The sequence below is a fragment of the Aricia agestis genome, chromosome 2 (genome assembly GCF_905147365.1).
Source record: "Aricia agestis chromosome 2, ilAriAges1.1, whole genome shotgun sequence".
NCBI lineage: Eukaryota > Metazoa > Arthropoda > Insecta > Lepidoptera > Lycaenidae > Aricia > Aricia agestis.
Window position 1 is genome coordinate 17,991,303 of NC_056407.1, and position 54,094 is coordinate 18,045,396.

General features: G+C 35.4%; 5 protein-coding genes across 6 annotated transcripts; 3 read left to right on the plus strand and 2 right to left on the minus strand.

The window, feature by feature from the left end:
• The first annotated feature begins 333 nt into the window (after positions 1–333).
• LOC121739140 (cytoplasmic dynein 2 light intermediate chain 1-like) lies at positions 334–5,846 on the plus strand. The gene is made up of 4 exons (XM_042131482.1): positions 334–435; positions 567–912; positions 5,324–5,574; positions 5,657–5,846. Exons 1-4 carry the CDS (start codon positions 334–336, stop codon positions 5,840–5,842), a joined length of 885 nt encoding a protein of 294 aa, XP_041987416.1. The 3' UTR covers positions 5,843–5,846.
• A 2,446-nt stretch (positions 5,847–8,292) lies between these two features.
• On the minus strand, positions 8,293–14,440 carry LOC121739692 (tetratricopeptide repeat protein 8). Its single transcript, XM_042132227.1, has 5 exons — positions 14,396–14,440; positions 9,370–9,618; positions 8,762–9,186; positions 8,510–8,684; positions 8,293–8,430 (listed from the first exon to the last, which is right to left on the minus strand). Exons 1-5 carry the CDS (start codon positions 14,399–14,401, stop codon positions 8,293–8,295), a joined length of 993 nt encoding a protein of 330 aa, XP_041988161.1. The 5' UTR covers positions 14,402–14,440.
• LOC121739126 (vacuolar protein sorting-associated protein 54) lies at positions 12,459–25,590 on the plus strand. 2 transcript variants are annotated; one of them, XM_042131471.1, is made up of 3 exons: positions 12,459–12,469; positions 22,295–22,436; positions 22,513–25,590. In XM_042131471.1, exons 2-3 carry the CDS (start codon positions 22,339–22,341, stop codon positions 25,067–25,069), a joined length of 2,655 nt encoding a protein of 884 aa, XP_041987405.1. In that variant the 5' UTR covers positions 12,459–12,469; positions 22,295–22,338; the 3' UTR covers positions 25,070–25,590. The 2 variants fall into 2 exon arrangements, with proteins under 2 accessions (XP_041987405.1, XP_041987397.1); XM_042131463.1 differs by lacking the exon at positions 12,459–12,469 and having other exon boundaries at positions 22,229–22,436.
• On the plus strand, positions 14,588–16,154 carry LOC121739147 (thyrostimulin alpha-2 subunit). Its single transcript, XM_042131494.1, has 3 exons — positions 14,588–14,759; positions 15,696–15,862; positions 15,978–16,154. Exons 1-3 carry the CDS (start codon positions 14,636–14,638, stop codon positions 16,068–16,070), a joined length of 384 nt encoding a protein of 127 aa, XP_041987428.1. The 5' UTR covers positions 14,588–14,635; the 3' UTR covers positions 16,071–16,154.
• A 1,510-nt stretch (positions 25,591–27,100) lies between the features above and the next one.
• On the minus strand, positions 27,101–28,940 carry LOC121739853 (UDP-N-acetylglucosamine--dolichyl-phosphate N-acetylglucosaminephosphotransferase). The gene is made up of 5 exons (XM_042132439.1): positions 28,622–28,940; positions 28,420–28,534; positions 28,142–28,355; positions 27,717–27,948; positions 27,101–27,628 (listed from the first exon to the last, which is right to left on the minus strand). The coding sequence occupies exons 1-5, from the start codon at positions 28,759–28,761 to the stop codon at positions 27,133–27,135; spliced, it is 1,197 nt and encodes a 398-aa protein (XP_041988373.1). The 5' UTR covers positions 28,762–28,940; the 3' UTR covers positions 27,101–27,132.
• Positions 28,941–54,094: the final 25,154 nt, after the last annotated feature.

The window sequence follows — 54,094 nt, forward strand, 5'->3', positions numbered from 1 at the left end:
TTCTCTGAGTTCATAACTGCAATTGAACTAAGCGAGAATGTACATGATCGCACTCGGGCAAGGGGCTCTCGCACGAGACTCTCGCCCGAGAGCTCTCGGCGAGAGTGTACAGCCGACATAAGGGTTGTAGTTGGGTTGTAGTTTAATACCTAATTCTTTTTTTTAACCGACTTCCAAAAAGGAGGAGGTTATATGTTCGGCTGTGGAGATTTTTTTTTCTATTTCAATAAACTTGGTAAATGGTAATGTGTCACCATGCCAACCCAGAAATACACAACATTTCTCAACAAATCAACAACAAATAAATAATAAGGCTAAACTTTGTTTGATAAAATGTCTATTTTAGACATTGCTACAGAAATTTATGAAAATAATATCTCTGAATCATCTAAAAAATCATCCTACAGTGTATGTTTAGTAGGTAGTAAATCGGTGGTAAGCTTACTTTATAATATTACTTATACAAAATATAGTCATTTTAATTTTTTTAAATCTTAATTTACCTTATTATAATATAACAATTATATTACATTTTAAAACGCAAATAACTTTGTGTTACTTTTAAGGGTAAAAGCACTTTGATACACCACTTTCTTGATAAGCACGATGCTGTCAAAGAAACTTTGGTCCTGGAATATTCCTATGGAAGAAAGACTTCTCCAAAACAAGGAATGGAAAAAACTATTTGTCATGTTTGGGAATATGGTGGAAGAATGGACATGCTTAGCACGGTTCTCAAGGCTATCCCAACGGGCGATAATTTCACTTACTGCATCATGATAGATTTAAGCAAAATAAAAACATTATGGAACGTTATGGAGACTTCTATTAGATCAATGATTGACAATTTTGATGCAAAGCTACCAGAATTAGTAATAATATGCGGAAAATACGACCTATTTAAAAACTATGGTAAGTGCCTAACGTTTTTAGGGTTCCGTAGCCAAATGGCAAAAAACGGAACCCTGATAGATTCGCCATGTCTGTTCGTCTGTCTGTCCGTCCGTATGTCACAGCCACTTTTCTCCGAAATTATTAGAGCTATACTAATATACTTAATATAAAATATATATTGAAACTTGGTGAGTAGATGTAATCTGTGAACCGCATTAAGATTTTGATACAAAAATGGAAAAAATATTAACAATTTTAGGGGTAGATACAACTGAAACAAAAAAATTTTTTTTCACCTAAGCTATGCGTGCCCCATATCTATGGATAGGTCTTGAAAAATCATATTGAGGTTTCTGATATCATTTTTTTCTAACATGAACAGTTTGCGAGAGAGACTCTTCCAAAGTGGTAAAATTTGTGTGTCCCCCCCCCCCCCTCTAATTTCTAAAGTAAGCATGATAAGTCTAGAAAAAATATATGATGTACATTACTATTAAAACTACCAACGAAAATTGGTTTGAACGAGATCTAGCTAGTAAACCTTAAATTAACTTTCATTAAATTAACTGAAACATAAAAATAACTCAAAAACCTTTTAATTTCATAAAAAAATAAACCTTATTGTTGCTGCGGAACCCTTCATGGGCGAGTCCAACTCGCACTTGGCCGGTTTTATTCTGAATAATAGGTACTGAGTACTGACCAATGTACTGACAATATTAGCATTCGATTTCCGCAACCCAAGGATATGAGCGAAATGTTTTTTATTGCTTTTAGTAAAAGAAATCTCTCATTTCGTCTAAGTAAATAAAAAAATTGGCCAAGTGCGAGTCGGACTCGCTCACGAAGGGTTCCGTACCATTTAAGTAAGTAAGGCAAAAAAATTGTATTTTATATGGAAGCCCCCCTTAATTTTTTTTTATTTTAATTTTATTACTAGCTGTTGCCCGCGACTTCGTCCGCGTTAGCATAGTAGATCAAATCCCTAATAATTATTTATTGTACAAAAATATTCAATATAAGGACCCTAAGCCATGTAAGGCCAATCTAACGGGAAAATGCTTGTTATTCGTTTATTAACTAAAATAAATTAAGAAAACAAATTATCAAGTAATGCTCTGTTTCATAAGGTATCATATTATAAATCTCTTTTTAACCTAGCTTCAATAGCCATTCAATAAACTTAAGTTTTGCTAAGCTCTTCCAGATGGCCTCGCAAGGAACACAGCTCCAAACAAGGCCAATGTTATACATCAGTCGCTTAACTTGAAAATGGAATTACAATTATTTATTTATTTGCTTATACTAAAACGACATTATAATTTCTTTCAATTAAGCAACACATTAAATGCTCAATATATTTATATTATCTAAAAAAACTATCACGAACATTACTTGAACATCATCTTATAACTAAGAATATAGTACCTGGATGACCGAGCTTTGCTAGGTATAGCAAACACTCATTGACTTCGTGTTACTTATAACAGCATCTGCTGGTCGTTAAAACAATTAGTTGCTAACAAAATAGTATTATTATTCGCCAATAGCTGTCAGGAAGAGTCATAATTTTCAGTTTATCGATTATCGATAAAACACGAATAAAAAGACATTTTCTGAAAATGATTCCTAGCTAGATCGATTTATCGCCCCCGAAACCCCCTATATAATATATATATATATATATATATATATATATATATATATATATATATATATATATATATATATATATATATATATATATGAAAGTATATGTGAAAGTAGCAGCTCTGAAAGACGAATATTTTTTTTCACTTTTGTATGGGCAAGAGCCCGAGCGTCACGAGTTTCCCCATACAAAAGTGAAAAAAAATTTTGGTCTTTCAGCGCTGCTACTTTCACAGTGAACTCTCTACAAGGGACACGTACACACCCTAAAGTATTATCACTTGTTTTTGTTACACCCTGTATATATATATACAAGGACTGCTCGTTTAAAGATATAAGATAAGATAAATTTAAATAGTAGCAATGAGTAGGTATCACATTGACGCAACTTCGTCCGCGTTAGTATAGTAGATCGTTAATATAGTAGACCTTGCGTAATTTAGGAATTTCACGCGACCGTACATTTTTCCGCAAAAAATAGCCTATGTCCCTTAACGTGGTCTATTCTTTATGTTTGCCAAATAACATAAAAATCGCTCCAGTAGTTCTTAAGGATCTTAAGATAATAAGCAATTTCATATAATTTCCCCCATTTTTTCCACATTTTCCTCCATTTCTTCGCTCCTATTAGTCGTAGAATAATAAAATATAGCCTATAACCTTTCCCGATCAATGAGCTATCTAACACTGAAAGAATTTTTCAAATCGGACCAGTAGTTCCTGAGATTAGCGCGTTCAAATAAGCCCTTTCAAATAATTTCCCCCATTTCTTTCACATTTTTCTGTATTTCTTCGCTCCCATTAGTCTTAGCATAATAAAATATAGCATATAGCCTTCCTCGATCAATGGGCTATCTAATACTGAAAGAATTTTTCAAATCGGACCAGTAGTTCCTGAGATTAGCGCGTTCATATAAGCCCTTTCAAATAATTTCCCCCCGTTTTCTCCACATTTTCCTCTATTTCTTCGTTTCTATTAGTCTTAGCGTGATAAAATATAGCCTATAGCCTTCCTCGATAAATGGGCTATCTAACACTGAAAGAATTTTTCAAATCGGACCAGTAGTTCCTGAGATTAGCGCGTTCAAACAAACAAACAAACAAACTAACAAACTAACAAACTCTGCAGAATTATAATATTAGTATAGATAATCCCCTGCAATAAAATTTGAGATAGATATAGGTTATGTAACTAAAAACTAAAGATTTTCAGGGTGTGGAAATTACAATTGTAGCCTCGACAACCAAAGTCTACAAACAGTGAGATCTCACTGCCACAATTGCGGCGCGATCGACTCGCCGCCGCGTTTATGGCCATAAGTTTGATGGATCTAAGTGTGTAGTAGAAGGAAAATATCTTTACATGACGACAACTGCGACTTTTTGATAGTTGGCCTTCAAAGGAACATGGCCTTACATGGCTCAGGGTCCTTACAGAATTGACTTTCCTACGATTTTATGATAATATATAGATGTTCCGCGCGGCTTCGCTTGCGTAATTTAGGAATTTCACGCAACCGTACATTTTGCAGCAAAAAATAGCCTATGTCCCTTCACGTGGTCTATTCTTCATGTTTGCCAAATAACATAAAAATTGCTCCAGTAGTTCATAATATAATAAGCAATTCCATATAATTTCCCCCGTTTTTTCCACATTTTCATCTATTTCTTCGCTCCTATTAGTCTTAGCGTAATAAAATATAGCCTACCTCGATAAATGGGCTATCTGACATTGAAAGAATTTTTCAAATCGGATAAGCAGTTCCTGAGATTAGCGCGTTCAAACAAACAAACAAACTCTTCCCAATTAGTTTAGATTAGATTAAATTATTAAAGTCCTCATACTATTGGGTATTTTTTTAAACAGGCTTTGGCCCACCACACATTCCCACCACAGTATTTCCTGTGTCGCCAGGATCGACAGCGGTATCCAACCACGAAAACCCTTTGATATGATCTCAGGGAGCCCGAGGGACATGCTAAAGCTGTCTTGGGACCCGCAACGAATTTAATCAGAAGAAAATAGGAGGAGTAGGAAGAATTGGATATTTTGTGAACATTTCAAGTGCCTACGTGTTCCCGTGAAAAGAACATAGAATATTTTTAGGGTACGGAACCCTAAAAATATCATATGTTCTTTTCACGGGAATCAAGGTATCTCTTTACCAAATGACAAAATATGTCATTAAAATTGCTACCTGGGTTGTTTACATTAGAGTAGTCTATATAAAACCTAGTTTTTGTGATATTACAGAACACAAAGAAATAACAAATCGGCCAAGTGCGAGTTGAACTCGCATACGAAGGGTTCCATACCACAATAGAGCAAAAAAATATTTAAAACTGTGTTTTTTTGTATGGGAGCCCCCCTTAATTATTTCATTTATGTAAATTTTGTTATAAATTATTAAAGTGCGAATAAAATAGAGTATGTATTTCGTGAATATTTCAAGTGCCTATGTATTGCCGTTATTGATTACGAGCCTAAAAATACCTAAAAAAACACGTTTGTTGTATGGGAGCCCCCTTTAAATATTTAATTTATTTTGTTTTTAGTATTTGTTGTTATAGCGGCAACAGACATACACAATCTGTGAAAATTTCAGAAGTCTTATAGCTATAGCGGTTCTTGAGTTACAGCCTGGAGACACACAGACAGACAGACGGACAGACGGATAGACATTGAAGTCTTAGTAATAGGGTCCCGTTTTTACCTTTTGGGTACGGAACCCTAAAAAATAACAAAATCCGACCATGCCAGAATCGTTTAATATTTTAGATAGCGAAGTAAAAAAAGTTGTATGCACCACGATGAGGAGTGTAGCGTTATTGTATAATGCGCCTCTGATGTTCTTCTCCTCCAAAGAACCACAGCTGCTGAAGAAAGGCAAGGATCTGTTATATAGTACTGGTTTTGGTACAAGTATTCCCCAAAAAGAAAAGATTGTTAACTATTCTAAGCCTCTCTCAATATCTAAGGGTGTTGATACATGGGAACAAATAGGTTACCCGCCGTCGACTCTTGAACAGGTATTTTTAATAATTTATAAATTATAATGAAACTCGAAAAGTTCTTAATTACGCTTACCTGACCATTATTATATTTTTTCAGATAAAACGTCGATTTATATCAAGCATAGAATGTCAAAACGAAGTAAAACCAGAAATAAAGTCATTACAGAGAACACACCCGGAGCCAATCTTGGACTCTCTGGCAGCTCTAAAATATGATGAACTTCGGCGTATTGAAACTTTCGAGCCAGCTATTGAAGAATATTTGGAATTTATGAATAAATAGAATTTATATAAAGCACTTATATATATGGAACCCCCTATATACTAAACCGAAACCCCCTATATACTAAAGAAATTTAGTATATAGGGGGTTTCGGGGGCGATAAATCGATGTAGCTAGGAATCATTTTCAGAAAATGTCTTTTTATTCGTGTTTTATCGATAATCGATAAACTGAAAAATATGACTCTTCCTGACATCTATTGGCGAATAATAATACTATTTTATTAGCAACTAATTATTTTAACGACCAGCAGATGGCGTTATTAAGTAACACGAAGTCAATGAGTGTTTGCTATACCGAGCAAAGCTCGGTCATCCAGGTACTTGTAACTTTAACTATAACTACAGTGCAAAATGTCAAATCTTTGGTTAAAGTTAATCCGTCCTTACCTCCGCTCATACGTTAATTTCTCCGGTTAAAGTTAAGGTTAAAGTTAAAGCTAAAGGATATGGCGCTATATTTAACTATAAAAATAACTTTAACTTTAACCGCGCCTCTGATGCAACACAACGTTATTGGGTTTGAAATTTAAATTTATAATGCAGTGTTTGGGGATTATCAACTTCAGGTTTAGAAAAGACTAGAGGCTTGTCATTTTGTAAGCTAGGAATTAATTGAAATAACATTTGAAATTAAATGTTATCTATACTAATATTATAAATGCGAAAGTATCTCTGTCTGTCTGTCTGTCTGTCTGTCTGTCTGTCTGTCTGTCTGTCTCGCTTTCACGCCAAAACTACTGAACCGATTGCAATGAAATTTTGTACACAGTTATTCTAGAGTCTGAGAAAGGACATAGGCTACATTTTGATGTGGGAAAATATCTTATTTCCATGAAAATATCGATGAAAATTACTTCGCATTGCGCGTGGCCAGCGCTCATCCCGGGGGTCCTGGGTTCGAGTCCCGCAGGCGGAACAAAAAGTTTTCAATGTTCCTGGGTCTTGGATGTGTATTAAAATAATATTTCAAAAATCTTAAATATATTTTATGTATAATATTATAAAAAATCCAGAAATATATCGACGCGATGCAATGAACATTTTAGTTCTAATACGATTCAACAGATGGCGCTTTTTTTTACTTCGTTGTAACATAGAACTAATCATACTTATTAGTTATTATGTTTTTGTTTATAGTTTTTAATACGTTAGAATATTATGTTTAATAATATTATCACTTGCTATAATAATAATCAATCTATCTTATCTTATAGAACTCCTACTGCATTTCTAAGGAGTTCGAGTGTGTTGTGTTGGCCTATATTCCATCCAGAAAATATATCAATCAACATTTTAATTCTAATATATGAAAACAGATGGCGCTTTATTTTTTACTTCATTATTATAACAGAACTAATCATACCTACTTTATTATATATTATTGTTTTTATTCATAACTAGCTGTTGCCCGCGACTTCGTCCGCGTGGACTTTAGTTTAAAGCGCGCGGTGTCAACAAAATTTGTGTCAAATTTAAAAACTTTTTAAAACCCTGGTAAGTGGTACCCCTCTTAGGGCCGCGCAGCGCGCTACACCGGAATGGCAGCGCTGAAAGTGCTCGCCTCGCCGCTGCCATTCCGGTGTAGCGCGGCCCTTAATTAATCAAAATACCCAAAAACAGCTGTGCAGTGTGCACATAATCTGTACTAATATTATGAATGCGAAAGTATCTCTGTCTGTCTGTCTGTCTGTCAGTCTCGCTTTCACGCCAAACGCCAAAACTACCGAACCGATTGTAATGAAATTTTGTATACTGATAGTCTAAAGCCTGAGAAAGGACATAGGCTACTTTTTTACTGGAAAAAAGGGTTGTAAGGGTCGTAAATTTGTTCAAAAAATTCCTAATAGATGGCGCCGTGCGTCTTCTACATCGCGCTGACGCTTGCTCAAAAGTCTTTCTATAAGAGGTGGTATCATCTTACATTTAAGTCTCGATTTTTTCCGATTGTTATATCTATTCTACGGTATTAAATAACTCAGTACTTTATCTGTGCAGGCAGTGACGTAACCTTAAGACCAAATTTCACCAACGACTGTTAAAGTTAATGCTCGAATTAGTATCACGTTAGCTGTTTCGTTTTTCATATGAATGAAAGAGAAGACAGGATATTTTAACAAGCTGTTAACACTAACAGACGTTGGTGAAATTGGGGCCAAATCTATCAATGATAAATAGTTTATGGGTAAAGTTGTGTAATTGGGGGGCTAAATAAGCTTTAAAATTTGGCATAATATATAAAGTTTAACATACAAAAATGAAGTACTTATTGTTTGCACACTGCACAGCTGTATTGATTTAAGGGGTACCAGGGTTTTTTTATAAAAGCTTTTGACACCAATTTTGTTGACATCGCGCGCTATAAACTGAAGTCCACGCGGACGAAGTCGCGGGCAACAGCTAGTATTTTATAAAGGTATATCGCCATTTCATTTATCTATTAGTTATTTATTAGCTTTCTAAACTAAACCGTTTACGAGTCTGTAAACGCTTATCTAGAGCGCGAAACGCCCGTTTCGAGGGTCCATGTTCAGAAATAGAAACACTACATAATAAACACCGCCTGGCCAGTAACATGTCACCCGTAGACTGGAAAGAAAAGAAAAATCGGTGATTATTGCGGTCACTTCATAGTTCATACCATATTCAGAAGCAAATAAATACTTACTAAAGCTATATGTGCCAAATTAAACCAAATATCGGAACGCACTTCTGGATTAGTGGAGTAAAACAGTGCTTGTCTAAAACAAGCCACTGTCAAATCCCATTGATTACAATACAGGCAACATAAGCCCAAGTTGTTATAAATATCTGGGCCCACCGGACAAGTAGCTAAAAGCCTTCTGAAATGATAAGTAAAAATAATGTCGTTGTAATATATTGCAAATTATGTGAAGTGATTTTATCTTTTAAAAATTACCTATAATATCTAAGAGCGATTTCTGGTTGGTCGTTATAAAAGTTGTACATCGCAATATTAGCAATCGCCTCCATGTTAGAAGGCTCTTCTACTGCAACCATGCGATAATATTTCACTGCCACTGCTTGATTACCCATTCGCTCATGGATTCTAGCTTCTTCCAATAATAGTGAAGCAGAATCGTGGAACACAGAAAGACCCTGCTTGCAAACGTCGAGAGCTGATAAAGGTTGGTTGATTCCAACGTACATTGCTATAAGTCTCAGATAAATTGATATGTGCTTGCTGTACTTGAGAGCTGGCCGTAAGCATTCTTCTACATTTCTGTACATACCAAGAGTATAATAGCAACGAGCAAGAGAAAAATTCCACCACCAATCGGAAGATTCATCTGCTTTCTGCGCTTGAAAAATAACCTCCATAGCCTGGAAATATGCAATTTTATAAAAGTTTTATTCTGTTCAACCAAATTATTACATTAAAGTCCATTTAAGGTCTGACGCATACGCATACGCATCGGTTTTTAGAAAAGGACTTGTTGTTTGACTAGCAAGAGTCGGCGAAGAAACTTATGTAAACTGAGCATAACTTATTAATTTAGTTTTCACCTTGCGGATATTTCCTTCACAATAGTAAATGTATTCGTATAACGTTTTTGCAGCAGGTACAAACATGTTGTCATCCTTGTTTAAGAATCTCAGTGTGACCGGTGCATCAAGTGCGAATTGACTATGTCCGTCTGCCATTGCGGTCGCAGCTCGAGAAGCGCGCGACGCCGTAAACAGCGCCGAGCGGGCTGTACGAGCGCGTGCGGTGTTTGGTCCTCTAGATTTCACCGTAGCTGTTGTTGATCTCTCCTAAGGTCACAAAAACATAAGTCACTGCCGCCTTTATTGAGGACCATGCATGGGCGTACCCAGGTTCTCGGCCAGGGGGGGGCAAATTACTCAGGTTTTGGGCCAGGAGGGGGCAAATCAGTTTTTTTTATAAGCTAGGTGTTTATAAAAAATAAAAAATTTTTTGTTATAAAAATATTGTATTGCAAAGAAATGGCAAAAATTCGTTTTCTTAATTTTTAATTTTTATAGATAAAGTACTAGATAATATACTTAGTAGGGACGTGAACATGATCCAGGGGGGGGGGGGGGCTGCCCCCCCCCCTCGGTGTGGGGAATGGGGTAGGGGATTGGGCCTCCGGTTAACTCACTCACTCGGCGAAACACAGCGCAAGCGCTGTTTCACGCCGGTTTTCTGTGAGAATGTGGTATTTCTCCGGTCGAGCCGGCCCATTTGTGCCGAAGCATGGCTCTCCCACGTTCTCTCCATTCTTATTGCAGGGAACAGCAACTAGCAATTCCAATTAATGAATTATTCTGCCGCACCGCCGCGTGACCGTACCTCGTCCAATTAAAGAAATTTTAACTTACCTTACTACCTAAATGATGAGTGGCCGATGATTCTTTTTGAAATGCCGTTCCTTGTCTAGGAGTTTTTGCGACTCCCGAAGAAGTTAAATCATCTTGTTGTGCAAAATAATCTACTTCCTCATATCCATTCCCAGCAATCTTAGCCTGGATTGTCATAACGCGCATTCGTATAAACTCAACCATACGGTCATTTTTATCATTCAATGCTATTTCACATTTCTTAAGACAAGCATCGTATTGTCGCGTTTTATATAAATTAATAATTTTATAATCAAGGTCCATTTCCATTTTCAAAACACTAGGTAGGCATATATGAGTTAATTTGTTTGCCACAACATGTTGCTAAGCAACTAGTTACTAGAGCCTAAAGTAGTTAACTTTTAAAATACTCTAATATAATATTATTAGTACCTGGATAACCGAGCTTTGCTCGGTATAGCCATAGATTACTAGTATATATATGTGGGTATAGCAAACACTCATTGACTTCGTGTTACTTAATAACGCCATCTGCTGGTCGTTAAAACAATTAGTTGCTAACAAAATAGTATTATTATTCGCCAATAGATGTCAGGAAGAGTTATATTTTTCAGTTTATCGATTATCGATAAAACACGAATAAAAAGACATTTTCTGAAAATGATTCCTAGCTAGATCGATTTATCGCCCCCGAAACCCCCTATATACTAAATTTCATGAAAATCGTTGGAGCCGATTCCGAGATTCCAATTATATACAGGGTGTAACAAAAATCTATACTAATATTATAAATGCGAAAGTATCTCTGTCTGTCTGTCTCGCTTTCACGCCAAAACTACCGAACCGATTGTAATGAAATTTAATTACTATAAATACAGATAGTCTTAAGCCTGAGAAAGGACATAGGCTACTTTTTTACTGGTAAAAAGGGGTTGAAAGGGGGTGAAAATACGAAAATTTGTTCAAATTAAGTTAGTTCCAAAAAATCATACTAGATGGCGCCGTGCGTCTCTTACATCGCGTTAACGCTTGCCCAACATCTTTCTATAAAAGGTGGTATCATGACATATTCGAGTTTCGATTTTTTTCGATTGTTATTTCTTTTTTACACGTTATTTAATAAGTCAGTACTTAATATTATATACAGTGACGTAACCTTAAACCTATCAATGATAAATAGTTTATGGGTGAAGTTGTGTAATTGGGGGGCTAAATAAGCTTTAAAATTTGACATAATATATAAAGTTTAATTTTAAAAAATGAAATATTATGTGCACACTGCACAGCTGTTTGATTTAAGGGGTACCAGGGTTTTTTTTATAAAAGCTTTTGACACCAATTTTGTTGACATCGAGCGCTATAAACTGAAGTCCACGCGGACGAAGTCGCGGGCAACAGCTAGTAAGTGATAATACTTTAGGGTGTGTACGTGTTCCTTGTAGAGAGTTCACTGTGAAAGTAGCAGCGCTGAAAGACGAAAATTTTTTTCACTTTTGTATGGGCAAGGGCCCGAGAGTCACGAGTTTCTGCATACAAAAGTGAAAAAAAATTTTGGTCTTTCAGCGCTGCTACTTTCACAGTGAACTCTCTACAAGGAACACGTACCCACCCTAAAGTATTATCACTTATTTTTGTTACATCCTGTATATATATACACAAGAATTGCTCGTACTTATTGAGTATAGTATTTCGATTCCTTCGACTAAATATTACTTATATCTACTTATTATGGTTTTTTCCGTAGCCAAATGGCAAAAAACGGAACCCTTATAGATTCGTCATATCTGTCTGTCTGTCTGTCTGTCCGTCCGTATGTCACAGCCACTTTTCTCCGAAACTATAAGAAATCAAAAATCAAAATCAAAATTGTTTTATTTCTGAATAAATTTAAAATAAATGTTTTCAGAAAGTCCTACATGATGCCTACCACCGGTTCGGGAACTAACCCGGCGAGAAGAACCGGCGTAAGAAACTCGCACATAAGAGCTATTATACTATTGAAACTTGGTGAGTAGATGTAATTTGTGATCCGCATTAAGATTTGATATAAAACTGGAAAAAATATTAAGAATTTCAGGGGTCCCTATAGGTACAACTGAAACATTTTTTTTTTTATCTGACCTATGCATGTGGGTTATTTATGGATAGGTCTTTAAAAATCATACTGAAGTGGCTAACATCATTTTTTTCTAACCTGAATACCTAGTTTGTGAGAGAGACTCTTCCAAAGTGGTAAAATGTGTCCCCCCCCCTAACTTCTAAAGTAGGGGCATGATAAGTCTAAAAAAAAATATAATATGATGTACATTACTACAAAAACTACCAACGAAAATTGGTTTGAACAAGTAGTTTTTTTATAGGTCATAAATGCTAAACCTTAATTTAACTTTCATTAAATCGACTGAAATATAAAAGTAAATCAGACATATTTTAACTTCATAAAAATAAACGAAATTGCTGCTGCGGAACCCTTCATGGGCGAGTCCAAGTCGCACTTGGCCGGTTTTTTCATATTAGCATCCATACTATAATTATAATATAAAATCTATACTAATATTATAAATGCCAAAGTATCTCTGTCTGTCTGTCTGTCTGTCTGTCTGTCTCGCTTACACGCCAAAACTACTGAACCGATTGTAATGAAATTTTGTACACAGTCTAAAGCCTGAGAAAGGACATAGGCTACTTTTTACTGGAAAAAAGGGTTGTAAGGGGGTGAAAATACGAAAATTTATTCAAATTAAGTTAGTTCCAAAAATTCATACTAGATGGCGCCGTGCGTCTCTTACATCGCGCTAACGCTTGCCCAACATCTTTCTATAAGAGGTGATATCATCATTCATTCAAGTTTAGATTTTTCGATTGTTATTTCATTTTTACGTTATTTAATAAGTCAGTACTTTATATTATATACAGTGATGTAACCTTAAGGCTTAAACCTATCAATGATAAATAGTTTATGGGTAAAGTTGTGTAATTGGGGAGCTAATTAATAAGCTTTAAAATTTGGCATAAAATATAAAGTTTAATTTTAAAAAATGAAATATGTGCACACTGCACAGCTGTTTTGATTTAAAGGGTACGGTACCAGGGTTTTTTTTATAAAAGCTTTTGACACCAATTTTGTTGACATCGCGCGCTATTAACTGAAGTCCACGCGGACGAAGTCGCGGGCAACAGCTATAATATTATAAATGCGAAAGTGAAGAATTTTGACGAGTTGCGGGCGTCATCTAGTAGAGAATGAAGAAAAACTAGAATTGTCACCCTATAAACTTCATCATAAAATATATTCGCTGATTATTTTATTGGTAAGCGAGATAAACATTGCCTTGAAAACAAAAATTTAACATAATTATTATTAATAACTATTATATTCTGTTTGAAGTCATGCCAGTAGGGCACTAAGTAGTAAGTACAAACAACTCACAAATTTTTCGACTCATAACACTTTACTGCTTTTACTTAATGGGGTGTAAAATGTAGAGATGGAGACATTATAAGTTCAGATGCTCCTAACATTTTTAACGCTTTTAATTCTATTATTTTTTTGATCGAACATATTTTATAAATTACTATAGATATTTGGCCCATGGGTTTAACCTCTAAATAAATCATACAGTATCCTTCTGGAAAAATATACTTTTTTGTACCATATAGGTACAATTGGGTAATATTATTATTTATTAAGTTGCCGATTACTTTCTACATCTGTTCATTTAGGGTGGGTTGCACCAGAGGCGTGGTTTAAGTTAAAGTTATGGTTATAGTTAAAGCTGAATTTAGCTTTAACTTTAACCTTGACTTTGACCGGAGAAATTGACAGATGACAGCTGGTCCAACAAGGTTATAAATGAACGTGGGCGGGGGCGCTGCTGGTGAAGGAGAACTGTCAAAAATGGCGTGTTTGTCTGATGACAGCGTTAGTTCCATTTTTCGCCACGTGCATTTAAAACCTTGTCGAGCTCTCTGGTTATGGTTAAATATGGCGTCTTGATGGCGTCCATTTTTAACTTTAACCAAAGATTCGAAATTTTGCATTGTAGTTAAAGTTACAGTTATATTTAAAGTTAGTTGGTGCAACCTAACCTTATCTGTTACAATATGTTGTGTACTTATATCAATCTTGGTTTAATATGTATACTTAACATAACTATAAAATAAACTAAACACTTACACACTACATCTTAATAATCAGTAAAATGTCATAAAAGAAAAAGACCCTAACCGTCATGAGTTAGTTCTATCGCTGATGAAAATAAACTGAATCGAGCGTTCATCAAAGGTTCTCCGCCATCTATTTTTATGAACATTATTTTTTTTAAAACGATAGTATAATTGTAGTGCTAGTCAAGTAAGTAGTATGATATTGGAATAAAGTGGGTAAAAACTAGATAATATATGTTTAAAAAAGGTTGACTATGCATGATAACTCAAATATTATGGAAAATATAAGTTCACGCAAAAAATGTACTCCGTCACTGTAACAGACATTCAAGCCAGAATGGTTCTCAGGCTTTTGGGGATAATCTTACTATTGAGTCCCTTTTTATCTGGACAGTCATGGAAGAAACCTGGTTGTCATCGAATAGGTTTGTTAATGTTTTAATTACTTTTACATCGCTAACGCTAAAAGAGAGAGCTGCGGGGCTAAAATGGTCGCTTTGAATAATCACGATATGAATCATAATATGATTCATTTTTTTTGAATCGCAAAATGCAACTCTGCTTGCAATTCATTTCTTTTTTTTTGTACTGATTTGACATTTGCCAGTTTGACAGTTTTGACAATACATTTACTGAATTGATTGAGAGGAATTGCTAAATGTGACCATTTTAGCCCCGCTGTACCTCCCAAATTTGACAAACGATTTGATCGTTTACCAGCGTTGCCAGAATGTTACTTTTGTAACATTTTACGTTACTTTTGACCCTTGCATGTTACATTCATGTGACTTGACTAAAGATGTTACTTTTACGTTCCTTTTGGTACTTAATTGAAAAAAAAAGATGTTTGAAACCAAAAATGCGAAAACGGAACGCACTAAGTTTTATTGAGTTTTGTCGTTACAGCTGACAAGGTAAAGCCTGAAATGAACGTGGCAAAAAAGGAACTAACGCTGCCATCATACAAAAACGCAAAAACGCCATTTTTGACAGTTCTCCTTTATCAGCAGCGCCCCCGCCCACGTTTATTTAATTAAAGCCTTGTCGCACCTTAGTTTTAAGTTTTGTTTAATGATCTTGTTTCAGTTCATCTCTATATTATTTATAGTATGTTTTCGTGCATTCTGGATCACCCCCCCCCCCCCCCCCCCCCCCGGCATTTTATTATATATAAGTAATACGAAATGTTACTTTTCCCCTCAATATGTTACTTTTCGCATGACAATATGTAACTTTCGAACATACAGCTCTGGCAACACTGTCGTTTACAGGCTATTTACAGGGCAGATTGTTGTTTATGCTAAATATTTTTTTCGCTCGTTCGCCCTTTCGTAATTATCTTGTTTTAAAAATACTTTTAGGTCATACAAGAACTATAAGCATTCCAGACTGCGTTGAGTTCAATATTACGACAAACGCTTGCCGTGGGTTTTGCGAGTCATGGTCTGTTCCGAGTATAATGCTGGGATTTAAACGGCACCCAGTAACTTCGCTAGGACAATGTTGTAACATGATGGATTCCGTGGATGTAAGTATGTTTGATAATGATATACCTTGAGCCCTAAAGAATACTGCGTTTAAAGGAAAACATGAGTGTTTGTTTTAGAAGTACATTATAAATCACTCATTCGTCTTTCTTTCAGCTACCTGTGAAAGTTCTCTGTTTGGATGGAGAACGAAATTTAATATTTAAGTCAGCTGTTTCGTGTGCTTGCTATCACTGTCAAAAAGAATGAGTTTTGCGCTCGCATTGCCATGCGTCTAGAAGAAACCAAACTAGTTAAAAACTACTTACTATAGTTATTTAATTATTTTATTTATTAGGCATGTATGTATGTTAAGAATAATTATAAGTAAAAGTGTAACTTGCAATTCATGTAAGTATATATGTAATATTTATAGCAGGTACCTAGTAATTGTAAAAAAAACTCACGAATAAATTGTACTTATGATAAAGAATCTGCATAATACTTATTATATTGTTTTATTTCAACAAAATTGTACTACTTATTAAAAATTTCGATAATGCACCTAATCACTTAATTGTTCGTAAATTTGGAAATGAGAAATAATAACAATACCTACTTAATAAAAACTAAATAAATCTACCTTTTTACGACAGAAGTATTGAATAGCTATGCAATATTTTGCAAGAGTTTGTTTGTTTGTTTGAACGCGCTAATCTCAGGAACTACTGATCCGATTTGAAAAATTCTTTAACTGTTGGATAGCCCATTTATCGAGGAAGGCTATAGGCTACATTTTATCACGCTAAGTATAAAAGGAGCGAAGAAATAGAGGAAAATGTGGAAAAAACGGGGGGAAATTACTGGTCAGATTTGAAAAATTATTTCTGTGTTAGATAGCCCATTTATCGAGGAAGGTTATAAGCTGTATTTTATTACGCTAAGACTAATAGGAGCGAAGAAATAGAGGAAAATGGGAAAAAAACGGGGAAAATTATATGAAAGGGCCTATTTAAACGCGATAATCTCAGGAACTACTAATCCGATTTAAAAAATTATTTCAATGGTAGATAGCCCATTTATCGAGGTAGGCTATAGGTTATATTTTATCACGCTAAGACTAATAGAAGCGAAGAAATAGAGGAAAATGTGAAAAAAACGGGGGAAATTATATGAAAGGGCTTATTTGAACGCGCTAATCTCAGGAACTACTTATTCGATTTGAAAAATTCTTTCAATGTGAGATAGCCCATTCATCGAGGTAGGCTATAAGCTATATTTTATCACGCTAAGACTAATAGGAACTAACAAATAGAGGAAAATGTTGAGAAAACGTGGGAAATTATATTCTTAAAGGGCTTATTTGAACGCGCTAATCTCAGGAACTACTGGTCCGATTTAAAAAATTCTTTCAGTGTTAAATAGCCCATGAGGAATGCTATAGGCACGCTAAGACTAATAAGAGCGAAGAAATAGATGAAAATGTTGAAAAAACGGGGGAAATTATATGGAATTGCTTATTATCTGATGAACTACTGGAGCAATTTTTATGTTATTTGGCAAACATGAAAAATAGACCACGTGAAGGGACATAGGCTATTTTTGCGGCAAAATGTACGGTTGCGTGAAATTCCTAAATTACGCAAGCGAAGCCGCGCGTTCCGCGCATCTATATATTATAATAAAATCGTAGGAAAGTCAATTCTGTATGTTGAATATTTTTGTACAATAAATAATACTTGGGATGTGATCTACTATGCTAACGCGGACAAAGTCGCGGGCAACAGCTAGTGCTATAATAATTATGGTTGTGATGATGATGATTAATCAAATTGATAAGTATATTATTGTCACGGACGTAAAAAAAATACGGACGGATCGCCATTAAGAAATGAGTGAAGCACCCTTAATAAGCCCAGGCGATCATATGTACACATCTTGCACAAACACTCGCACTGTAATAAGCCGATCGTACCGCCATTACGCAATTAGACTGCATCGCGGTGACACATCTTTGTCATTCATAAATAAAAATAAATATGCCATCTTGTGTTGTAAAATGGTGCAAGAACAATACAACCTTACACAAAAAACATCAAGGAATAATATTTCATAGGTAAGATAACATATTTTTAAAGTATTTTGATAAAATAATGTAAATATTAATTCAACTTCAACAGGTCAGTAATGTCCATAACAAAGTGGGGAAATTTTCCCCAAACCGGGGAAAATTTTAAATTATTTTTAAATAATCAAATAATTAATTTTATTGTCTTTTACTAGTGTCATGTAAGTATTTAGCATACTATTGACTAGTAATTAGGCAGGAATACAATAATAGGGGTGTAGACAGTAAACGAAATCTAATACAAATTATTGTTTTTTTGAGAGTTTGTATTATAGAATTACCGAAAATGGACATATTTTACTTAATAACTTTATAATATTTTTTATATTTAATAAGTGATTTTTTAAATTGAAATAAGAGTGTATTTATTTTTTATACATATTTTTAGGTGTAACAAAATACTTATGTACTATCAGAGAAGTTGATTCCTATGCAAATCGGGGACCTAAGTAGTTTGGTTGCGTTACGTCAAACCCAGCCGACAGATCACAATTAACATTGAATTGACATAAGTATTCGACCAAATAACGTTGGTCTGTCAGTTGCATAGGAATCAACTTCCTTGATGGTACATCTGTAAAATAAATATATTTCCTAAAAATAGTCTACACCCCTATTAATTTCTTAATTTACAAAAGTGGATATAACTGTTGTTTGACGACCTCTGTGGCTCAGTGGGTGGGCTGTCGTTGGCTCAAGCCGGGGGTCGCGGGTTCGAATCCTGCCGACGGAACAAAAAGTTTTCAAAGTTCCTGGGTCATGGGTGTGTATTAAATATGTGTATCATATAATAAAAATCTTAAATATATGAATAGTATAACAGTATTAAATATATTTATGTTGTCTGGTACCCGTAACACAAGTCCTTCAGGTACTTAGCACGGGGTCAGACTGACGTGGTGTGAAGCGTCCATAGATAAAATTGTTGTCTTAGATTTCTTTGATTTCTTCAGTAGTAGGGGAGGGAAGGTGCTATTGGTGTAGTCACCCGAGCGTCATTGAGACCTAGTAGGAATGAAAATATTGAATGGACCTCTAGACCAGGAATAAATTTAACACCATGTTAGGTGATTTGATTTGACGTTAGCGCATGGTAGAACTCTCGATAGCTCTAACAGGCCGTTAACTGATTTAACAAGCCATTATTTATTTAACATTACTTGATTGTTTGATGAAACGGGTTACGGGACTTAAGTATCTTATATCTTTTCGTATACAGGTTTCTTATATAGGTTTCGGGGGCGATAAATAATTCCTAGCTAGACAGCTAGGAATTATTTTTAGAAAATGTCATTTTATTCGTGTTTTATCGAATACCGAGCAAAGCTCGGTGAAATAGCTAGTAATAATTTTATTATTGTAAATGTTTGTAAAATTACTAATAATGTTATGTAAATAATATACTTCTCTGTACGTAATATGTGTTTTTTTTTCTATCTATAGTGTCATAAAAATAATATTTTTATTATGACATCTTTAACAACCGCTTACATTTCTGAAGCGAAAAAAACATAAAAATATGTTTAAGTATAAAAATAAATTTAACTTGTCTGAGTTTACAAAATTTAAAAGTAGGGAAATTTATGATTAATATGGCAACCCTCATATCACGCACACGTCCTACACGGGCGGCCATAACTAGGCTTCACTCGTGATTAGGGAAGGTTACGTCCGTACTTTTTTTACGTCCGTGATTATTGTCTTATACTTTCAGAGGTTTAAACAACGCCAAAATCCCCGAACCTGTATCTATAAGGATTCAATTGGGTACCTTCGGATCCAGAATATAACCTGGTGTGAAGTCTTAGTTTTTGGTAGCACGTGCCTCGAATACTTCAGAAAAAATAAAATCACTATGTTTTCATACAAATTTCAAGGAGTCCCCTCGATTCCTCAAGGATCCCATCATTCAATTACCACTTTTGAGAATATGGTACCAAATTCGAGTTAAACCCAAAAAGAATTTTAAAAATCGGACCACAAACGGCTGAGTAATCGTTGAACATACAAAAAAATACATACAGCCGAACGTATTACCTCCTCCTTTTTGGAAGTCGGTCAAAAACGGAACCCATTACTGAGACTTCGATGTCTGATGATTGATTGATTATTTTTAAACAAAAAATTAAAATCGACTTCTAAGGTAAGAACAATCATCATCATCATCATCATAATATTAATACGCGAACGAAAAACTTTGTAACCCTTTTTACGAAAAATGGGGAAACGTAGGTGCGTGAAATTTTGCACAGTTATAGTTTATATGGTGAAGGAGTGCATCGAACTAATATTATTTTGAAATTATGCTTTTATCATACATTTTTTTAACAAATAAAACATTACACACACTACAACACACACACATGAGAAATGACAGATTTTTGAGTGACAAGCCTATACATACGAATTATACTCTTTTATTTATGGTTGAAGTCTGTTTAGTTTTTTTTTTATTGAACCTAAAAAGGCTCATTCACGGCAGGACTGCACGGCAGTCCTACAGTGAATAGGCCTCACTGATTGGTTCACTGATTGAAACACCGAGTGTGAACCAATCAGTGAAGCCCATTCACGGCAGGACTGCACGGCAGTCCTGCAGTGATTGGATGATGATTAGATTGTTTAGTATAATTATACTATACAGTATCACACAGCACTACAGGGCTGCATCAATCGCATGGAGCGCAATAGACTAATAATACCATAGACATAATATACGACAATATATATTATGTCTATGAATAATACAATAATTAGTTATGTATAAATTGTAAGATACATTGTGTTTTCATGCGATGTCCAAGTCGATCTCTTTATTTAAAATGTAAAAGATTTTTAATATTGATATGATAATAACTTACGTACTAACTTGAGACATAAGGTCCCCTAGGTAGGGACTGAATAAATTAACCGACTTGGTATTGCATGGATCTCATAAATTTTTAAGGTATAAAAACTAAGTTGCGAGACTTGGTTTTTTTAAAGGATGTTTTTGATGGGATCTCACTTCTTTTTGTAGAGTCCTACTTTTCTCCTTTTTGGTACCTTTTACTACTATAAATATCAATAACGATTTTTATAAGAAACAAATAAAACTTACAATTAATAATAATATAATCATTATGTATACAGTATTACTATACTACTTGCTTTTCACGACTATCCAATATCCATACTAATATTATTATAAATGCGAAAGTGTGTTTGTTTGTTTGATTGTCCTTTCTTCACGGCCTAGCGAAGCCACCAATCGACTTGATTTTTGACGTAGACTTAGTTGAAAGGATGAATTGAACATAAGCTACTTTTGGTCTTGGAAAAACGTCAGGTTTCCAAAGGAGTTTTACAAGAATATTCGTATTTTACGCGGTTTTTAATTCCACGCGAGCGAAGCCGCGGGCAAAAGCTAGTGCTTCATATATAATGATACCTATCTACAACTATTACTCCTTCGAATATATGTACAGGATCATATGACCAAAATGTACTCACCCTACATGCACTTTTGAATTTTCACCAGCACTGAGTTGGACAGCTTAAAGTGACGGCATAGTGCTAAATCATATTATTTTATGCTCTAATATCGTCCTATATCTAAGGTCACCAGGTGATTCATAAGACCCATCCATTTTCGACATGGGCCTGTAGTCTATTTTTATTATTCGTAGATAAATATATTAAATTGTTCCTTCTTCAACCAGAATTCGGGAACAAGCATAGTTAAAAAATTATACAACAATATTCTAATCGATTTAAAAAAAATCGATTTTATAGTAAAACACAACACTAGTTGCCAATATGCTAAGCACAGTTTAAATAAAGCTATATCCATGGTCCATCTTCCTAAACTCCTGACCAAAGAGAATATAATCCATAGACTTAATATATACTGTCGTATAGACTACCTGACAACCCGAAAATGCGTGACCATTTTCGATTTGTCAATGTGTGCGTGTGCTAGTGATGTATATTTTACTATCGATAGTATAGTATTTTGCTATCGATAGTATAGTCCGTTCGAGTTATTTTACCTCAGTTTCTATAAGAAATAAATAATATGCAACTTTGACAGATTTGTATTTCAAATTAGGTAAGATAAATTTTGGTGACAATTGAAAAGGCCCATTCACGGCAGGACTACACGGCAGTCCTGCAGTGAATGGGCCTCACTGATTGGTTCACACTCGGTGTTGCCGACCGGAAACTTTTACAAAGTCAGATAAAAAAAAGATTTTTGCTGTCATTATCATATTTTGATTTGTGTCAAAATAGTGTCAAATCAAATCAAAAATGTCAATGTTGCAAAAGGTATCAAAAGGTGTTTCGGATTTCGACAATTTTATATAAATAAATTAGAATGATACAGGATACTGATATTTATATTAAATCATAGATGTAAATAAAAATGTTATGGAGGACAAGTCTCCCTTATGTAATAAGACACCAGCTTGGCAAAACTGTGTGCATTGCCCTAACCTTCTGTTCAACACTGCCACGGAATTCGAAAGGTTAATTCATTTAATTAACTCTGTCTTTACTCCTGTACTTAAACGTAATTAACAACGTGATACCTTATTGTTACAGCCACATCTTCGAAAAACACAGTCACAGGGAAGGATCTATAGTTTTGTGTCAATATGGACCTAATGGAATATGCTCGGCTTTACAATTTGGCGATTTACGCAAAGCGGGCTTCAAGTACCATGTACGACAACACCATCTGTTTAATACAATCGGATCGGATAATTGGACCTTCTACTCGTCATCACAAAACTTACCAGCAGTATTAAACGACCCTAACCGAGGAAAACAAAGCAACTTTTTCACTAAAACATGGGGAGATAGCTTCGCCGATAAAGTAGAAATTTATCCTAGTCCTTATTTACCAGAAATATCTCTTCAGCATTTTGAATCTTACTGTAAGAAATTAGCTAAAAGATATAGGAGACACTGTCAGCTTAAAGAAAATGTGCCCGTTAAATCTAAAACGCCAGTCGTCGAGACCGTTTGTGAAGTGCCAAGTATATTTTATGAGCAGTCTTTAGCACTCAATGATCCTAAAATATTTTCTCAGGTGTTTCCAGGCCTACTAAACTCTAAAGATGTCAACGGTACTATAAGGCACCTCCAAGAAACTTTAAGCACTTATCTAGATGTAATAGAAATGAAAATATCTAAACAAGTTGCACAAAAGTCAGATGCATTTTTCCATGCTATGCTTTCTCATGATACCATCATGGAGCAAATGGCTAAAGCAGTAAAAACCGTTCAGACTACAAGGAGAAGTATTAAAAATGTTAAACAGAACTTGACTGAAAGTCCTTTGCAACTAGTGAGCCTAACCAAAATTAATCATAATCTTAGTAATGTTCATGAATTGTTTAAATTAATGGCAACAGTGCAGCAGACTCAACCGATGCTACAGCTCTTGCTGAGCACTTCTGACTATGTAGCAGCACTGGACTTGATAAGTTCTACTCAAAAAGTGCTCTCCACTCGACTATCTGGCATACAAGCTTTTCGTCATCTGTCCCCTCAGTTAACTGAAATGAAACGACTCATTCATAAAATGTTAAACAATGAATTTTCAAGATTTATTACATCTGATCTCAATAGACCTATAGCGGACGAAAGTGATTTGCCAGACAGGGACAAGATAACATCTATTGTATCAGGAATCCTCCGATTAAAGGAATTGGACTTCTTAGAAATTTTCAAAACAGAAGCAATGACATCCATACAAACCACCATCAAACAATGTGTAGTAGAAATAATTTCAGAAAGAGAGGGAGGTCATGAAATCGTGTTGAGGGGTTCTAACACTGATACTTGGTTGTTATGTAATGAGGGTATAATCTTTTTGCAAAAAGTTACTCCTAACATTATTAATTTATTTAAAAGAATTTTGTGTTTATGTGATTTAATATTAGAAGTCAGCAAAACGAATGATATTACTGGAATAGACTGTGAGGAGGTGTGGACACAGGAGGAACTAAACTCCTTTGAAGAAAAGTTAAAGAAAATTATTGTGTCGCTTTCGGACTACAGCAATGAAAGATGTGCCAACCTTATAGTCACCAAAAATGACAAAGAATATGCTTTCTCGGATTTATCACAGTTATCTAAGCTATCAGAATTAATTGACATCTTTTCATCAGAATGTGAGAATATCACAGGACACAGTAGCAATGCAATGAAACTGGCATTAAGAAGTTACGCTATGAAATATATTCAAAACCTCCATGGAGAGAGAAGGGCACTACTCACATCCTCTTTAAATACTGAAAGATGGAAAGTAGCAGATGTACCCTTTGAGTTGCAAAGTGTTATAAACAAAATCTGTGAATGTCAAGAAATACCATACAAAATACAATACGAGAGTGGAAAACCTGATTCAAAATTTCTTATTATAAACAAGGAGACTTACGCTGTTGTTGCTACTGTTCAGCTTCTGATAAAAATACTTTTAGAATATTGCGATGCCACTAAACAATCTCCTGACATTGTCCAATATTTAGTTCATTGCATGCTAGAGTTAATAAGATTGTTCAACTCCCGTTGCTGTCAGCTGGTACTGGGTGCTGGGGCCATACAGAGTGCAGGCCTAAAGACAATATCTACCTCAAATTTAGCTCTCGTTTCCAGGTCTTTGCAAGTTATACTGTGGTTGCTTCCTTTAATCATAACCCACCTGGAAAAGTTGCATTCAAAAGAATTGTCTTTGAACGGTTTCAAGAGCATTGAGAGTGATATAGCAGGTCATAAAAAGGAAATTGAGAGTAAAATATGTAAAATAGTAAGTGGCATGCTCAGCTCTCAGCTGGATGGCTGGGATGCTAAGCCTCCGGTTCCGTCGCAAACATTCCGAAATATATCTAAACATTTAGTTAAATTGCACGAAGCTTTAATTGACATTCTACCACCTGATCAAATTCGACGTATATATATAGCGGTTCATGATAGTTTCAAGGAGAAATTAAGGGAGCAACTGGGCAAGATGAATATCGTCGCCAATGGAAGCCCCCAGCATGGTGTTGTGACCTCCGAGTTGACTTTCTATTTGCAAACATTAAAAACTCTTAGAATAATTAATGAAACTGATTCTGAAGATAATATTTTGTATGATATATGGCTGAATTAAGGTGTAAGGCTTATAATTATAGCAATTTTATACTGAATATTGATATGTAAATAAATCAGATTTATTATATTGAATGTAAGTGTAATAATTCCAAAAGCTATTTATAATATTACTTTACAGTAATTAGTATCTAATTAAACTAAGGGACTTCTTATATTACCTACCATATATGAATGTTATAGCTTGTATTTAGTTACTTATTTTTTTTAATTTTGCATCCTTTAGTTGAATGGTGCTACATACATGTAAATATGAAATGAAAAGTATAAGTGATAAAAAAATTTGCACCTTCAGTAAGTACTTATCAGAAATCTTGGCTTTACCTCAACCACCTATCACTTGCAAGAAATATCTCAAAACCTGACTTACCTATTTGTGTTCAGGCAAGACGTGCTAAAACTACACTGCACCTAAATATTATTATAAAGTATGCTTCACTGCTGCGCCGCGCTGTGACAAATTTATGTAATATTATTGTTTTAATTTTTTGTTACAAATAAAGATTTTGTCATCAACTTGTACTTCATAAGTTTGCATTACTCCCTAGTTCCCTACCCATTACAGCCCATTATATGATCTAGATAGAGTAGAGTCTACTGGTATTATTCTTTGTATTTTACAAATAAACTAAGTTATATGACAGCTGACCATATTGCCAAGTCTCAATAATTTATTCGGTTTAAACTTTACATTATTAGGCTGGTTTTATAGTTATGCGTTTCGCAGCGCCGTTGGAGCGCGCGCGTTCGAAGCTGTAACAAACGTATGGACGAACGGCGCTGCTCAAGCGCGCGACTTTAAAACGCAACTACTACCCCCATACATCTTCGAACGCGCGGCGTACCAACGGCGCTGCCGAAACGCTTAACTATAAAACCAGCCTTAATACTGAATACAATAATTGTAGTATGTATTACCTGATAACAGTATGACAGACACAATAGATTTTCAATTGGTTTGCGGCAGCCAGCTGCCGCTTGGGGATTGATTGGTTAATGAGGCTCCAAACCAGTAGGTACAATGAGTTTTTTATAATTAAGTATACAAATGAGGTATACCTACAGAAATCAAAATACATTTAAAAATAAGTAAGTATATATTTTGCTGGCAATAACATATACACAGCACAAATAAAAATTAATATTGACCTTACAAAAATAGATTTCACTAATAATACATTCTGTGGGTAGTTACTTAAAAATAATATTGCCAGCCTTGAATATGCCTAGAAATTATGGCACACACAATATGAGAAACTGTATTTTCTCTAATGTATGTACTTACAATATTACTTATATCCTTTAATAACTATTTGATTTTAATTGTTATATTCTTTGGAATACTCCACAGCATTTATTTAAATAACAATAGTGCCCATACTATGGAGTGTAGATGGCATCTACCCCCCCATAGACCATACTTACAGTCTGTCAAGAAAGTGAAGAAATTAAAAAGTGGCAACATCGTAGTGTCATCCCTTTCAAATCGAAAAAAGGGATGACACTACGATGTTGCTACTTTTTAATTTCTTCACTCTCTTGACAGAATAAACTCAAATATTATATTTATTTTACAAGCCCCCTCTTCCAGTTTGAGCCAGAGTTAACATTGAAACTTCTATTATTAAACAGGTGTAATTTAAAAAAAATTGATTATGAAAATCATATTTATATGTACCTACTTAACATAACTAACATATTTTATTAAAATACCTTATCTAGTATTAGTCTCACTTTTCACTTTGCATATAACTTGCCTAGCTTACTTTAAAAAAACCTTTTCACAATAATTCATTACAATAATATTCTCATGGGCGTACCGAGGGCAGCTGCCCTGTCCTGCCGTCCGTCCCCTGGATCAATAAAAAATTATTAATTACCCCCTACAATTAAAAGTTATTAATTTTTTATTCTTTATAAACACCTATCTTATGAAAAATTTGATTTGCCTCCCCCTGGCCCAGAACCTGGGTAATTTGGCCCCCCCTGGCACCAGAACCTGGTTAATTTCCCCCCCCCCCCCTGGCCCAGAACCTGGGTACGCCCATGAATATTCATATTGATTTATTTAACCTTAACATCATAGAAGTATGAGGCCATTGGATATCTTATTATGAATGCTATACAGGAACAAAAAACTTGAAAGATTAACAATGAAGAAGTTAAACAAACTTCAGACATGGGGCCCAATTTGATTAAAAATAAATTTATCAAGGTCATATTATTGATAACAATATTTTGACTATCTTCATGTTTTTCTATTAAATGTAAGACTGATAAAATTTTCAGAATAATTGAATTCAAAAAGTTCAAATCCTTTTTTGATATGACAGTTTTACTGGCTTGCAATAAATTAGTTTCTGGGCTATATTTTGGTAAACGATGTCTAGGGCACGGTATAATGTGAAATAACTGGGGCACAGAGTACAAAAAGTTAATAATTTGTGGCAGGAAAAATAACAGAACAGTTTTACTGAAGTGACTCAGTATGCCCACAACTGCAAAGGTCATGCCAGATACATAACAAAATGTATCACCAACAAACACTTTTGATGGATACCTGAAATATAAGGTACTTGTTAGAACAATTAGCTTACTTGTAATTTCATTTTTATTGTCAAGTCTGAATTAGCTTCACTTATACTCACCAATTGTATTGTAGCAAAGCTAATGTTGTGGCAATATATGGAAGCATTATATAAAGAGAGAAGCAATGTGCCTTGAATTGATCTCCTCTTAACTCTATTACATTAAAAATTACTATAGAAATAGCAATAACAACTGATTGTCCCACTTCCAGACCATTAATACCAGCTAGTATATTGATGGCATTTGTGCAGAAAACTGCCAACATCCCCATATAGATATAATAAAGTGGACCTGAAAATAAATGAACACATTAAATTAGACTTTTTGGTTAAGTACATGTAATTAAATGAAGTATGAAAATGCAGCTCTTCTGATGTTGCGAGTGTCCATGGGCAACCGTAGTTGCTTTCCATCAGGTGACCTGTTTGCTCGTTTGCCCCCTTATTTCATAAAAAAATATTATTTAACTAAATAAATTGCTTACCTATGTTAACTGAGACTCCAAAAAATTGTCTTAGTGGTAGAGGTACTATAAAAGTTGTGGAGTTAAAATTGACATAATATACAACCAATAACGGCAAGGATGCTACAGTTGGCAAAAGAAGTTTGTACCTCCATCTCAAATCTAAAACATCATCTGCAAATCCCAATAACAGCATACAGCATATTGACAACAAAGCTGCTAGTAATTCTGCAAACTAAAAAAAATACTTAACATAATTCAATGGATATCCATTGAATTTTTTAAAAGCAAGTGTCTACCTCACTGTGAGGAAAAGTTTCTCTATCCATTAAATTGTATCCAAAAACTATTGGAATAAACAAGAAGCTCACAACTAAAAAGACACATCCTGATACGACTCCCAATGCTTCTGGGCTGAAATTAAATAGTGAAATTAATTAGAAACATGAACAGTTTTGCTTGCCTCAATGGTTTCATCAGTATTTTAGAAGAAACACATACATTTTCTCTTTCGATACCTTACACAAATCTACTCCATATAGACCTGCTTTTATAAAAAGATCTCCTAATTGTGGTATTAATCTAATGGTTCCTACATATGCTAAGAAAGACAATAACAACAAAATTACAATAGACCACATCTTAGTATTGCTACGTGTTCATGTTAAAGACGTACAAAGTTGCGTACAAAACGTACAAACGACAACAATTTTAAACTATGTACAATAATTATTGTATTAAATTTTGTTCGGGGTATTTCCAGGGTTCTTTTCAGGATTTTCTCAATCATAAATAATTTAATCTATTCTGTTTTAAAACCCCGCATTTCTAATAAGTAATAAGTACAATTTCAGCGAACTGACGAATAAACACAGAAACAGAATCAGGGTGACCATATTTAAATTACAGATCCTGCCATACTTAGGTCAAAAAACCTGCCAAAGCCTGTAGTAAAAAATGCCCAAATTCTGCCAACTTATTTACTGTTGTTTTAAAGTATGAAAAGTAAAAATACACATTTTTATATTGCAATTTTTTATTAGATTAATAAAAAGCGTATCAAGTTATAGGTAGTCTGTCAAAAAAGTGGTAACATCATAGTGTCATCCTTTTCAAATCAATCTCAGAAAAAAGGGATGACACTACGATATTGCCACTTTTTAATTTCTTCACTTTCTTGACGGACTATAGGTCCGACCTACTCGGTCATAACAAAGGATATAACCACCACACCAGTTGTTAGTATAATGCCACCACCAGAGAGTTGTTAGTATAAAGCCACCACCAATAATAGCTATCACCCACGATACCAGTTACCACACAAAAGAACAAAAGAAGTACAGTTCGCCAAGGCTGTTTATGAACGTGGCGAGAAAAGGAACTAACGCTTAGATATCATACGTAAAAACGTCATTTTTGGTAGTTCTCCTCAGGGACCGGAATACCGGTAAAAATATGGTAACGATACTTCTTAACGTTAAAGGTAACGTTAAAACGTTAAAAAGTAGCGGTAATGAACACCGGTATAAATTAACGTTAATGATAACGTTACTTTATGTTTTGTCTCAATATTCAAATAAAACGCTACTTTATGCCATAGAATATAAGTATCATTTTCTACTGACATTTGCGTGGCGACCGCCGGCGGTGGCGTAAGCTAGTAGGTAGGTAAGTAGCATTTCATAAAGTGGCATTTCATTAGATGGATCTTTGCCGCGAGCGACCGCGACTGACGAAAGGTCAGTCGCGGTCGCTCGCGGCAAAGATGCGAAAGCCACCTTTATACACTTCAAATTTTCTTTTGAAACGGCGAAGTGCCTGTTTTTTTTCGTCCCACATTTTATTTATTTTTTAAACGAAATAAGGGGGGCAAACGAGCAAACGGGTAACCTGATGGAAAGCAACTTCCGTCGCCCATGTACACTCGCAGCATCAGAAGAGCTGCCGGCCTTTTAAGAGGGAATAGGGTTATAGGGGAGGGTAGGGATGGGAAGGGAAGGGAAGGGAATAGGGGAGGGTAGGGATGGGAAGGGAAGGGAAGGGAATAGGGGAGGGTAGGGAAGGGATTAGGGTAGGGGATTGGGCCTCCGGTAAACTCACTCACTCGGCGAAACACAGCGCAAGCGCTGTTTCACGCCGGTTTTCTGTGAGAATGTGGTATTTCTCCGGTCGAGCCGGCCCATTCGTGCCGAAGCATGGCTCTCCCACGTATATATATTTTCTTTTTTCCGTCCCATTTTTGATAGTAATTATATCATAAACTATCTGTTGCCCTCGACTTCGTCCGCGTTAGCATAATAATATTAAAAGTAATATCTATGGACGCTTCACACCACGTCAGTGGCCCCATGGTAAGTACCTGAAGGACTGGTACCAGAGAACGGAAATATATTTAATAATTTTATACTATACATATATTTAAGATTTTTATTATATGATACACATATTTAATACACATGACCCAGGAACTTTGAAAACTTTTAGTTCCGTCGGTGGGATTCAAACCCGCGACCCCCGGCTTGAGCTGCTACGAAACCAACAGCCCACCAACTGAGCCACAGAGGTCGTCTAAAGGTAATAGTAAAAGTAAAGTAAGTAAGTAGGTTGGGGAAAATGTCTTTTCGCATTATAGTATGTATGGACTTTTCATAAAATCTCTTGGGCTATACCAATTGTATCTGGCTGATTTTGGTATCATTAAAGCGTATATATTTTAAGCGTATAAAAATAATGGTGTTATTAAAGCGTAATAAAAAGATATTATGTCTGAGTTTTTAGTTTTTCTTACTGAAGAGCCAGAATTTCTATTTCTCACTAGCTGTCCCGGTGAACTTCGTGTCACTTTAAAACCTTCCCTGGACTTCTACGAATATTTTAAGACTAAAATTAGCCTAATCCGTTCAGCAGTTTGCGAGTTTTAGCGTTACTAACACAATTAAAAATCTATTTTTATATATGTAAGTAAATACATTATAAACTTACAAATTATGACAATAAGAATCATTTTATAAAGTTCTGAATGAATTTAGGACCTAGATATATAATATTTTTATTCTTTCAACGTTGCTTTCAATATAAAAACGGACATGTACGACCTTCTTACGCTGGCAATTCTTGAATTGTCAGCGTAAAAACGGTCATCTTGTAATTTTAGCGAAAATATTTAAAATATTTAAAATTGTGTTATATCATTACAAACGGCCTACTGTTATAAGCTTAACAAATCAACCAAAAACATTGTGTTCATGTTTTATGATAATCTACAGTAACAGTTTGAATCTTAAAAACGCTCTCCTGAAAACTACTACTTTTGACATTTTTTATTATTATTAAAAGCTTTTATTTAACTTGCTCTGTATGTATGTAAGTATGTATGTTCGGGTGAAATCTTGGAACTCAATTTTGGAGTAGATATATTTAACTGATCTAGCTGAAATTTTGCAGGCATTTAGTTTGGATGACAATACATGATATTGTATGTGATATCACTCTAAATCGAATATGGCCGACTGTAGTGTATATCAAACCTCCCTCCTATATAAGTTAGGTTAATTAATTATTAAGTTAGTTAATAAAGATCAGTCGCGACTAAAACATCTCTTTCAATCAGTCTCCCCTAAGCCGCACATTGCATGGCGACCCTGCCAGTGCTGCCTTGCGGCAGCGCTGTGCGGATGGTACAGGGTAAATACAATTATTAGTGAATTAATATAACTGGACTTCTAATTTAATATATGTGTAAAATGTGATTTTTTAATGCGAATGCTAATTACTTATACGTTAATTTAAAAGTGTGGACAATAAAAGTGCTAGAAAAATGGACTTAGAGACTTAACGGCCGTTAGTTAGTTAAATAAGAGATAATGTAGGATTAGAAAAAATATGACTTAATAGTGTAGAGAGCAAAATAAATACAAATCTGTTAAAAGTGCAAATAAAAATATAACTTAGTGAAAAAAAAATGAAAATTTTTTAATGAGAACTTTAACTAAAATAAAAGAGTTGCAAGAATAATCTATTAAAAATAAATAGTTGCTGAAAAATCAAAATTTTGGAGTGGATATGTAAAGCAGGCAGCCGGGAGTTGATAGTGTCACATGAGAGGAATATGCAGGCAGCCGGGAGATATTGGAGTCGGATGAGAGGAAGGTAGAGCAGGCGGCCGGGAGATGCTCGTGTCGGAAGTGGATGCAGCCGGGAGAACAGAGAGACGAGGAAGAGAAATGCCATTCCAGCTGTTGTTTTATGTCTAAATTTTAATATATAAATTATATGTCGTATTTGTAACTACAGCGGTATGTATAAAATTGGTAACTAATTATGTTACAAGTTTACAAAATTTAAATTTTATGTTCATATAGAAATATCTGCTAGTTCCCTGTAGATAATAATAGAATTTGAGTAAAGTAACAAAACTCAGGTAATTGTTTTAGTACCTAAAAGGTACAAATGCATTTTCAGTTTAATAATATGACAATTTAATATAATTTTGGATAAAAGTTGTTAGAATTTTAGAAGTAAAGAATTCGATAAAAGTATGAAAGTAAAAAATTAACAGTTTATTTATTAGTGGAAAGTCAGATTGCTGTATGAAATAAATTAGTTTTTGCAAAATTTATAATATTGGTAATATTTTAATAACGTTTTACAATTAACTGACTTCATGGAATTTTCAAAAAGTTATATTTGATATAATAAGACATTTACTTGTAATTTTTTTGTGTGCATGTTAATTTTGTTTTGATGATAATATTATCAAATAATTCTGCATTATTTTTGGAAAAGATTTTCAGAGAATTACGTTTTGGCAGTTATTAAGTATTTTTTAATATCTTTAAGTCATTTATTTAATGTTTTGAGAGTAAAAATAAATAAATAATGGTATTATAAATTATTTTACAACTTAGAAACTTGTAAAATTTTTAGGTATTGGAAGATAAGTTAATATAAAAGTTTAAAGAAAATAATGTCAAAAGAAAAATTAATTTGTAGAAAAGAATAATAATTGGAATAATATTCTAAAATAAAATGTGACTTTGGTGATGTTTTTGTGCTTTCGTAGAGAAAAACTTAGAAATTTTAAATAGGGTGTTGACGATGAATTTTTGTATGGAAAAAGTTTTGGTATAAGTAGCGCAAGAATATTATTTTGTTTATAAAGTATGTTACAGTATAATAATAAATAAATACTATGTATAGTATGACAAAAGAATTTCAAAAATAGGAAATTGTGTAGAACAATGGTAATTTTGTAGAGTTGAAGAATGAAGGGTTCTTAATTTTGTTTTTGGAATAGAGGAATACATAGCAACTCATAACTAATCAAATAATATACGCAGTTGGTTAAAACATGTAGGTTCCGCGGTGCCAACTCAGCATTCGCGCAATAACAATGAAATGTAAGTAGATACTTTTCTAAGCGACTTTACCAAAGGGGAAGCTTGTTTGTCCCACTAAATATATTTTATTCATAAGGTTCTTGGTACAAACCAAGTATAATTTTGTTTAAATGGTTTTAATCAACATAAATTCCTTAAAAAAAGGTACTTATAGATTTCGTAGCAACAGGATCTTTTATTTTAGTTTTGATTCTTTTATTTTTTGATTTTAGAGATTTAAACTATTCACAAAATATTCCGTTTTAAATAAGTAATTAATTGAACCAAAATAGCTTTATTTTAAATCATTTTTAAATTATTCAATAGTTAACAATCTTGTCTTTTGTGCGTAATTTCTTATTTTTTCAAATTTTAGTTAAAGTAGTCAAAGATTCAAATAGGTCAGTAGTTATGTAAAATGTTAAATTTATTTTGTTTTTATTTGCAAACTGCAAAGATTATTTTTTTGTCACAGGAACCAAATTTAGGTTATAATAATATGTATTTAACTATTTACATTTACAGTATAGTGTACAATATGGGTGGTCCAAAAGAGATCATCATATTTTGGTATCGCATAACAATATCAAAACATTTGGTGCATCATATTTGGTACAAAGGTAAACATAAGAAACGTGATGCAATGAGTTTATGCATCCAAATATGTCATGTAACCGCAGTCCATATTTATGTTTGAATATCCAGTAATTTATTTCCAGTACTTTGTTGCAAAATTTACAATCATCATAATTAGCATGCATTCTGGGCATCAATTTTATAAAATTTTCAGAACTAATAGTTTCATAAGTATGTTTTTAAATAACATATCACTAGGCTCGGTATCCGATGAAAATGATATTTTCTAGAAATGATTCCTAGCTAGATCGATTTATCGCCCCCGAAACCCCCTATATACTAAATTTCATGAAAATCGTTGGAGCCGATTCCGAGATTCCAATAAAACATTTAATTTTCTAAAATGAATTTTGTTTTTGTCGCAGACAACATAAGTATACGTTACGTAGTTGATAACATATTTCTAAATTAAGTAAGTAGTTTAAAATTATTTTTCAAATTTAATAAAATTTCTAATGTAACTGAGTATTTAAAAAAAAACTTTATTATTTTTATTCATAACTAGCTGTTGCCCGTGACTTCGTCCGCGTGGACTTCAGTTTATAGCGCGCGGTGTCAACAAAATTTGTGTCAAATTTAAAAACTTTTTAAAACCCTGGTAAGTGGTACCCCTCTTAGGGCCGCGCAGTGCGCTACACCGGAATGGCAGCGCTGAAAGTGCTCGCCTCGCCGCTGTCATTCCGGTGTAGCGCGGCCCTTAATTAATCAAAATACCCAAAAACAGCTGTGCAGTGTGCACATAATCTATACTAATATTATAAATGCGAAAGTATCTCTGTCTGTCTGTCTGTCTGTCAGTCTCGCTTTCACGCCAAACGCCAAAACTACCGAACCGATTGTAATGAAATTTTGTATACAGATAGTCTAAAGCCTGAGAAAGGACATAGGCTACTTTTTTACTGGAAAAAAGGGTTGTAAGGGTCGTAAATTTGTTCAAAAAATTCATAATAGATGGCGCCGTGCGTCTTCTACATCGCGCTGACGCTTGCTCAAAAGTCTTTCTATAAGAGGTGGTATCATCTTACATTTAATTCTCGATTTTTTTCGATTGTTATTTCTATTCTACGGTATTAAATAACTCAGTACTTTATCTGTGCAGGCAGTGACGTAACCTTATGACCAAATTTCACCAACGACTGTTAAAGTTAATGCTCGAATTAGTATCACGTTAGCTGTTTCGTTTTTCATATGAATGAAAGAGAAGACAGGACATTTTAACAAGCTGTTAACACTAACAGACGTTGGTGAAATTGGGGCTAAACCTATCAATGATAAATAGTTTATGGGTAAAGTTGTGTAATTGGGGGGCTAAATAAGCTTTAAAATTTGGCATAAAATATAAAGTTTAATATAAAAAAATGAAGTACATATTGTGTGCACACTGCACAGCTGTATTGATTTAAGGGGTACCAGGGTTTTTTTATAAAAGCTTTTGACACCAATTTTGTTGACATCGCGCGCTATAAACTGAAGTCCACGCGGACGAAGTCACGGGCAACAGCTAGTATAATATAATATTGTAATTGGGAAGAGTTTGTTTGTTTGTTTGAACGCGCTAATCTCAGGAACTACTAGTCCGATTTGAAAAATTCTTTCAGTGTTAGGTAGCCCATTAATCGAGGAAGGCTATAGGTTATATTTTATCGCGCTAAAATTAATAGGAGCGAAGAAATAGAGGAAAGTGTGGAAAAAACGGGAGAAATTATTTTACATGGCTTATTTGAACGCGCTAATCTCAGGAAGTACTGGTCCGATTTGAAAAATTCTTTCAGTGTTATATCTAACACTGAAAGAATTGTGGGCCTTTTTCGATATATCGAAAAAGGCTAAAGGCTATATTTTATCACGCTAAAACTAATGGGAGCGAAGAAATAGAGGAAAATGTGGAAAAAACGGGAACAACTATAAACTAAAGTCCACGCGGACGAAGTCGCGGGCAATAGCTAGTATTATAATAACGGAGATGGATAATTTTTAGTGTCCGACCGAAGGTCTATTTTGGGCTTAAGCCGATTAATCGGCAATCGCCACAACCTTCGGCCGAAGCCGAAAAACAAAATAGAGCAAATATTTAAGATGAGCTCTCATACAACAAACGCTACTTTGGCCTTTTTTGCTCAACATAAATATTGGCAACAGAGGTACTTGACAATATGACTACAAAATACTCAATTTAATTGTTCGTAATAATTTATTCGTTCCATTTGGTACTGATAGGTTCAAAATAATACATTTGCATCCTCCATCATTCCTTATTTTATCCCCATGGAGGTTGAATTTATCGAAATCCTATTTAAGCCAATGTCTTCATCATAAAGATTTAAATCTTTAATAATTTTAGTTCAATCAGTCGAAAGTCTATCAAAATTTATAAAAACTTTCATCGCCTATTTCAGGAGTAGACTTTATTAAAACTCTTTCTTATTGGAGGCCTACGTCATAGTCGCTTTATGCATACAAAGTCTCTACCCGATCGGTTTAAAATTTACAAAGTTTCATGCAAAATTTCATCCCCTATTTTACCCCCTTAGGGGTGAATTTTTGTTAAATCCTTTCTTTAGGAGCTGCCTCCGTCATAGTAGATTTATGCATGAAAAGTCTCAAGCGGTTTAAAATTGAAAAAATTGGATACAATTTTTCAACCCCAATTTTTTCCCCTTGGGGGTAGAATTTCTAAAAAAAACGCTTAAGTCGAGGACAAACCCCATTTTGTTATTTATTGACTCCCGGTTTACCTAGTTCCAATATAATAACGAAATGTAAAAAAATGAAATATAAAGCACAATACAGGGTGTAAAAAGACCACTTCCGATAACTTTGGGGTATTATTATACTACATTTTCTGATTACAAAAATGTATTTTTTTTTAAATTTTTTTTTCAAAAAAAAATTTTTTTTAAATATATTTTTTATGATTAATAACCTTTACACATAAGGATAAACCATTTACAAAAAATATTTAATTTTTTTTTTTTTACTTTTATTTTTTTATTCCGATGCGCAATGTAAAGGCGCGAGTCATTGATATCAACTGCAGCGCGCTTAATAACATAAGGTCGTAAACGACCATACTGTACGGCTGCGGCAGTTTTGAACCTTATGGACTATGGTCTTTCCAACCTATCAAGAACTATGACATTCAACTCTCTCAAGTAACTCAGAACTTTGACCTCTGATCTCTTACCTAGAGGCTACTTGCAGTGTTAAAACTTTAATTCCTAAATCATGTACAAAACTGTAAGTAAAGTTTCTGAGCATGAGGAACAACTTAATTACCTATCGATTAGTTAAAAAGTTCTTCGTAAGGAACAAAACCGTGTTTTTCCGTGGGAGAGCCATGCTTCGGCAGGAACGGGCCGGCTCGACCGGATAAATACTACGGGCTCACAAAAAACCGGCCTGAAACAGCGCTTGCGCTATGTTTCGTCGAGTGAGTGAGTTTACCGATGGCCCAATCCCCTACCCTTTTCCCTTCCCTATCCTCCCCTATGCCCTTCCCTACATTCCCCTATTACCCTATTCCCTCTTAAAAGGCCGGCCACGCACCTGCAGCTCTTCTGATGCTTTGTGTCCATGGGCGACGGAATTTACTTTCCATCAGGTGACCCGTTTGCTCGTTTGCCCCCTTATTTCATTTAAAAAAAAACAATATTGTGTGATATGCGGATGAACCGTCTTCCGCAATCTCAAGCTTTCTATCGAAATTACAGACGATGCATGAAAACTTCCGTAGGTACGTAAAACTATGGTAATAAACTTACGTGTAAAATGTTAAGATCTTAAAGTGTTCTTATTTCTCTAGACTCTATGCATTTTGTAAGTATTCCTTAGCACTAAGCAATAATTCCACCAACAAAAACACGTCTCTTACACGAAATCTAACACAGTACAAAGTTTTTTGAACGCAACTTAGAAAATAATAATTAATTACACATTTTCCGTGTTATGCGGAACGATGATTGTAGATGGACAGAACCTAGATCTGCAACTTTCGCTTTTTATCTACTACAGACGATGTATGAAAAAACTAGCAATTAACTTACGTGAAAAATGTTGAATTCTGATTTCTGAATGTGCTCTCTATGCATTTTGAAAATAGTCCATATTATCACCAATCAATAACACCACCAATAACTCTTTTTACACGATATCTTACACAACACGTCTTAGTTTTTTACCGCAAACTAATAAGAAATAATAGTCAATTAATTTACATTTTACTCATTTAGTTAACACAAAAATTCAATGCTTTAAAAAGATCGTAATAAGAAACGCTTATTAATAAATTAAACTTAACTCAACCGACAACCTTCAACCTCAAGATGCAAATTGGAACTAATGTTTAAATATGCGAAAATCGTCTTTAAAAACAATGTACATTGTACGGTATCGACTTTCGGTAAGTTCAAAGGTACCGACGCGACGGCCAGACCGCTTGGCGGGAACATCAAAGGCACCGCCGCACGCGCCGCGCCGGGCGCATCTCTTTGAGCTCACCGCTCGCGCCGCCATCGACAATTATACCGACAAAATTTGCCGACATTAAGGCTTGTTTCCACTTTGATTAGTGCAGGTACGAGTGTTTAGTATTAGAATTAAGTGATTTGCACAAAACACGCGTGGAAAGCAACTGATTTGTGCGAGTAATTAGTAAACAGCCAACCCGCACTAAACAAAGCGAATAGACATTGTCGGCCATATGTCGGTATGCGAAAGATTTAAGCATTTATGTAACACGCTTAGCAAACAATAGCAAACACCAACATTTGCCACTGTTCGGTTTCGATGTCGTTTTTATTCAAGCTTTTGTTTGCCAAGCATATGGACGGACCATAATGATGCTTGGCAACCAATGGCAAACAGCAAACTACAATGAATAGCGTTTGCTATTCATTGTAGCATGTTTATGCTCCATATGGATGGGTGGTCGTATGTGTTTGCTTGTTCCTGTTTGTGTTCGGCACTGTTTGGCGTTGGTGTCGGATATCTTTCACAAAGCAAAGGCCGTTTGGCAAACAGTTCCCGGGGTTTCCATACAATTGGTAAACATAAAGTGTTGCGCGTGAGCTTACGAGTGATGGACGTCAAGTTGTTGGCAGCAGTTTTGGCGCATTATCACATTCGATTTGTCAATCGATTTTTAATAATTAATATTCACCATCGCACGCCACGTTTCGCAAAGTACTGTAAAGGTATTGTTTTTATCGACGCGCCAAGCGACCCCAGCTGACGAAAATTAAAATGAAACGGCACTTTATGAACAAAGCTATACACTTTTATGTATTTTCTACCGACATTGGTCTGGTGACCAATGCTGCAGCTGCTTTACACTGGCGTAGAGCAAAAAATTTAATAGCCACATAAAGTGGTATTTTATTTGAATTTTGGCGGCCGCGGGTCGCTTGCAGCAAGGATCGGAAAGCCACCTTATCATTCGCCAAGCCTGTTTGATACCAATGTTGGGACTTTGTCAGTGTTGTTTGATATGTGTAGCGAACACAAAGCATACTCCAAGCGAATGGAGACTTCTCGACTGTTTTCGAAACAGCCTATACTTAAGTAATAAAAAAATGACACCAACAACGAACAGTGGCAAACACGAACAGGCAAATACATAATAACAGGACTTTAAGCCCCGTCCATATGCTTGGCAAACAGCAAACACCCACATGTAATTGGGTGTTCGTATGTGTTTGTCTTCTTGTTTGTGTTCGCCACTGTTCGGAGTTGGTTTCAATTGACCTTCACAACTCAATGACTGTTGATCAATTTTTCCATACGCTTGGTGTTGTGCACTGTTTGGTGTTTGTGGCATGCACCAATCGTGTGGACGGGGCTTTAGGGTTTAGAGTTTTTAGACCATCGTGTTCTGGCGCGGCCTGCAGACTACACGGCTAACTATGACGGCGCGGCGCCACTACCAACTAACTATTATTACCTATGTCTAAAAAATGTACCGATATGCAGTGTCGGCCAAAAGTGACGGCAAAGTGTCGACATCGCGACAGATTTGCGCGGCAAAACATCAAAGAGATGTTTTGCCGTGTGCGGGCGGCGGCATGGTCGCAAAGACAATAATAATAATTAGTGTTGTGACCTATAAAAAATAAAATTAGTTTTGTTCTAGGTAGTCAATATTACAATAACCTACATTAATAATTTTTAATGTACATTAAATAATAATAATGTACTACTACCCAATAGCACAATAAAATTACGATTGTAGTTTGTAGACTATGTAACTTTTTTCTTATTGAAACCCAAATAAGAGAAATACGTAAGGAAAGTTCTACATTTATAACTTAACTTTAAGTTTCATTTCAAAAATGCGCAGTAAAGTAGAAAATTACTAGAAAAGGTACTTTTATGATTTCACTTATTACGACACCTAATATAGCAGTCAAAATTATTTTCTTTCGTCTACTCATTGGGCGAGGATCTTAATATTATGTAAAATTTAACAAGAAGATATTTGAATGTTAGGATGTTTTTTTTAATAAGTACAATAATGTTTTTAGTTTTTTTTAAGGAAATTTTTAATTCAAATAACAATGAATATTTGTGGTAATAATAATTATATCGAGTTATTTTTAAGTACATACAATTAAATACAGCAAAACAAATAGCGATTTGTCGATAAAAAAATATCGATACTTCAAATGCACAGGAAGACGTCCTTATTGTTTTACATGAATTTTTAATATTTTTTTCAATTTTGTTCAGTTGCCTGTAAACCTGCGTTTTCGAGGGACGTTTCGCCAATTTGGAAAATTTCATAATTTTAATTACTTCTCAGTTTTTCTTAATCTTAGTTTATTTTGACTTTTTCGTTAGTTTAATAAGTGATTTTCGTTTTTTTTTGTAATTAGTGCTAAGTAATTGTTTCGTTTATTATTGACTATTTTTCTTTGTGTTTTGTGTCTTTTTTAATTTTAATAAAATGCCTTCTCCGTATGTGTATACCGCGCGCGAATACGGTATGATGCTTATGTGTTTGGGAGAAGCATCAGGAAATGCCGCAGAGGCTTTGAGGATTTACCGAAGGCGATATCCTCATGCCTGACATCCTTCCGACTCTCGTATTATCACACAGGCATACCAACGTGTGTTGGAAAATAGGCCTATTGCGCCTTCTACTTCTGGCGGTGGGCGGCAGCTGGACGTGCGTGTCGAGGAGCAGGTTTTGGATGTTTTACACCGTGACCCACGATTGGGAACTCGTAGTGCAGCCAAAAGATTGAGACGTCGTTACGGTCGGCCAGTTGCATCGCATGCAACCATACATAAAATTCTAAGGCGGAACAGAATGCGTCCCTACAAAGTCCACCGAGTGCAAGCGCTACTTCCGGTGGACCGTGTCCGACGCACGGATTATTGCAGATGGCTGCTCCAACGGGAGGAAGCGTTCCCCGGGTTCATCCAAAATGTCCTTTGGACGGATGAGTCCACGTTCACGAGGAACGGAATGTGGAACAGGAGGAATGCTCACATTTGGTCTGTCGAAAACCCTCGGGCATGCCAAGAAACTGGCCACCAAACACGTTGGTCAGTTAACGTATGGGGTGGCATCTTTAAAAATTTGATATTGGGGCCAGTATTTTTGCCTGCACGGATGACTGGTGCGTCATATTTAGATTTTTTAAACTGCCAGTTCACTGACGAACTGGATGAGCACATTGCCGTCACTGACCTTCGGCGAATGTGGTTCCAACACGATGGCGCACCTCCACACGTAACACGGCCTGTCCGTCAATGGCTGAGGGAAAATTTTGGAGATCGTTGGATTGGACGTTTGGGTCCCCAAGCCTGGCCACCGAGATCCCCGGACTTAACTTAAAAAGGAGCGAGTTTACAACCGGGCGTGCGACAGTGCCGAGGAAATGAAGCGGCGAATTAGGGAAGTGTTTAGTGACCTTAGGGAACTTTGTAGTGCCGACAGAACATTCAGTTTTCGTTTGCACGAAGACACGAAGAGGCGTGCAGAACTGTGTCTCGAGATGCAAGGGGCGCAGTTTGAACCGCATCTCAAGTCGCAAGACCGCGAGTGCAAAGAAACTGATAAGGTCAGTGACAAACTTTCTATTCTACAAAATTATCATTTTGCTGTTTAGCTTAACTGTCATGTCTAGGTACATTTGAACAAAGTGATATTGTAATTTTTTTAGTCGGGATAAAACATTAAACGTTGTTAACTGTATGAATTCAACAAATGTTAGTAGAAGTTCATAAAATGTAACTTTGTAATAGTCACACAGAAGGTGCGTACAGCCATTGAGTTATAAGTACGTACGTATGTATAATGAATTGCGTACAGTTGAATCAATTCATTCATAAATGGCGCAGCGAGAGGGGCGCGGGGCTCACCTGCCTGCCGAGTGCCGATGAATGTGCCACGAAATGTGTATGAACTTTTCATACGTTTACGACATTAAGAAAAGGGTGAAACAGTGCAGTAGAAAAAGTGTTAGAAGAATAGGAATGTCTGCCGTAATTATTTTTGTTTACTGTGGGCATGAATAACTCTGCATCGAGTTAGATGGAGCTCAGTTCGAACTGCATTTCAAAAAACAGACAGCTGACAGGTCAGTGAACTGACAGTACAGTTTATCAAGTCTTTTTTCCATAGATCGGTGTAATTACTGTGTATGAATAATTTGTAGAACCTGAACTCGATGTGAATTTTGATTTGCTTTTTCTTTTTTTACCCGAAAATAAAAACTGAATATTGTTGAGTAAAAACCTACGAAATGTTACTTACTTAAATCTAATAGTTTTTTAAATCGTGAAAATAATTTTAATTTAATAATCATTACAATATTGGTGGTTTTTTCACTACCTACGGGCTAGGGACCACGATCAGCTGTTTTGTCTTAACTCATGACTAGCGGGACGCGCGCGGGGCGGCCGGCTCGGCCCGGGGCGGGCGGGGCTTCACTGGCGCGCGATATTATCGCACATTGACTGCACGCATTATACATTGCGTGTTGAAAATTTTGACTATTTTAAAAACTGGCAATTACAAGAAAATTACTTGCACCAATGGATATATCTCATGCCCTATAATAACCCCACGAAGTTATCGGAAGCGGTCTTTTGACACCCTGTATTTAAAAGGGTTTAAATCATAAACATTTTAATAAAACGTAATTAATTTACAATTAATTTACAAACTCAACTCCGACAAAAATTTTTATCATTGAAATATAAGTATTAACTAGAATAATATACATTTTATTTAAATAAACTGTTAGTGAACCTATATAAAAGGTCTGAACCGAACAATTTTGTTTCTTAACATTTATTTCGAAAGATATTAAAAAAAAAAACACATGAAAAATAGAGAATTCGTCCCTAGAATTGCAATTTTATGCTAAGCTAAAATGAATCTTATTGCGATACGTACACGCTTGGTTTTTGGTTGTGTGCAAGGTTATCGTTTCGGAATGAGATAAGTCCTCGCCTTAAATATATTACCTATATGATAATATATCCATTCAAATTTAATTAGTAACCCAATAATAAAGTTTAATGTTTCTAACTTAAGAAATGACGGACTTTCATTCAAATTTTCAACCCTTATTTCACCCCCTTGGGGGTAGGATTTCCATGAGAAATGTTTAAACACGTATCCATTTAATTTTAATTAGTAACCCAAAAATAAAGTTCAATATTTCTAACTCACGAAATAACGGATTTTCATTCAAACGTTCAACCCCAATTTCACCCCTTTTGGGGTAGAATTTTCAAAAACGCTTAAATACGTATCCATTCATTTTTAATCAGTAGCCCAAAAAAAAGTTTCAAGTTCCTAGCTCAAGAAATGACGGACTTTCATTCAAACTTTCAATCCCAATTTCACCCCCTTGGAGGGTAGAATTTCCAACAATGCTTAAATATATATTCATTAATTTTTAATCAGTAGCCCAAAAATAAAGTTTCATGTATCTAACTTGAGAAATGACGGACTTTCATACACATTTTCAACCCCTATTTCACCCACTTCGGGTTAAAGTTTGCAAAATTTATTCCTTAGTAAGTGTTTACTTTATAAAACAACCCTAATCACAAAATTTCGTGGCCGTAACTTTAACAGTTTTAACCGTCAGGACATGCAATTTTATATAATATATTATATAGATATAGATTACTCTCAAAACAAAAAGAAACAAATTTTTTGCTTTACAAACGTTCAACAGCTAAAAAATCTGTGTTACAAGTTCCTTGTCCCGTGTCCGCACTCCGCGCAGTACGTTGAGTGACGACGACGAGTGTCCCGAATCCCGATGCAGTACGCGAATGCGTCCATAGAATAAGCGTATTGACATAATATACGTTGTGCGAGGCGCGACACTACGATATGCCACAGAGGTCTGGCAACGTCGCGCGTAGAGCAATGGTAACGTTAAGAAATAACGATAAATATACCGGTAAAAAGTATCGATACTTTTTAACGATATCAAAAAGGTAGCGGTAATTTGTAAGTATCGATAACGGAACGAATGTTTTGGTAAATTTAACGGTAAATTTTTGATAGCGTTTTCTGTCCCTGGTTCTCCTTTACCAGCAGCGCCCATTGACATAATTGACATAGCCTTGTCGAACTGTACAGGGAAATACCCCATAAAGTATCCAGGGTTGCCATTGTCGGAAATTTGAGATGCAATAATAAAATTTATTTTTCATACCCCAATCCTGCCAAAACCTGCCAAATTTTTAAAACGTCAACCGATCATGCCTTAAGCCAAAATAAGACGCCAATCCTGCCAAAATGGCATGAACCTGCCACATATGGTCACCCTGCACAGAACTCGGAAATGGAATAAATGTAAATTAAAAATGCAATTGACAGTTGACATTTGGTTTTTTTTTCTTCTTATTATGGCCCCTCTTCAAGATGGGCCAGCGCTGGGCGATCGAATGGCGCATGCGATGGCTATGCAATGGTCGCAACGCCTCGACATGATGGCCGTGTTCAGTTGTGGTCTAAACGTCGTTCAAGATGGACATGTAAGCATTAGCCATTGCGGCAATGCAAAACGTGCATTTTTAATAATTTATGACTTCACCAGATGACTCGGTGAACTTCGTATCACCTCCCTCCTAATATGAACCTTCTCTTGAATTCTACGAATAATTATTTCGAGACTAAAATTAAAATAATGGTTTATGATAGTGATGATGATGACAATGATGAATGTAATAATAGCATAATATGCTTTCCGTTCTTAAAACAACGCCGAAAAAACAACGCCGGATAAAATCCGTTCAGTAGTTTTGAGTAAAAGAGTAACAAAAGTAACAAACATCCATACAAACTTTCGGCTTTATCATATTAATATAGTTTCATTTATTATGAGACCACGTACTCGTCATTTTGAATGAAATTCGTAAAATGTAATACGAATTACGACGTCCTCACTCGACCGCGGTCGGGCACCGACTGTCGTATCGCCAACGTGTAGAGGCGTACCGCCATCGCTGGGCCATTATCCTTTGATGTGCGGCCGAAAAACCGACACCGCCGCCATTCCACGGCCAGCGCTGGCGCCATCGGCCATCCTACGCCACTACGTCCTCCACACGCTGGGCCATCGTGATGGCCCACTACGCTGGCCCATCGTGAAGAGCCGCAATTATGGCATTTCGGCTATTTAACCATGGCCAGTGTCGATTAAATATAAATGACGGGAAAACAGTATTGTTGCCATATTGTTGCATACAATATTCAGCATCGTTTCTTTATATCGTCAGCAGGGCCGTCTCTAGCCCATGTGGCGCCCGTGTGCAAATATTACCCTAGCGCCCCCTAGCAAGCGCGCGGTCAAAATGAAATGGATACAGAGTACATGTACAGTTTGTCCGGCCGCTTAGGGGTGCGAAAATCAAAAGTGGCGCCCTTCTAAAAAAAAAAACTGCCAAGTGCGAGTCGGACTCGCGCACGAAGGTTTCCGTACGATAAAGCAAAGATAGGTAACAAATAATGTTTTTTTTTTGGGAGCCCATTAAATGTTTATTTAAGTACAGCATACAGTATTTAGGCCGTTATTGATATTATGTTAAATGGCTAAAAAATCACACGCTTGTGGCGCTTATAGAAGCGTGGGGGCTGCGAGTTTCAGTTGAAAAGACGTAGGCCATGTTTTTCTATGGGCCCCGGAAGCACCGCCCGGCCCCCGCGAAAGCATCACTGCGCACCGCAGAGATGTGGAGAGAGTGTGCCGATTGGCGCTGAAATCAGCCAAGTGCTAAGCCAAGCCATACGTTCTATTTATAAGATGTCATCGTGTGAATCTTTAAGAGAAAAATTTAAGGAAATAAATATTCTGACCGTCGCATCTCAATATGTTTTGGATAACGTACTGTATGTAAGAAAGAACTTAAATAGTTTCAAAAAGAAAAGTGACAATCATTGTTTTAACACTAGGAATAAGAACAAATTAGAAATACCAGTGATCAGACTTAGCAAAGTCAGCAAATCTTTTAAAGGCCAGTGTATACGCCTGTACAATAGAATCCCAGAAAACGTTCAAAATCTCTCTATCAATAAATTTAAAAATGTAGTAGAAGAACATTTGTGTACTTAAAGCTTATTATATTAACAAAAAATTAAAACCGACTTCCAAGGTAAAAACAATAATAACATCCTTATAATATGAACTAAAAAGTATTAAATAATTTTTCCTATCTAATAGTGCCTTTTTCCGAATTCAGCTAAACCTCAACTATTTCTGTACTCAATCTTCATCATTTTGAAGTCGGTGCCAGACGCCAGTTCCAAAAAATTCAAATATTCTGTCAGAGAACTAAAGATTCAGCTATCTGGTACCGACTCTCATGTGTGATAAAAACCTCGATTTTGTTTCACCGCGTTTTTCTTTCAAAATACTATAGTTGATAGCTATATAAACATTAGAGTAAAACTCCGAGATCGATATTCTTTGTAGTTATTTTTTTAAAGAGTGTCAAAGTTGGCGTTTTTCCGGGTCAAAAATTTGCATAAAAATTAATTAAAAAAAAAACTAATCAAGTAACATTAATTTTGTTTATACCAATTGAACAAGCACTTAATACTTTACTTTTTCTCCAAATTTGGCTAACCTACTGTGATCAAGTAGAGAGATATTTACGAGGGGCGTTCAATGTATTCTCGGTATCAGGGTGATTAAGTAATTATGACGGTAACTTAAATGTCTCATTAGGTAATAAAATAAATAAAATAAAAATAAATAAAAATGTTTTATTTCTGAGTAAATTTGAATCAAATTTTTTCAGAATGTCTACCTAATGACATTATTTGAGGGTATAAGTACAAAAATTCAAACATTTATCTTTACTAGTTATTTAGAAATCTCAAGTTTAACACAGCAAGAATGACTGACGCGACAACGTTGACGGAAAATCGAGCACCGCGCAGTGATTAAATTCCTTACAAAGCAGGGGAAAACTCAAAAAGTGATCCACGAGGATTGGTAGCAGTTTACCAAGACTCTGCTCATTATCTACAGTTCAAAAGTGGTCAAGTGAGTTTAAAAGAATAGGGAAAGCATTGAAGACGACCCCCGTGTGGGCGGGCCGGTGAGTGCCACTACAGAAGAAACCTTCAAAAAAAAACCAAAAAAGGTCAGAGTATAACTGCATCGTCATATAGTGAATAAATTTTCACAAGCAATCATAGAAAAAAGACGCGGGAAATTGAGCGCAGGGGTGTTGCTTCTTCACGAGAACGCACCGATTCACACTGCGCGAGTTGCCAAGGCTGCTGTGCGACAAAGTGGTTTGGAAGAATTCAACCATCCTCCCTACAGTCCAGACCTGGCCCCTAGCAATTATTTTTTGTTTCCAAATTTAAAAAAAAGATATTTGTAGAAAGCGTTTTTCCGACGACGAAGAGCTCAAGGCGCATTTTTCGGACAAGTAAGTATAAAAATCATTTATTTTAGATGATATCCAAAAGTTAATTTATAGAACTAATAAGTGTATTGGGCCTCTGGGTGACTACAGAGAAAAATTAAATTATTTCAGAATTTTCCGCCTTTTCCTTCATACCTATACCACAGTATAGCAATATGACATATCCCTACAGTAGTGAAACGAATGTACTTGCGCAGAGCAACGGAGGGGTACCCGCGGGGAAGCGGGTCCGCGTACACAAACTCGCGGAGTTTGTGTACCTGCGCCCACAGGGGTGACGTTGGCGCGTTGTCTACGAATTTTGTGTTGTAAAACGATAACTTATCTTATAAACAATGGGATATTATAATAAATTTTCAGTGTACGGATGTAAATCTGATTCAAAAAACAAAAAGGATTTAAATTTTCATAAATATCGGCTCACAGTTTACACTAATATTGTGTTGGCCTTGGCGGCATGTATTTCATGCATCTCTGTTTTATTGTTTACGTTGTAAGAAGTGTAACAAGGAGACAAACAATATAGAATAAATAAAAAATCTGTCAAATACCCTGTTACATACTAATTAGTACCTACCTACCCAGGTACACATATCAAGTGTAACATACCGCGCACGTAATAAGAGTTTTGAAGTGCTTCTGTTACACCTGACGTGTGATTAATTACTGGATATTTTATATATTCGAAATTTCGAATGCGTCTTCATTATTTTAATCCTTCGATCGTGATTCGTGGATCCTTGGAAATCTATTGTTATTCAATTGTGTCTCGCTCACCGGTGAGATTATGGGGCTTGATGGGTTAGTTAATTTTTTAAATAGAGAACTAAAATCATCTAAAAATAAAGTTTCACGTAAATATCTGGCAGTACGACATAATATGTACAATTCATCTACCGGCTCAAAAATTTCCTTTCCACTCCGGTCAACAGTCTTGACCGGAGTGGAAAGGAAATTTTTGAAACACTGGACCAGCAAGGTCTTGACTCAAGACCTTGCTGGTCCAGTCCCTTATCTTTCCTATAATTAACTATGGTGACGTGTGCTGTTTAGATCTTAATGCCGACAAACTAGATAAACTCGACCGATTGTTTAATAATTGCCTCCGATTCATATTCAACCTTCGAAAATACGACCATGTTTCTTCGTATCGCTCCAAGCTACACTGGTTACCAGTACGTCAGCGCCGCTCTGTTCAGGCACTATGTGTGCTATATTCACTGCTGCATCATCCCCATACTCCCGAATATCTCGCCCCTCACTTTCAATACCGTTGCAGCAGGCACGATAAAAACCTTCGATCCACTTCAAATCAGCTTTTAAGTTGCCCTTCTTACAAGTCAAGTTCCGTCCACTCTTTTTTTAATATCCAGGCTATTCTCCTCTGGAACGCTCTTCCTCCGGAAATCAGGATGTCAAAAACCAGAGATACTTTTAAGCGCAGGGTACGTGAGTTTTACTTGAAACAGTTGGCATACTCTTAGTTTTCATAATTTATGGCATGACATAGAATATAGGTAATATTTTCTACTGACATTTGCGTGGCCACCCATGCTGCCGCCGGCGGCGGCGTAAAAGCTAGTGGTTGAGTAAAATGAAACCTATAGCCTATGTCATAAAGTGGCATTTCGTTTGAAATTTCGTCCGTCGCGGTCGCTGGCGGCAAAGTTCTAAGCCACTTTAAGGTTGTTATTAAAAAAATATTCCATTCTTCAAAATTTTTATCCCCAAAAATATCCCCAAAATATTTTACCCCCTAAAAACCCACTAAATTTATTTTTTCCCACTAAATTTAGTGGGAAATCCCCATAGTTGGCAACACTGATTCCCCACAAAACTCCTGACTGCTCCTGACATTTGGTTGACAGTGACACATGTTTTTTTCTTTTTCTTTTTTTTTTATATGGATGTTATTATTGTTAAAAATAATTCACACAATAGACGCGTCAACTATTTCTGTATTCAATCTTCATAATTTTTTTGTCGGTAGCAACTAGCAGCTAACTTCAGAGTAATTTTCTATGTGCAATTTACCGCATTATGCATACAGCTCGACAAGGCTTTATTTGAACGTGGCGAGAAAAGGAACTAAACGCTTCTATCATAGAAAAACGTCATTTTTGACATGTGTTTGACAGTTCTCCATTACCAGCAGCGCTTCCGTCAATGTCACCCACGTTCAAATAAAGCCTTGTCGAACTGTACCTAACCAATTTTTAAATCTATACTAATATTATAAATGCGAAAGTATCTCTGTCTGTCTGTCTGTCTCGCTTTGACGCCAAAACTACCGAACCGATTGTAATGAAATTTTGTACACAGATTGTCTAAAGCCTGAGAAAGGACATAGGCTACTTTTTAACTGGAAAAAAGGGTTGTAAGGGGGTGAACGTGCGTAAATTTGTTCAAATTAAGTTAGTTCAATAAATTCATAAAAGATGGCGCAGTGCCGTCTCCTACATCGCGCTGACGCTACTCAAACGTCTTTCTATAATGCTGGCGCCAGACATGTGATCAAATACGCAAATTCACCAAGTGTGGCACTGACATTTGCCTATTTGCGCAAAGTTATTGCTGGCATTTTCCTATTTGTGCAAAGTTTGCTCAAACTTTGAAGCCCATGTCTGGCGCCCGCCATTGAGGTGGTATCATCTTGCATTAAAATTTCTATTTTGTCGATTGTTAATTCTTTATTAGGTTATTAACTAAATAACTCAGTACTTTATTTATGCAGTGACGTAACCATAAACCTATCAATGATAGTTTATGGGTAAAGTTGTGTAATTGGGGGGCTATTAAAATTTGGCATAAATAAAGTTTAATTTAAAAAAATGAAATAGGTTATGTGCACACTGTACAAGCTGTTTTTGGGTGTTTTGATATAAGGGGTACCAGGGTTTTTTTTATAAAAGCTTTTGACACCAATTTTGTTGACATCGCGCGCTATAAACTGAAGTCTACGCGGGCGAAGTCGCGGGCAACAGCTAGTCTATACTATAATACTACTAGATGACGCCCGCAACTCCGTTGCGCCAAAACTCGTTTATCGCGCGGGAACCGTACATTTTTCCGGGATAAAAAGTATCCTATGTCCTTTCCCGGGACTCAAAGTATATCCATGCCAAATTTCAGCAAAATCGGTCCAGTGGTTTGGGCGTGAAGAGGTAACAGACAGACAGACAGACAGACAGACAGACAGTCACACTTTCGCATTTATAATATTAGTATGGATAATAATAAAAAGCGAAAGAGTTTGTTAGTTTGTTTGAACGCGCTTATCTCAGGAACTACTGGTCCGATTTGAAAAATTCTTTCAGTGTTAGATAGTCCATTTATCGAGGAAGGCTATAGGCTATATTCTATTACGCTACTTGACTAATAGGAGCGAAGAAATAGAGGAAAATGTGGAAAAAACGGGGGAAATTATTTGAAAGGGCTTATCTCACGAACTGCTTGAGCATTTTTTGTTAATTGGAATTTGGATCAGATAAGAAATAGACCACGTGAAGGATCATAGGCTTTTTTGTAGACTAATTTTTCTGTGAAATACTCACTTATCTAATTTAGGCGGGCGAAGCCGCGCGGAACGTCTAGTCTAAAAATAAATGTAAGTAAGTATAGTAACTTTGAGTTTTTTTATATTATATCATTGTATAGTAAGTTCACCTAGACATAATATTCTATGGCGAGCTTTTTTGAGAATATTTCCGCCATACATTCTTAATATAAAAGAAAAGTGCCCTCATTTAAAACACACTCTTTTTTGTCAAGCTGTATATCTACTATAATTTCACCTTTGGTCGTGGTTGCCTGGAAGAGATTGCCACCTGGTACTAATGCTGCTTGTAATTTGTTTTTTAGGGTTCCGTACCCAAAGGGTAAAAAGGGACCCTATTACTAATACTTCGATGTCTGTCCGTCTGTCTCCAGGCTGTTACTCAAGAACGGTAATAGCTAGAGAGTACAAATTTTCACAGAATATGTATTTCTGTTGCCGCTATAATAACAAATAAGTACTAAAAATAAAATAAATTAAATATTTAAGGAGGGCTCCCATACAACAAACGTGATTTTGCAAACATTTTTTGCTCAGTATCAATGATAACAACAGGTAGGCACTTGAAATGTACATAATATACTCAGCTGTCTTTATACTTTAATAATTAACTAGCTGTTTGACCGAGCTTTGCTCGGTATTCAATGAAAATGACATTTTCTAGAAATGATTCCTAGCTAGATCGATTTATCGTTATTCATATCACTTATTTTGAGCTCTGGCTACATTAACCGAGACGCCAATTTAATCACCTCCCCCACTTCCTTTCCCTCGAGCCGTCAGCCGGCAGTGTATGTGCGCTAAGTTCATTTTTTCGCGCCAAGTGCAATTTTATGATTTATTTGGGATTATCGAAATTATCGAAATTACCCCGTATTGTTTTACACAGAAATTAGGTAAGTTACGTAATATTTTGTTTGTTTTAAAGAAGCTTTGACGTTTTTTGCTTTCCTAAGAATAGGTTCTGTTGCTCTAGCTATGATTTTTAATAAACATTCGAAATAACCCCAGTGGGGTAAATTTGTTAACGAAATTTCCCCAAAAAATTTTTCATAGTCTTTTGCAGGGGTGCGCAACATAATATAATATTCCGATTTGATGGTCCTAAAATATGGATTGTTCTATTTGTAGGATGAGGTTACTCTTGAATTATATAACTATTAACCTATCATTATACAAAAACAGCTTGTTAGGGTACCGTTTTAGTTCACTAATCATCAAAACTTAGTTGACTACGGAACCCTAAAACGCAACCCTAACCAGCTGATTTTCTGTATATTGATAGGTTAATAGTTCTATCTCTGTTAGCTACCACTTTCGTTGGCTTTTTTATTGTTCTTATTCTATTTATTTCTTTGCTCCAAATGTTGAGGACATCTGCATCCCCGATGGGGTAATTTCGAAAATTTTTCGGTACAAAAATTAGTTTGGTGTCTTCTATGGCTTGTATGCACAATGTTTTTGTATGGGGTAAAATAGAATAAAAATAAATATGTGCCTTAAATGTATTTTTACATTAGGTCGTGTTTCGGCTGTTACTCGAAATTACCCCTTGAGTATTCGAAATTGCCCATGAAAAGTAGAAATAGGGTTATATTTTAAAGGGGTAGTTATATCTATATCCGTAAATACTTTTGAACTAAAAAATATACAATTCACATGGAAATATGTTTATTATAACTAAAATGTTACAGTTATAGGTAACAATATATACAAATTCGTCTTCTAAACTTGAAACAATGACACAATAAACTCACTCTTCCAAAAACTTTACGAGATTGCCCCAATGCACCTTATATGTATATATAGCCCGTCAAAAAAGTCACGACATTAATAGAGTCGCCACTTGTTTCCGGTGTGGCCTCCTATGGCCACACTGTATCCAGTCACTATAAAAGATTTTGATACTTTATATTAAATACAGTTTAAATATAGTTCAATACAGTGTAAATATTATTATTTATATATTATGTAGTTAAGAAAATTGAAATAATTATGATGTAGTTATATTGTGTGTTTAATTTACGACATTACAAGAAACAATTTAATCTATGTAAAGTACCTACCTATTATAATCTTTGTATATGTCATAGTCTGTCTCTGTCAAGAAAGTGAAGAAATTAAAAAGTGGCAACATCGTAGTGTCATCCCTTTCAAATCAATCTAAGAAATAATCGGTCAAGTGCGCACGAAGGGTTCCGTACCGTTTTAGAGCAAAAATCAGCCAAAATTGTGTTTTTGTATGGGAGCCCCCCTTAAATTTTTATTTTATTTAAATATTATTAATAATTATTAAATAACACATATTATAATTATGGCCTTTATGAAAATTTCAAGTGCCTACTTGTTGTCATCATTGTTACCGAGCAAAAAATGTTTGAAAAATTATGTTTGTTGTATCGGAGCCCCCCTTAAATATTGAATTTATTTTGTTTTTAGTATTTGTTGTTATAGCGGCAACAGAAATACATAGTCTTTGAAAATTTCAACTCT

Coding starts and splice junctions, on each gene's coding strand:
- LOC121739140 (XM_042131482.1), top strand. CDS start 334: ATGTCTATTTTAGACATTGCTACAGAAATTTATGAAAATAATATCTCT. Junction 913..5,323: donor CGACCTATTTAAAAACTATG/GTAAGTGCCTAA, acceptor TTAATATTTTAG/ATAGCGAAGTAAAAAAAGTT. Junction 5,575..5,656: donor CGCCGTCGACTCTTGAACAG/GTATTTTTAATA, acceptor ATATTTTTTCAG/ATAAAACGTCGATTTATATC.
- LOC121739692 (XM_042132227.1), bottom strand. Junction 9,187..9,369: donor GTGAAGGAAATATCCGCAAG/GTGAAAACTAAA, acceptor GCATATTTCCAG/GCTATGGAGGTTATTTTTCA. Junction 8,685..8,761: donor ATCGCTCTTAGATATTATAG/GTAATTTTTAAA, acceptor TTATCATTTCAG/AAGGCTTTTAGCTACTTGTC.
- LOC121739147 (XM_042131494.1), top strand. CDS start 14,636: ATGTACTCCGTCACTGTAACAGACATTCAAGCCAGAATGGTTCTCAGG. Junction 14,760..15,695: donor ACCTGGTTGTCATCGAATAG/GTTTGTTAATGT, acceptor AAATACTTTTAG/GTCATACAAGAACTATAAGC. Junction 15,863..15,977: donor ACATGATGGATTCCGTGGAT/GTAAGTATGTTT, acceptor TCTTTCTTTCAG/CTACCTGTGAAAGTTCTCTG.
- LOC121739126 (XM_042131471.1), top strand. CDS start 22,339: ATGGAGGACAAGTCTCCCTTATGTAATAAGACACCAGCTTGGCAAAAC. Junction 22,437..22,512: donor ACTGCCACGGAATTCGAAAG/GTTAATTCATTT, acceptor TTATTGTTACAG/CCACATCTTCGAAAAACACA.
- LOC121739853 (XM_042132439.1), bottom strand. CDS start 28,761: ATGTGGTCTATTGTAATTTTGTTGTTATTGTCTTTCTTAGCATATGTA. Junction 28,356..28,419: donor AAACTTTTCCTCACAGTGAG/GTAGACACTTGC, acceptor TATTTTTTTTAG/TTTGCAGAATTACTAGCAGC. Junction 27,949..28,141: donor TGGAGTCTCAGTTAACATAG/GTAAGCAATTTA, acceptor ATTTATTTTCAG/GTCCACTTTATTATATCTAT.